The following is a 70,298-nucleotide window of genomic DNA, read 5'->3' as shown; positions in this document are numbered from 1 at the left end:
CTTGTGCACTCACGGTGTGGTGGCCACTCTCCTAAAGGCCCGGGTTTTCTCATTCACTCCTCACAACACAGCGCCCGACAGGTGAAGACACTGGGGTTGGAGAGGGTAGGCTACCTGCTTCAAGCAACCCGGCTAGAGAGCAAGGAGCCAGCTGAGACCCAGGCCAACGAGCCTGGCTTCACGGCCCCCCTTTCCCACACCAGCGGGGCCGAGCCTCGGTGAGGCCCCAGGGGAGTCTTTGAGTCAGTTGTCTCCCCAGGATGGCCAGATCCAGAGGGTTCCTGGTGACTGTGGGCGTGGCGTGTGGTCAGGGGGCCGTCTTGTGCACCACTTCTCATCCGGGTTCCCTTCTCCTAGGACCTCTCCAACTCTCACCTGGTCAGCAGTGAATCCCCACGAGAGTGGACCGATGTCATTTTGAAGTATGACTTCTGCCAGGAGCGGTTCGTTTTAATAGGGGACTTGGGGTATAATAGGGGAGACATTAGGGGGGCAGGGAGGGTTTCCCGTAACCTTTAAAAACCCATCATGGGCAGATTGCTCCCACACTTCAAGCCAGCTTTGGCTACCTGACCTGCTCTGTCCGGGTGGGGACAAAAGCTATCTGGGCACATATCGCTTGTCTCTGCCTCCCATCCCTGCAGCCATGGAAGTTTTCCAGCCCCAGGCACCAGTTCAAAGCCTCTGCCACCAGCCCAGCCCCCGGTCCCTGAGGAGCAGGGGCTTTGCTTCTAATGGGAAACACCCACCAACCACTCCCACGCAGGAACAAGCTCCTCTCTCCTGTCCGGGTCCAGAGGGTCCCCAGGCCGGTACCAACCTCCAGCTGCCTAGCTGCAGGGCACTCTCTGACCCAACCAGGTGGCTGTGGAGGTCTGTGAGGCCCCCACCCACCACCTCCCCAGGTCCCAAGGGGAGAGAGAGGCAGTGCCCATTTCAGTTCAGAGACAGCAGCAGGAGCTGGGTCACCTTCACAGGCAGTAGTTTCCTCACAGTGAAGTGCCAGGAAGGAGGTGTGACCCCTCCACCCTCTCTGCTCAGGTGCACAGGGCAGAGAGCCAGAGAGAAGCAGGGAAAGTCCAAAAACACAGGCGGGAAAGAGACTAAATAAAAGACACCAATGAAGGAGTTCGAAGCTGGAGGAACGATTTCATCCAGGCCCTGCCTTTACCCATCAGGACCAGCTAGGTGAAGGAACTCACCCAAGGTCACTCAGCCAGTCCTGACACTGGGTGGGTCCTCCCAGGACAATCTTGTCATCGGATCCTAATTTGTGGCTCCCAGAGGAAGCTCCTGGCCCAGCTCTGTCCTGGGAACCAAGGAGCCCTGTCTCTTCTCCTGCCGAAAACCCCTCCCTAGAATCCAGAACTGGCGCTCCCTCCTGGGCCTGGCTGTCCACACCTCCCCCACCTGGCTCCCACGTGTGCTGCCCCATCCTCGCACTGGTGCTCCCCACATAGCCCTGAGCAAGCTCACTCCTCGATGTGTGGTGACACCCTTTGGGTCACACGGGACACCCCTTCGCTTTGGTGTCCCTCCCGGATGCCTGTTATTTTGAGAGGCCTTCCTTGAGGCTGCGGGGCTTCAGGAAGCTCCCCCTGTCCTGGGTTGCCATGCAACCTTTTTTGGGGGGGGTACCTCTTTCATGGAGAGAGAAGAGTATCATCTGTTGAGGTTGGTCTGTACCTTCAATAGGCCCGGTATTCTTATCTCCACTTTACGAATGAAGAACTAGATTCAGAAAAGTTGAGTAACTCTCCCAAGATCACACAGCAAACTATTGAGTGAGAGGTGGAGGCAGAAATCAAATCTAGGGCTCACTCCCAAATCCTTTTTTGCTTTGTATCACAGTTTCTATATATGACCCATTCGCAAACTGCTGTGTGGTAAGTTCCTGGATGTAGGGGTTATGTATCCTTCTTTCTGTATGTCTAGCACCTAGAAAAGCACTTTGTTCATAATGGGTGCTCCGAACAGTCATTTTTATTGTGGATGGCTAGATGGGTGGGTGGGTAGACGGATGCATGAGTGGGTGGATGAACGAACAAATACACAGACAGGTGGGTAGATGAATGTGTGGATGGATGGATGATGGGAGAGTGTGGCATCTCCTCCTGAGAGGGTAGAAGTGACTCGGAAAGGCTATACAGAACTGTAGGGTGGGGGCATCACTCCAGGGATCACGACCAGCCACCGGCACCATCTCAGCAGAGCCTTGGGGGAAAGGAGACAGTGGGCTGCCTTGGAATCTGGTGTGTGGAGAGCTGCTGTCCCACCAGAGTGGGACGGGACACTTCAGCAAGTGTCGAGGGTTCTTAGACTTGAAACATTACCATGGAACTGGGAAATCCTTAGAGATAATAAGGCCCCACCTCTCATCACCCCTGCCCTCCCATTTTGCAGATGAATAAACGGAGGCTCAGAGAGGGAAAATGACAGGCAATATCACACAGCTAGGGGGTCCCAGGCACTCAGTTTCTATAGAAACAAAATGACTCCATGTAGGTGTGTAATCAGTTACAAGCATCGGGTGGCTTTTAACACCATGTCCCGACGCACAGGAGCCTGTGCTCAGAAATACCCTGTGAGAGGACTGTGGAAAGGCGTACCACAAGAAAGACCCTGGGCCGCAGGGCCCACTGACCACCAAGTCCCGGAGCACCAAGAGGGACCACTCCTCCCTCTGCCACGCGGGGTTTGGCAGCACTGCTCACGTAGGCTCCCATGTGCGGCCCGTGCCACGGTCTGCTTGGGAAGACTGTGATCTATTTTGCCTGCCTCCACTTTCAGAGGCTGCTGCACCCCTGGCTGAGGCAGCCTCTCCACACCACCATCAGTCCAGGATGCAGGCAGCTCCTCCTGGGGTTGGGACACCCCCGTTTTGGCTTGTAGTTATGCTCTGCCTTTGGCTTCAGGGTGTCCAGGAAGAAGGTCCAAACACATTTGTTGTGCTCCCTTTGGGCCTCCATGATATGATTATAAATAGCAAGTCAGCCTTCAATACCTTCACAAGGCTGGAAAGACAGGTGAGAAGGCTACCTGCGTCCTGGCGGGAAGCTGAAGCACTGAGTGGCACTGGGCAGTTTGTCTAGACTGACCCAGGAAGCAGGTGCACAAGCAGAGCTCCCGGACCCATCAGCCCAGCAGACCCAACCCTGCCTGCCCTCAGGCTCAGCAAGCCCCAGAGGCACGGCTGAGCTGAATGAAGCCCTCCCTGAGAGACATTTGTCCTTCCTCCTTCGTGGCAGTCACACATCTTCCTATTTACTTGTTTGCACCCCTGAGTGCCCAAGGGCCCCTTGAAGAAGCTTCAAATGGAATTCCCCAAAAATCCTGGAAGGAAGGAGGACAACAGGGAAGGGCCCCAGTCCAGGAGGGAGCAGCGGGAGCAGAGGCACTCAGCGTGGACAGCAGGGCGGGGCCACGGCTGGTCAGTGCTCACAGGAGCCTGGGGGGAGCTGATGAGGTCAGCCTGAGATGGTGGCCATCCTCCAGCCACACGGATGGTCGCAAGCAACGCTGCAATGGCGAAGGGCTGGGTCCCAGCTCCACAACCGTCCTTAGGCCGTCTTCTCCCTTAGTGAGGGGAGCCAACAGTACTCTGCCTCCTCTCCGCATTCTGCACCCGGAACTAAATGAGACCCAGAGGCCAGCACTGTCGCCCAGACCAGCTTCCCTGCACTGCTCTGCTCGCACACCTGAGTGATGTCAACGGAGACAGAAGTACAGCCCACTGTATCCAGAAGGCCCTGGCAGTCGAGGGTGCGTGGCAAGGAGTGCGGACCCCCTTGCCTGGCTGACCCGGACTTTACCCAAGGGCCACCTCAAAAACTCAGGGTCTGGTAGGCAGGGCCCCCCAGGGGCACCTGCAACACGGTTTCTGTTTCTGTTCCTGCTACTGCGGGCCTCCGTTTCTTTATTCATGTAACGAGTGAGCTCAGGGGTTGCTGCCGAGGAGACAAGAGCAGGGCTTAGCCGTGGGGCCTGGGCCTCTCCTCTCATCCAGCAGCTCAGCAGCCCTGCCCTCATCTCTTATTTGTAAAGCTTTGGGTAAGACTGCACTTAGAAAGAAGTTTTGGTATTTATTTAAAAAAAAATCCCCTGGCCTAGAGATGAGCTCTGCCATTCCTATCTTCTCTCTGTCCCGTGCTGTGACTAAACCCATGCACATGTATTTTTGGCCAGCTGCCCTAACCCAGACAGTCCTGATTTCACCCATTCTCCAGTGGTCCCCAGAAGACATCTTAGTAACCAGGCCTCAAGCCCTGATCTGATTCAGGAAGTAGGTCCCCCTGCACCTCTGGGTGTATAATGCTGGCCCCATCCAAAGTTCGGCAACCAAGTGCCCTGAAAAGATACACAGTGCAGCCAGCACATCCGTGCCAAGTGTGGACTGAGGGTTTGAGCCGGTGAGGTGGCAAGGGGTTCAGGAAGCAGCGGTGCCCTGGACTGGGGCACACCAGGCAGCCTTCCTAGAAGACGTGGATTAGGCCTGGGTACATAAAAATTCCAAGATGGCATCCACTGGTTGTGGGGTCTCAGCAAATGAACCCCTCTAGCTTTGGGGCTGAGCAGGCAGGTAAGGTGTCAGGACTCCCGGTTAAGCCGCAGGAATGCCTGGGCTTAACTCGGATTCTGTCACTTGAGTGCCATTATGACCTGGGCAAGGCATTTACAGTTTTAGCCTGAGTTTCCCCACCTGTTTAAACAGTGCCTAGGATTCCATCCAGCTCCCTGTGAGTCTCCCATGCTCTGCCCCAGGCTCTTTCCTAGAGGCGGCTGTGGTCAGAGGTGGCCTTGCTCACAGTTTTCACAGAAGGGGAGGACAGAGAGAAACTCAAGGCCCAGACAGGTCAGACAAAACCTGCAAATTGGGGACACACACAGAGCCCGGGGCCTCGCTCCCTGGCCCCACCTCTAACACACTCACAGGGCAGAAGGGGCAGGAAAGGCTAGGGGCCAGAGGAAGGCAGGCTGAAGAAGGACCACATCCCCCCTCTTTGCCGGTCAGGGTTGTTAGCAAGCCGGTAGGAGTGGCCAGGGCTCAGAGGGGAGAGGCCCTGATGAATATTCATGGTAACCAGAAGACTCATTTGCATTGTCCAAAGTCCCCCAGATGCCACAACCAACAGCAGCCTCTGACCTCCCTGGCTGTCCCTCTCCCGGGAGCGAATGGCCTGCCCATCTAGGGACTGTCACTCCTGCAACCCGGCCATCTCCCACACCTCCCCCATCTTCCCCGGTCTCACCATTTGCCAGGACCCTCCCCCCAGCTCCGGGAGAAGAGCTGAGTGCAGGAAGGGGGTGGGGAAATTAGGTGCTTTTGGCCCCTCATAAAGGTGGTACCAGGAGGAAGAAACGGACAAAGGAAGATAGCCATCACGCCTGAAACCCTGGAGGCGTTATGCCTTCATCCGTGCAGCACCAGGCGCACCTCTCAGGCCTCCCCCAAAATGCAGTTTCCATTTAGGATGATCAGGGCCCAGCAGTGGAGGGTCAGCTGGGTAAGTGGCGCCGCTGCACAGCATGGACTGTTGGGTGGCCACTGAAAAGAATCTGGGGCTGCACACAGAACAGCCCTCAACGTCCACAGTGCGCTGTTGGGTGACAGCAGGAAGCTGCAGACTGTGCTGGGCAGGGTCCTGCTTTTCCACCAGAAACAAACTAATTGGTGGATGAGCCAGAGGAGGGTCTGTGAGGACACATGCCAGCTCTTGCACAGGGCGTGGGGATGGGCAGAAGGAATTTTTACCAATAAAGTTAAAGATGTTAAACATCTCCTTCCTCTTTGGAGTCTGAGTACTTTACAATGACTCATCTCATAATCAGGACCAAGCAATTAAATGGAAGGAAATACAAACTCCCCGTGAAAGGAGGGTGGTGGTACTGCTGCTACCCTGCGGTGTCGGTGTCGGGAGCCTGGGCAGTGGGCTGGCAGAGGGGCTGCCGAGGAGAGAGTGTTGGCAGGCATGGCCCCGCCCCGCCCCAGACCACCTTGCAGGCCAGGCTCCCGTCTGGCCTTGGTCATGAAGGCAGGCTCTGCAACTTCATTGTGTGTTTGCCCAAGGCTTGCTCTCTGGAGAAGCACGTTAAGTAAATTTGTAGGTTCTGACCAATTTACAAAGCACTTACACATTTTCACTCATTCACTCAGAAACAGTCTTTGCCTCTCTTGCCAGGCAGGCGCCAGGCACTGGGGACAAGAGAACAAATAAGCCACCGGCCCTGCTCCTGCGGCACAACCTCGATGCCGCGCCGCACATCACGTCGAGGCTACGTGTCGCCGATGTGCCCAGGGCAGGTCAGAGCTCAGAGACCCCAGTCTGAACTTCAGGGAAGCAAAGGCATTGGCCCAGTGAAGACGGGAGGCCCCGGAACAGGAGGGCTTTCGTCACCAGGTGCTCACGGAAGGCCTGGCCTGCGTCAGGATGTGAAACGCCCTCCTCATTTACTCTCCACAACAACCTAGCACGATGCAGCCATCACTGTCCCTTTTCCGAGAAGGACAAGGAGCCAACAAGCATGGGAAAGGGGCCGAAGCGGAAGAGAGGCGTTTTGGGGTCACGGCACCCAGAGGACAAAGGCCTGCTGGTCCCACAGAAGCCTCCACGATGCTCAGGCCTCCCTCCCACACCTGCTCCCGCCTCTGGGCCTGCCCAGATAAGTCGGACCCATCCCCCATTCCTGGAGTAACCACAGTGCAGTGACTTTCACAACCCAGGGTCTCCCGGGCTCCCTGCGTCTGGAAACAGCCCCTTCTGCCTGCTTTCACCACCCCCACTAGGCGCTCAAGAGGCACCCTCTGGAGAGGACTGTGGGGGACGCTGCCCTCCAGGGAAGACAGGGATCTTTCTGTGGATCCTCTGAGTAAACAAGACTCATGGGAGTGTCCACCCTTTGTTCAGGCTGCTCCCCTACCTGGGAGGCAGGCCCTACACATCCCTCCACACAGAGTGCCAAATACAAGCACTAACTACTCCCACCACCAAACCTTCTTCATTTGTTCCAGCTGGACCAATCTCTCCTCGGAACACAGTGGCAGCTGCAGAGCCCCATGCTGAATTGATCTTCTGTGTGTGTAAGTGTGTGTGTGTGTGTGTGTGTGTGTGTGTGTGTATGTGTGTGTGTGTGTTTAACAGTGTGGGCATGTCAGTGTGCACGAGTGCATCTGCACGTGTGTGTACAACCATGTTGTAAGTCCCTGAGGGTAGTACCACAGGCCTGTTCCCACTGAGTACCAGTGCCCCCCAGTCCACACCAGTCACAGAACAGGGGTCCTCTGCCTCTGCTCCCACGGGCACACTCCCACCTCCGCCCACCCCTGCAGCTCAGAGCTGGATGTTTAGGGAGGGGCAATGCATAGATGTAGAATAACCTTGGGACCGTGTGTCTCTGGCTACCACTGTCATAGCCTTGACCCTCACTTCCTGTCCCACTCACGGTCACCTACCTAAGGTCCCATTGACCTAAGGCTCCGGGGACTGAGAACACAGGAGCAAGGGTTCCACTGTGTCTCAGAGACCCAGCCAGGCCTCAGACCTGAGGAGGAGAACCTGGGGCACTTGTTCCGTGGCCCCAAGCCTCTGGGGGGCCTCACCACCCCAGGAGACGCTTGCTCCCAGGCGCAAGTAGGAGTAAGGACTGGCTAAGGAGCCTGTCCTTCAGAAAACAACTCAGAGAGGTGGCTGGAGTGCCTTGGGGCCTCAGCCACGAAAGTGGGTCACATAGGGGGAAAGGTGGTTAAAAAAAGACAGAATCTGTTCCTGGAAGCTGGTCTTGAGCTGACGAGGAGCTGAGTGTCCCCTAAGGGAGCTGCAGAATCCTCCCTGTAGGGAGGGCCTCCCAGCCCCTACCCCACCCAGGCAGCCATAGGAGCTACAGGGAGAATCCAGGGAGGGCCGGGGCCTCTCTCCCAGCCTGCCCACATCACTGCCACCACCTGGGGACTCTTCTCTCCCACCGGCAGCCAGGAGCCAGCACTGGGCCCTGGAGGGGGGACTGCAGGGTAGCGTGGGCTGCCTGTCTCTGCTTTCTGGGTTGCATCAAACTGCTCTGATTCCCCTTTCCCTTAAATAGGACACACCGAGGAGCAATGGCACCAAAGTACAAGACAGGCGGGGCAGACGCACAGGAATTTCCCAGGCTGAGAAGGGGCTGCTGGAGGACCAGCCAGAGGCAAAGCTCAGAGGTGGGGGGGCTCACCCAAGACCCCCCACTACATGGGTGGCAGGGGTGGGACGCACAGCCCCTGTGCACAGTGCTTCTGTTCGTGGGGCAGATGAAGGGGGCTGGGCTAGGAGCCAGGGCGCCCAGGCCAGAGCGGTCTCAGACAAGTCTCTTCACTGCACTGAGCCTCAGTGTTTCCACATCTGAAATGGGAACAGCGATGTCGACTTCGTGGTTGGTGTGCAAAGTGGATGCAGTGCTGTGTGTAGAAGGTGTTTGTGTAGCGGACTTACTAATACTCTATACAAATACAAGGTGGCAGTGTTATTCTTGTCTACGGTCCCTGCTGTCAGTAAAGCCCCAACTGCTCGTGTGCTAACCATTGCTGGACCTGAGGGAAGGAGGGTTCATTACACCACTCTTTTTTTTTAGATTTTATTATTTATTTTTAGAGAGAGGGGAAGGAAAGGAGAAAGAGAGGGAGAGAAACATCCATGCTCAAGAGAAACATCGACCGGTTGCCTCTTCCACACCCCAGGTGGAGATCTGGCCCTCAGCCCAGACATGTCCCCTGACCAAGAGTTGACCCAGGGACCTTTTGCTTTGCAGGATGACGCCCAGCCCAGGGAGCCCCACCAGCCAGGGCACTGCTGAATGCCTCCTATGGACCAGTCACTTCAGGACATGTGATACGACTATTATAACTACCTTTCTTATTATTATTCCCATTTTACAGAGATTAGCAGACTGATTTGAGAGCCAGATTCTGGCCAGGCCCCTGCGCGGCCCTGCGTGCTCAGCCACCCCCCTCAGGCCTGCTTTCCTTCGGCGTTAAAGGCCGCTTTACTCCCCTGACCGACGAGCGCCGCTCGGCCCTCCCCGCTCGCCATCCCTCGGCACACAGCTCCTTATAAAAATTGTGTCCAGCCTTCCCCTCCGTCCACCACAGAGCTCACTTCGATTCCGCCAGCGCCGCACAGGCGCCCGCTCCAAAATGTTTGCTGCAGTCCTTAAACACGCATGTGCGCCTGTGAATTGTAGAGCATTGTTGTATGTGCTCTGAATTTTCATTAATGGTATTGTGTTATGAATGTTACTCTACACTCCACCGTTTCCAGCCAACACGCTGGTTTGGGATCTATCTGCTGCTGTACCTGATGACCCCAACACTTCGTTGGACCCCCTCAGGACCCGCCGCCATCCTCTTGTCCATCTGCCACCAACAGACACCCAGGGGCTCCGCTGCCCTCTGCCACACACAACACTCTCTCTCCATGTCCCTTTCTCTGAGGTGGGGGACCCTCTCCAGAGCTCACCCCGGCGGTGGGATCACTGGCCCACAAGACCAACACGTACTCAGTGAAACAAGCTAGTCATGACGCGAGCTGGCATTTGTGAATGGCCCAGGACAGTGTCTAAGACTTGGTAAGCACTATGGGGTCATGTTCAGTAAAAATAATTACAGAAAATAAATAGCACTAAACTTTTCAGACTGCTCCCCAAAATAAGTACACAGTCCACGTGCTCGCCTGAGACTCAGGAGGGGTCTCTGCTCCACGCGCGCCCCCACTGCTTCTGTGTAGTCTACCTTTCTGGGTCTGCCATTCTGAAGAGCAGTTTTTTTTTCCCTCCATATACACACACACATATTTTGGCTTTTTTTCTCCTTCAGAGTGTTTAAAGGTACATTTCTCTCACTCGTAGTCTTTGTACCCTTCCTCTCTTCTTGGTGAAATCCAGACTGGTGTTGGGCCAGGACCTGGGCACCTGGACCCACCAGGGCCTGCACCTCCCCTCTCCTCTGTGTCTGACTTGGCTGAGCTTCCTTGTCTGAGGTTCAGACACTCGTTAGTCTTTTTTTAAGGTGTTCAGAACACACTTCCACGCCCCAAGGCAAGCCGAAGAAGAGACAGAGAAAGAGGGGACACGTGGTGGAGGGGGAAGCTGAGAAGGAGCCAGTTGTGTCTGGGCGAGCAAATCGTCTCAGTCAGCCCACAGGCTCCTCCTGCCCTTCCCAAGTGTCCAGGCCACGGCACGGCAGGCCTCACACGCTGGTGGCCACTGAGCATTCTGGAAGGCTGGTTAAGTACAGCTTTCTGGGCCCCTGGTTCAGGAGTCTGGGCGGGGTAAAAATTCACAGCTCTGCCAAGTCCCCAGGAGGCGCTGGTGCTGCAGGCCTGACCCCACTCTGAGAACCACCGCAGGAGAGACCTTGCCTCGCCCACAGAGTGCCTCTGTCACCTCGGCCACAGCTTCCCCTGCAGAAGCTCAACCTGGCCACTGCCCTGGCCTGTGAGGCTCAGTTGGTTGGAGCTCTGTCTGTAGACTGAAAGCTTGTGGGTTCAGTTCCCAGTCAGGGCACTTACCCAGGTTGTAGGTTCAATCCCCAGTCAGACCACGTATGAGAAAGCAATTGATGTTTCTCTCTCACATTGATGTCTCTCTCTCTCTGCCCCCCACTCTTCCTTTCTCTCTGGTTCTCACCTCCAGGGCCCACCCGAAGGGAGAGATGAACAAGGCCCCTACAGAGCAACACACTGCACAGTCAGAGCCTTCTGGAACGTCGGACCCCGAAGGCCTCACTTGCCTGGCCCAGCCCTGGCCCGGCCTGCTCCCTCTCCTTCTACCCTTAAGCCCTGACAGTAACCACACAGCTTCACAAGTTGCATCCCAGCACTTTATTCCTCTTCAACCTATTTGCAGTCAGCACATTATCTCCTTTGATTCTCAAGACAAACCTAAGGGGTTCTTCATTCCCATTTGACAGATGGGAACACTGACGCCTGGAGGGTCCAGGCAGCAAGTCAGGGAAGAGCTTCCTCTTGCCACTTCAGCCAGGCTTTGCTGCACGGTGTGTTCCGGGCCCTCCTCCTGCACAGCTGCTGCCCCACTGCCCTGACAAAACCTCAGGCCGCTGCACACCCCTCAGCTCCTCACCTTCCACCCTGCTGGTCACCTCCAGCATCACATTTGCTTTGCCCCAGCGCTCTCTAAAGGAGGTTGCTGGGGCTACATCATTGCCATTGCATGATGGGGGACACTGAAGTTAAAGAAGTCAGGGCCTTTCCCATGATTCCCATGATTCCAGCCATGCCATCCCTTCCCTCCAGGTGCACTTGCCTCAGACCTCCTTCCCTCTTAGCTAAAGATGTGTCACAGCCCAGCCCACCTCCTCCAGGAAGGCTTCCATGCCCCAATCCCTTCTCTTGCACGCCCATAGGACCCTGTATTTGTCAGTGCTCTCAGAGAAACAGTCATTGGCTCATGCAGCTGTGGAGGCTGGCAGGTCCTAAATCTGTGTGGGAGGCCAGAGGGTTGGAGACCTGGGGAGAGTAGACATTACAGCTGGAATCTGAAGGCTACCTACTGGTAGAATTTCCTCTTCTCCACAGGACCTCTGTCTGTTTGCTCCTAAGGCCTTCAACTGACTTGATGAGGCCCACGACACTGCAAAAAGTAACCTGCTTTACTCAAAGTCCACCGATTTAAACATCAATCTTACTTCTGGTCAAGATGGAGGCATAGATAGATGTGCTTTGCCTCCTTGCACAGCCATAAGAAGGACAACAAATTTACAAACAAAAAAATAACCAGAACTGACAGAAAATCGAACTGTATGGAAGTCCTACAACCAAAAAGTTAAAGAAGAAACATTCATCCAGACCAGTAGGAGGGTGGAGAGGTTTTTGGCAAGGCAGTAGCTGGATGAGCGGGTGGCCCCAGATTTGTGTGAAGATAAACCAGCAGGAACAACTGGGTATCCAGACTGATTGTAACCCAGGGTTCCAGCGCAGGGAAATAAAGCCTCAAACCACTGATTGAAAACACCTGTGGGGGTTGAGGCAGCAGTGGGAGAAACTCCCAGCCTCACAGGAGAGTTCATTGCCGAGACCCACAGGGCCTGAGAATGTATACAAACTCCACCCATCCTGCAGTCAGCACCAGAAGGGCCCAATTTGCTTGTGGGTGGCAGGGGAAGTGACTGAAAGCCAGCCGAGAGCTGAACAAGCACCACTGTTCCCTCTCAGACCCCTCCCCCACATACAGAGCCACAGCGCAGCAGCGTGGGTTGCCCTGCCCCGGCAAATACCTAAGGCTCCACCCCTTACAATGTAACAGTCAAGCCGAGACAAGGAAATGCGACCCAAATGAAAAACAGATCAAAGCTCCAAAAATAGAACTAAGCGATGAAGAGATAGCCAATCTATCAGAGGCATAGTTCAAAATACTGGTAATCAGGATAATGCTCACAGAAATGCTTAAATATGATCACAAAATAGAGGAAAAAGTAAAGGCTAAGCAAAGTGAAATTTTAAAAAATGCACAGGGAACCAACAGGGATGGGAAAGAAACTAGAACTCAAATCAACAGTTTGGAGCAAAAGGAAGAAAGATACATTCAATCAGAACAGAATGAAGAAACAAGAATTCAAAAAAATGAGGAGAGGCTTAGGAACCTCTGAGACAACTTTAAGTGTTCCAATATCCAAATCACGGGGGTGCCCAAAGGAGACGAAGAGAAAGAGCAAGAAACTTAAAACTTATTTGAAAAAAATAAGGAAGGAGAACTTCCTCAATCTGGCTAAGGAAATAGACTTCCAGGAAGCCTAGGAAGCTCAGAGAGTCCCCAAAAAGTTCAACCCAAGGAAGCACACACCAAGGCACATCATAATTACATTACCCAAGATTAAAGATAAGGTGAGAATCTTAAAAGCAGCAAGACAAAAGGAGACAGTTACCTACAAAGAAGTTCCCATAAGACTGTCAGCTGATTTTTCAAAAGAAACCTTGTGAGCAAGAAGGTGCTGGAAAGAAGTATCTGAAGTCATGAAATGCAAGGACCTACATCCACGAGTACTCTGTCCAGCAAAGCTATCATTTAGAATGGAAGGGCAAATAAAGCGCTTCTCAGATAAGTTCAAGTTAAAGGAGGTCATCATCACCAAGCCATTATTCTATGGAATGTTAAAGGGACTTAATCTACGAAAAAGATGAAGATTAAAACTATGAACAGTAAAATGACAACAAACTCACAATTATCAACAACCAAATCTAAAACAAAAACAAAAACAAACTAAGCAAATAACTAAAGCAGGAACAGAATCACAGAAATGAAGATCACTTGGAGGGTTATCAGTGAGGAGGGGGAATAAGGAGAATAGGGAAAAAGTATGGGGAATAAGAAGCATAAATGGCAGGTAGAAAATAGACAGAGGGAGGTTAAGAATAGTATGAGAAATGGAAAAGCCAAAGAACTCATGACCCATGGACATGAACTAAGACGGGGGAGTGATGGTGGGAGGAGGGCTGCAGGGCAGAGGGGGATAAGGGGGAGAAAAAATGGGACAACTGCGATAGCATAATCAATAAAGTATATTTTAAAAGAAAAAAATAAATGTCAATATTATCGAAAAACTGTCTTCTTGGTGAAATCTAGACTGGTGTTTGGCCCATTATGTGGGCACCCGACCTTGCCAGGGTCCACACTGCTCCCTCCCTCTGTGTCTGACTCGGCGATGTGTACTTGTCTGAGTCACCCCCAAGCCACGTGCTCCTTGAAGTAATCACGTGTCTTCGTTCATGGCTATCTGCACAGATGAAAGTAGCAGGAGGCCCTGCCCTGGTAGGTGCTCTCTAAGCAATCACATGATGAATGAATGGAACTGGGTGTCACTGCCCACCAGCACCCAACACTGCCACCCCAGCACCTACCACCTCTCTGTAGTCACTGAGCACCTGCTCACCTCCCCTCTCCGCAGCGCCGTGGCAGAGCCTTCCCTGATACAGCCAGTCAGGGGAGGCCCTTGAGCAGAAGGAGTCTGGCCTCACCTTGGGGACCTCGGGCAGATCCCTGATTACCCTCCACAAGGGGTCTTCTCCCGGCTCCTCCAGGCAGCCGCTCATTCCCTGGGACCCTCTGTTCAGCTCTGTTTGCGGTGGACCACCACAATGCCTGCCCAGGCTGCAGGGCTGGCTTCCTCGGGAGGTACCAGTGTCAGGAAGGGCAGGGTTACTCTAGGGAGCCCAGGGCATGGTGCAGATAAAACACAAAACTGCCCTTCTGCCCTCCCCACCACCCTTTACCTGTGACGCATCGCATAAAGTGCACATAAGCGCTGTCTTAAAGCAAATGAGAAGTTGCACATGGATGACTTGGGTGGAAGCAAAGGAACAGAGGGATTAAGCCAGGGGAATGCATAAAACATGTGACCAGTATGTATGCGTGCATGGGTATGTGGGGGGTGTAAGTGTGTATGTGTATATGAGAGTGTGTATGTGTGCATACAAACACATTCTGGACCTTTCGTGTACACACGTACTGGGAGCCACTCCTTCTGCCATCCCAGCCCCTCCCACTAAACACACACACACACACACAAACACACACACACACACAGCCCTGGTTTGGCCTTCCATCTTTCCCTGGCTGGGCCTGGAGATGCTCTGCAAAGGGGAAGCTAAGTCCCTGGGAAATAGCCTGCAGCTGGGATTGCAGAGGCAGGTAAGGTTAAGAGAGCCCTGGGCCAGGAGGGCAGCAGAAAGGCTTAGGGCGAAAGAGGAGATAAAGCTGAACCAGGGAAGGAGCAGCCTAGGGGAACTCACCAAGGACACACCTGGATAATGAGATGCAAATTGCCAGGCTGGGGTGGAGGAGATGCTTATATGCAAATGAGCAGACCAGGCCTCTATCAGGATTAGGCTCAAATATATTTTTTAACCCCTTTTTGGCAGAATTAGTCCCCATGATAAAGGGGTAGGAAGCAGCGATCTCCCTTCTGCAAAATGGAAAACTGAGAGCCACCCATACAGAGTGTCCAAATAGGCAGTGGAGAAGCAACTAAGTGCCCAAACCCTGGGGGCGTGCAGAGCCCCACTGAAGAGCCCTTCCCCAGCCTACCCCACTGCAGGAATCTGCTCTCGGCTGACGCCTCAGATTAATGTGTGCAAATAGCCCAGCACCAGCCTAACGTGCCAGGCCTGCATCAGCCAGCAGGAGTGCGGAGCCTGCAGGACAAAGGACCAGGAAGAGGGACCAGGGAGGAGTTGGGGGAGGGAATGACGTTGCCATGAATACAGAAAAGGCGTCTAGACATAAGAAGAAGGGGCCTGGCATTCCAGGGGGAGCAGAGCAGAGGAGGGGAGACAAGCAGATGCCAACTGGCTCACTTGCAGGTCAGGGTCCCCAAGAATTTTGAATGGGAAAACCTAGGTTCTAATTCCCCTTCTGCAGTCGATGTGCGACCTTGTGTAAGTCACTCAACCTCTCGAACTTGGGTTTCCTTATCTGTACAGTGGGGCCCAGCACTCCCAGTCCCACCTCCTCACAGGAGACCCAGGATCACAGGAGACGATGGGTGTGGGAAGGCGTCACAAAGCACTGTGTAAATGGGAGGTAGTGTCATCATTCCAGGTGAGGAATCGACAGGGGGCCGGGGTCAGCAGTGCCTTCCTCACCACTGGAAGCAACGGGTGTGCTGTGCGGTGCTGGGAGACCTTCCTAAGGACTCCTGCCTCCGGAGCCCTCACACCCATGGTTAGCCCCAGGTGGCCTTGGAATCAGGAGACTCGACTCCTGGTCTGGCTTCTGGCACCAGTCAGCTGGGTGGCCTTGGGTGAGTCACTTTCCCTCTCTGGGCCTGAACTTCCCCACCCACAGAACGTGCAGAATGAGGCCTCTGTACTGGGCCGCCCCTGGGGCACACACGCAGCCTGCTGTTAGTGAGGAGCAGAGAATCCTGCCAGCCCCTGGGAACTCCATTTGTGTTTGGTTTTTGGTTTTGTTTCCTCTGCAAGAAATGCTTCTCAGCATCGCATGAAGGAATAGAAAGTGTTTTTACTTCTCCCTAGAAGAGGGCAGCGTGGGCCTTTGTCTTTCGCAGAAGTGGACCTCTCCTGGCCTGGAGAATGGGTCAATAGGTGTTTCTCAGTGACTCAGGGTCATGGTCCTTCCTGTCTGCTCTCAAAGAGCATTGCCAGAGAGCTGGTGGGTGCAGACCCTTGTGGGATGGGCCCAAAGAAAGGCGGGCAGAGGAAATGGGGGTAGAAACTGGGAGAAGGGACTGTGGCCACGGGCTTGGACCTGGGATCCCATCCCCGAAAGTGCTGTAGAACAGCAAAGTGGCCTGGAACACGCTGCATCCGTCGGCCCTGGAGACCTCTGCATGCACCCTGGTGCACAGGGAGCTGAGGCCCACCTGCTGCAGCGATGCAGAGCAGGCACCTGTTGGGCTGGAACCACGCCTCTTGCCATGAAGTCCCTGACTGCTGCTCGGGGACACGCAGGGTGTTCACGAACTCTGGGTGCTCTGGAAGCCCAGGAGGCCAGGAAAGGGAAGGTCCCCAGACCTGAAGTTAGCGCCAGACTAAGACAGATTAGGCTACCTGAGCTGGAGACAAGAGGAGGATCCCTCACCACACGTGGGCCCCTTCACCTTGTTCTGACGAGGGTTTTCGATGAACTTGGCTCGCTTACCACAATCCCAGTTCAACACGATCCGGAAACAAACGTGGGCACTTTGCAAAGGCCCGATGACAACAGAACCAGTAAGTCCACCCTGGTAGCAGAGACCTTCCCCCCTCCTCCCGCAAGCCGAGGAAACCCTCTGCCTCAAATGATGGCCTTGAGGCACGAAGAAGGTTTCGGTGTCTGCCTGCCAACTCCCTGGGATTCCCAAGTCTGAGCATTCACCAGCTCGAGCCGCTGTAACAAAGGAAGAACCTCTCCCGCCTCTTCCTAGCGTCTGGTGATTTCTGCCACGCCTTGGCCTTCTTTGGCTTGTAGACTCAGCACCGCAATTTCCGCTTCCGTTTTCATATGGCTCTACTCCCTTCGTGTGTATTTCCACATGTCCAAATTCCCCTCACCGTGCAGGGACACCAGTCACTGGGGTTAGGCCCACCCTAGTCAGGTATGACCTCTTCTTAACTTGGTTACACCTGCAAAGACCCTATTTCCAACTAAGGTCACAATCACAAGTTCTGGGTGGACATGAAATGGGGAGTGGGAAGACATCATTCAGCCCGGCATAACTGATAAGCTTTCATCTTACCTGTATGCATGCAAAATAGAATATCACTCTCCCAAAGCGGAGATCTCTACTAAGGTCTGTTCAATGGTCCAACAAACATATTCACTCTAGGTTAAGGCACAAAGATGAAGACATGGCTGCCACATACCCAGACTGGGAGCTCAAGTCCAAGGGTGTGGGCAGCTGTGTAGTCTGGGGTTGGCTGCCACATACCCAGACTGGGAGCTCAAGTCCAAGGGTGTGGGCAGCTGTGTAGTCTGGGGTGGGGGCAGCAGCTGATTGTGCAACAAGATTGCACAATCCGGAATGAGAGGGGTGCCTCTGCGCACAAGTGAGTGGACTTCAGCTGGTCCCCGGCCTCAGACATAGACGGCCCACCATGTTTAAGAAGCATTTCACCCCGGCACTGCTGACATTTTAAGTAGGGCAATTCTTAGTTGTATGGTGCTTTCCCATGCGCTGCAGGAGAGTTAGCAGCGTCCCTCCCCTCTACCCACTAGATGCCAATAGCAAGTCCCCTCTCGTGATACCCAAAATGCCTCCAGACATTACTAACTCTCCCGTGGGAAGCTAAACCTCAGCCAGCTGAGAGCCTTCCAGGTTGAGAGACAACAGTGTCCAGAAAAGAGGCAGGGTCGCTGTGCTCCTGATCACTAGGAAGGTCCCCAAGCCGACTGCTGCACAGGCTTTCTCTCCCACGACCTTCCCAGACCCACCTTATCTAAGGCCAGGACACTGAATACATTTTTGAGATGTGATTAAAAGTATGCCTCTCCTGAGTACCATCATAACTGCATAGACGTTTGGATCTCATGGTGAAATCAATTGGTAGATTCCATGAGCTTTAAATGCAAGACAGGTTAGCATCTCATTCGTGGGCCAGCAAAGGTGGAAGACAATTATGGACCCAGGGGAGGGGCTTGGCGGTAGAGCTGGCCCCACCCATCTCCTGGACCCCAATCACAGAGCCCAATTTGAGTCCAGTCGAGCTACTACTGATGTCCACGGGTCCTTCCAGCAGCATCCTCATTAAGCTCAAGGAGGCCTGTCTAGGTTTAAACAGAATTCTAGCTAGTGCTTTGAGGCACAGAAACCAGTCTTGGCTTCCATAAGAACTGGCAAAAGTTAGCCAGAGAGACAGAGCTCCAACCAACAAGACGAGGATCCAGGCGGGCTCCATTCTGCCGAGGAGCTGAGCTGCCACAGCCAGGCTGCTGGGCCAGTTATGCCCAGGGGAGCTTGGAGGAAGGCCAGATGGGCACCTGGAGGCACTGGGACTCCCCTAGGACCCACGTGCTGGTGGTGGAGGGGCTGCTGTCTTGTCGGAAGGGAAGAGCCTGGCGCTCGGCTCTGGTCTGCGGCACTCACCTGACTGGGTCACACTGTTCGTCTCTCACTGCAGTGAGGAGGTGTCCTGGTTGATAAATGTGGAATTCACAGCAAAGTCCTCCATTGCTACTTCTTAACTAAATCAAGCTTGACATTTATGGGGTCCGAGGAAAGCTTCCTGTCAGGGAGACTGCAGAAGTGGCTCAACACGGGCTGAGAGAGATCAGGGCTTGGGGCTCCGGCGTACCAACAAGGTGGTCCTGGTTCAGCCGTGTACGGGATGTTTTGCCTACGGCAAGAAACTTCTCTGCGCCTCAAGGTTCTCCCCTATAAAATGGAAGGAGCAAAGGTCCCTATGCCAGAGGACTTTAGGACTAGATGACACGACATATATAAAGCTTTGGCACAGTGCCCAGCACATAAACAGTCCTCAGCAGACACACTTTCTTCTTAGACGTCCGCATCGCACAGACATTCCAGGAGTGGCTTCCACTGTAAAGCCCATGCCTACGACACAGGGCACAGAGAGCCCTGCAGGCGTGGCAGCAGGACAGGGGAGTGACTGCCCCAGATGTCTGCACCGCCCAGCACTCTGCTTGGGCTCAGAGAGCAGAGCCCTTTAGAGGAAAGAGCGCTCAGAGAGCGTTCACCGCCCAGGCCCCATCAGGGAAGTGCAGGGTCTGGGGGCACCATCTCTGTCACCCGGCACTCGGAGGGCTTCCTTTTCACTTGTCCGGAAGCCAAGAGCTGTGCTGGAGCAAAGCTTACGCCAAATTTCCAGTTGTGCTCATCAGCGGCCTGACTTGCAGGTGACCATCAGTGGGGCTCAGGGCCTCTCAGACATCGGTGAGCCTGCCCTCCCTGGCTCTCCCCTCTGCCCTTCTGCGTAGCCCTTGAGCGCCTGCTGCTCACTCCAAACTGCAGTGACAAAAGTGGGTCCATCACAGCAGCCACCTCGGAGGCCACAGCATAACCGCCGCTGGGAGAAGCCAAGCCTGCTGGCCAAGCTTCTTGGAACGGAATCGAAAGCTTAGATTTGCATTAGAGCAATGCAATCAGAGACGGGTGCTAGCGGACTTCCTTGGTGAACCTCAGAGACGGGGGGTGCCCTTGTGGATGTCAGGGCCAAGGCTACTTAGCAGCAGGCACTGGTTGCTTCCCTTTCTTTCCTTTTCACGGGCTGGTCATGCTGTATGGCTGACTCTGCGTCTCCATCCCTCAACGGGAGGCGGTGTGAGAGAAGGCCGTGGCCGGCTTGTTCTTGCTGTAGCCCCACACCTCCCACCACGTCTGACGAATAAACACAAACCTTTAGAAGACAGAACACCAAACTGTCTTTGAAAAGACAAAGTGTGGGGTATCATTACATGGGGGGATGTGGAAACATTTCGTGAACTCAGTGAATGCCACTGGGGTGGACGCCTGCTGGTTGGAGAAGCCCGAGGAGACCACAGGGCCCTGTGATCAAGGTACTCACTCTAGTAGGACATGCACACAGCACTGAGTCACCTCCTCCCTCTGGGTGGACCTCGCCCAAGCCCACCAAGAGGGGATCCCCAGAAACACTGCCAGGGGACCCCCAAGCAACTGCCACTCACTGAGGAGCATCTGAAGTTAGGCCCCTCAGATTCCAGGCCAGATGCAGGGCCATGTTGGGAGAGCGCCCCGGTTTCCACAGTGAGAGGTTTCCATGCCACCCCACCCCTGCACCCGCCAGGGGTCCTTGGGGAAACGAAGAGCAAGGGGAAGCGGGGCCTCACCGCCACCTCCTTAGACCGCCACCTTGCTGCCACCGCAGTCGCCACCCCTCCCTGCATCTCCCAGCACAAGGCAGGGCGCACGCAGTCCGTGATGCCTTCGTTGTCCAAAGCACCGGCTTCCAGCCTTCGGGAGGCAACTTCGTTCCGATGGAGCTTTTCTTCCTTGAAAACAACAACTGCAAAAGCAGTGTTTCTCCCACTAGGAAACTGTCGCATGGGATCAGACTCACCGACCAAGGACACCTCCAGGAATGGCAAGCGATGATGGACCTCTAAGTCCACACCAAGGCCTTTTTTATAAACGTAGTCCCCCATTTCAGACCAGCGAGGCTTCCCTAACCCCACCCGAGCTATGCTAAGCCACAAGAGGCCAGACAGAATGGATAAGCCACCTGCTTATGACTTGAGAGCAACGTCATCCGGGCACAAAATGATAAAGAAGCCCTAGAGGTTAGCAGGAAAGTCAAGACACCTTAAAACTAACTCTATGTCCTTGCAATCACAAATCCTTTTTGAGAATCTTCTCCAAGGGCGAGCCTTCCCTCTTAATCATGCCACAGTGTACGCATCCCTGAAATGAGAGGCTCTGCTCAACACTGTGACTACACGCTCATCTCCCCGCCTGAAAATGCACATGCAGGTGTGCCGTACTGGGCCAGGTTCTGAAAAGTGGCCCCAGAAAGCAGTCTAGAGAGGGGAGAGATGACCACAAAAGGGGAGATGGGGTGAGACATGGCAAGGACTCGATTAAGGATGATGTGAGTCAGAGAGAAATGAGGAAAAAGACCCCCTGCCTGAAAGGAAAAGTGCCCCTCCCTTTATGGGAGCGGCAGAACAGACTGGGGGCAGTATGGGAAGGGGCGGGTTTGAAGAATGGGGACACACCCTCCATGACAGACTTAAAGAGGGCGACCAGGTCACGTGGCTTAGCTTTGCCTCCTGGCATCTGGAAGCCACCCCCCAGAGCTCCGGCCACCTCCCAGGCTCTGTGGGAGTCCTAGTGCAAGTCTCTGGGACCCGCCGCAACCTGCCATCCCAACCCCACTGCAGGAAGCTGCCTTCAGGGTCGACTGTCCCCGGCCCCTGACACATCGTGTCAGCATGAGATGGGGACATAAGCCCATTTGGATGCCTACTCTGAAGTTTTGTTGAGTTTGGGCTGACTGAACAGACTGAACTCTGTTCCCCTGCAATACTCAAGTTGGAGGCCTAACCCATAGTGGGACTGGAGGGAGGGCTTTTAGATAGATAATTAAGGTTAAATGAGGTCATAGGGAGGACCTTGATCCAACAGGACCGGTGTCCTTCCTCGAAGAGGAAGAGACACCAGGGACGTGTGTGCACAGAGGAAAAAACACAGAGAACACCACCACAAGAAGGTGGCCGTCTGCCAGCAAAGGCTGAGGCCTCGGGAGAATCCGCCCTGCTGACGCCTGGGCCTCGGTCTGCCGGCCTCCAGAAACAGTAACTGTCTGCGGTTCAAGCCCCATCTGTGGTGGTTTGTTATAGCAGCCTGAGCAGACGAACACGACAGCTAAGCCAATGTCCGAGCTAAGAGGTGCAACTCTGGAGTCCAGGCGAGGGACATCCCTGTGGCCCATGCGGTGGCCTTCCACTTCTAGTTCCCATGCCTTTGGATCAGGTTGGCTGGCCCCTTTAGTCTGAGTGAAGCTCCAGGGCCAGGAGGAAGGCAGGGTCCGGGGTGGAGACCCTGATTTTGCTAATATGGGGGGGCAGGGCCACATGACCCCATTCTTACTCCAGACAGGAACATGTTACCAGTGACTGTCTCAGAGCAACGGGATTCTAAAGGGGTTGAACTTTTCTTTGTTTGATTTCCCTGTTTCCTCTGGTTTCTACAATGGACATGTATTGCTTTTGCATTAATCAAAAGAATGAATTAATCACTTTTAGAATCCCTGCCATTCTTGCCCTGGCCAGTGTGGCTCAGTCGGTCGGAGTGTCGTCCCGTAGACTAAAGGATCATGGGTTCATTTCCCAGTTGGAGCACATACTGGAGGCGACCAACTGATGTTCCTCTCTCTCTCTTTCTCTGTCTCTCTCTCTCTCTCTCTGTCTTCCCCTTCTTCCTCTCTAGGAGCAATGAAAAAAATGTCCTCGGGGAGGAAAATAAATAAATAATAAAATACAAAATCTCTACCCTTCTTCCGGGCCCAAATCCAAAGCCGTCTCTGCACAGGCTGCTGTCCCTCTGCCCAGCGTCTGAGCTTCCCCCTGAAGGCCGGCGGTGTCAGACTCCACCCTGCCTCCTCCGCCTGCGCGGTCACTATTCGTGTCGGTCTCTATTCGTGTGCGTGATCTCGCCAGACCGCTAGCCACCACCTCCCTACAGCCCTTAGAGAACGCCTCTGTGGGTCACCGTAGAGCTCGGCGTGGCCATGTCCCGTGCAACAATTAAGCACTTTTAAATCATGATTCTTTTGATTTTACAACAAAACTGAAAGATATTTGAGGGAGGGAGCAAAACCCTGGAATTTATTTATAAAAAGTGTGTGTATATTCTTACATGTTTAACCTTCCGTCACCTTCAGAGTGCTCTCTCCATTTGATGCAATAGGCCTAAGGAGACATTCTTTCCACTGCTTAAGGAAGCTTTTGAACTCATCAGTTTCGATGCCTTTTAGTGTTTCTGCCGTTTTTTTTGTTTCACCTCTTCCACATCAGCAAAACGTTTCCCTTTGAGGACTTTTTTCATTTGGGAAAATAAAAACATTGCTCAGGGTGAGGTCCAGTGAATAGGAGGGTGGGACATGGGGGTCATGCTTGTTTTGGTCAAAAACTGCTGAACACTCAGCATGGTGTGGGCAGGTGTGCTCGTAAATCACCCATCATGAAATGAGCAAATGTGTTAAGTCTTNCTTTTGAACTCGTCAGTTTCGATGCCTTTTAGTGCTTCTGCCATTTTTTTTGTTTCACCTCTTCCACATCAGCAAAACGTTTCCCTTTGAGGACTTTTTTCATTTGGGAAAACAAAAAACATTGCTCAGGGTGAGGTCCAGTGAATAGGAGGGTGGGACATGGGGGTCATGCTTGTTTTGGTCAAAAACTGCTGAACACTCAGCATGGTGTGGGCAGGTGTGCTCGTAAATCACCCATCATGAAATGAGCAAATGTGTTAAGTCTTCAAAAACAATTCACTGAAGCCAAATGCAGCCCCTCACAACAACACCAGCTGGTACACTGGTACAGATGGGCTCCTAGAACACTCACCTAGCGGGGGAAGCCTGCAGTAAAAGGGGCCTGCCTGCAGAGGGTAATTCTGGGTTTATTGGGGCCTCCCTCGTATGTTATCTTACTTATTTTGTAGATTAAGAAAGTAAAGCTCAGATACCAACGAGAGACCAAGTCCATCCGACTGCAGGTCCCCACAGCATAGCTGCAGACACCCCGAGGGAGTGGGGTGTGGGAGCAGAGCCTCCAAGTTCACCTCGCCTGGGTCTGGGCTGCACTGGCTGCCATTTCGGGCAAAGAAGAATTCATTGGAGAGGGGACAGGGACCAGGCAGTTGTGGCTCAAAGCGACGGGCACCCTCTTCCTCTCCGCACTGTGGCAGGCTCTGTACAGACCCCTGGATGTTCCCCGGAGAGGGACCAACTCCATGCACACGTGCAAAACCAGCAGCCTCCTCGGCGACAGACCAATGCCCTCTTCCCCACCAGCCCTCAGTAACAAAGGCGGCGTTCTGACCTCCCTCTGCCTGGTTCATGGTTCAGAACCTGCATGGGGAAGACCAAGTGTCGTATAAAGACCCCCTCAAAAGCCACAAGAGTCCAGCTGTCCACCCAAAACCCGGTGTCCCCCCTTCTGTTAAATGGGGTGGACTAACTCTAGGGCGGGGTCCCTCAGCCTTGGCACTGCCGACATTTCGAACGGGGCAATCTCTGTCCTGGGGGGCCATCCTATGCACGACAGGGTGTCAGGCAGCACCCTGACCTGCCACCAGATGCCAGCAGCATCCCTCAGCCTGACAACCAAAGACAGCCCCAGGCATTGCTGAGCCGCCTGGGAGGTAAAGCTGCCTCCAGCTGGGAATCCGCTCTGGAGGTCAGTGCTCCCGGCCTCTCACCCCGGACAGTGCCAGTCAGTGAGCAGAAGTGTCTGGCCCTTCAGAACCAGACACTGGGCTGGGGCACAAACAGGACAGCAGGAATGGGAGCTTTGACCCCAAGTCAGGACTAACCTCTGGGCAGTCGTAGGTGCCCGGTTCCTAGCAGAGATGGTTAAAATCAGTTAAGGACCCGTCCATTCAACCAGTGAATCAACAAACACGTACCTATTCATTGATCAGTTATGTATACGGGCCACTGTGCTACAGGTTGCGGGCACAGGAACAAGCAGATGGGCAGTCCTCGCCTTCATGCAGCTTGCTCTCAGCAGGAAAACGGGTATTTCACGACCGGTTACAATAAAGCGTGCTGCGGGCACCAGGGAAAGAGACGGAGGGCTCTGCACGCAACACAAACAGCGGCTCGAGGACTGGAAAAGCCTCCTGCATGTCATCTCCCACTGTACACCGCTCTCCAATGACTCACGGCCATCGTGGGACCAGGCAGGCCCCCAAGGGCTGAGGGTGTGTCAGCATCCAGTTGACTTTGCTCCCAGGTGTAAATCCTGGTTCCATTTTGAACCCGGCTGAGGCTGTGGAGTAATCGAATTAGGCAAATATTATGGAGAAGAAAATGGGTCCGTAAGTAGCTTAAAGTAATGGAAATGACCTGAAGGTGGCCATGCAAATGGTCTGTATAATATCCTGTAATAACCCTGGCCAGGCAGCCCGAGAAGGCAGGCTTCCAATAATGAGGTGTCTGATTAGAATAATGTTCAGTGGGCGAGTGTGTGGATGTCTGCATAAATCAGGCCTAGAGAGCCGCCCCAATTAGCCGGGAAGGAGACAGGCAAGGCAGGTGCCAACGTGGCACCGGGAGGCTGCTGGGCCAGCTGCAGAGGTGAGGGAGGGGGTGCCAACCATCTTTATAATGGTCCCTGGCATTTTATAGCGCTTTACAGTTTATAAACTCTCTTTCTGTGCCGTATTTCATCAGGTCCTAGCACAGCTGTTCAAAAGATTAAGTGAGATTAAAAAATGCCGTCTTGTGAGATAACTAATGGTCCGTTTGAGTCGTGCTTTCACCCCCAGCACCCAGCATGGTACCCTGCACAGAGTAGTTGTTCAAAAACAGACACCATTGAGGACCCTGTAGCAGAGAGATGACGACACCATGGCCACTCGCAGGCTCGCACAAGTGCTCAGAGAACTTCCTTTCCCGTCCTCCGCTCCCCAAACGACGGGGGGAGAGTAGCATCACTCTCAGCAGAAACAACAGGGGAAACGTTGGTTTTATCTTTAACCCCCATCCCCACGCCAGCTGACAAGAATCCAGGTAGAAGGCTCAAAGGAGTCCCACAAGACACTTCGTTCCATTCAGGACTTGGGGATTGAGTGCCATTCATTCATTCATTCATTCATGTTTTCAAAAATAATTCTTGCACACCCAACGGGGGTCAGGGTGAGGCATATGTGGAAAAGAGAAAAGAGAAACCAACATCTCTGGGAGTCCCCACCCTGGGGAGGACACCCAGTCTCTGGTCCTGGGTGTCAGAGTCAGCAAGCCACAGGGAAGGGACTGCCAGAGAGCAGAGCAGGCCACCGGCCCCCGGAGAGCAGAGCGTCTGGACCCCTCACACGTGTGGGCTGTGCACAGCTAGCGGGTTTCCACTGCGCCCTGCGGTCCTCACAGGTACCCTCTGAGAAACATTTCCATTCTCTTGGTTTCACAGAGCAAGATATTGAAACCCAGAGAAATTAAGTATCTTGCCTATATAGCATAACTGAAACACAAAAGCTTATTTCAACCCAGGGATTTAGATTCCAATCTAGTCTTTTCCATGTAAACGAATGTGTGGGGAGCTCCAACTCCTGGGCTCTCCCTCAGCCTCATTTGGTGGACCCACGTGTGATGCTGTACTTACACGCACGCTTGGGGTCCCCGCACACAAGCCCACACGTGTGCACACCCAAGCAACTCCCCAGAACGGCACCTTACCTCTCGGGCTTTTATCTTTTGGTGCCAAGGGTAGCACTTTGTGGGGAAGCAGTTAAACGGCTGAAGGGAGTTTGCAGTGCTGCATCCGGCGCCCTGAAATGCGGGGCTGGATGTGCAGCTTCTGGGGGAGTGTGGGCGAAGATGGAAAACCTTGAACCACAGCGACCTTGCTGCAATCTCCCAAAGCCCTGCATTGAAGGTTGCTTATAGGTAATCCATTGTGTACAAATGTGCAAACTGCTTGAATGAATGAATGAGTATTCCCTCTTATATTAGTCTGACCGGGCCACTACAGCAAAACATCATGGTGATTAAACAAAAGAGAGGGATAGAGGCTAGAAGTCTGAGATCCCAGTGTCAGCAGGGTTGGTTTCCGCCGAAGGCTCTCTCACTGGCTTGAAGACCACCTCCTTCCCACTGTGTCCTCACCAGGCCGTTCCTCTGTGCTCATGCAGAGCAAGCTCTGGTGTCTCTTCCTCTTGTTAAAAGGACACCATTTCTATCAGATCAGGGCTCCACCCTTATGACCTTATTTCACCCTAACTATCTCTTTAAAAGCCCTCTCTCCAAATACAGTCCCACTCGGGGTTAGAGCTTTCATATAAATGTGGGGGAGACACAGTCAGTCCACAACACCTGCATGCCATGAGCGGGAGGCAAGCTCTGGGCACAGGAGCACAGAAAGACCCAGAGAGCTGCATGTTGAGTTCACTCAGGAGCAGCCCTGCAGCCTCTCAGTTACTGTGCATCTGGGACACAGCTTCCTTCTGCACCAGAGGCCAGTAGCACATGATTTGGAGGAGGACGTCCGTCAGGGTGCAGAAAGGCTAAGACGCAGACTCTCCCTGGGACCCAGGAGCCTGCTCTCTGGGCCCTTCCTCAGCATCGGGAGACTGGGCTGGGGGAATGCGCGGTCCAGGAGCAGCAGGAGGTAGCCCCTGAGCCAGCTACGGCTGCACGGTCGTCTGAGAAGTGGGCCTGAGCAGAGAAGTGGATGTCCACGCTGGGGAGCCCTCTAAACAGAGGCACAGCTGTGGGATTCCAACTGGCAGAGTGAGAATAGCATCTAGAGCCCTACCCATCCAAATCCCTCATTTTGCAGAGAAGGACACCAAGGAGAGGGACTTGCTGAAGCTCCAACCGGTCCCCAGGCCATGTGCTACAGGCTTCCATGAACTCATCAGCCAAACTTCTTGCAGCCAGGCTCCAGAGTGGCAGGCGGAGGACCCCCAGGTCAGAGCGACTGCGGCTGCTTGTTTTAGGCAGATTCCTAAGGCCCCAGCCTGAGGGTCTGTTTCATAACGTCTGAGATGGACCTCTGCCTGCAACCAAACTCCCCAAGTGGAACGGGTGCCCACCAAAACTTGAGAATGATGCCCCAGAGGAGTCCACTCTGCCGCAACTACTCAGAAACTACCAAGCAACACAGGGACTGGGAGACAGCCTGCAATGGTGATGTGGGTAGGAGGGAGCAGCCCCCACCTGTAACCAGCACAGAGCTATGGGCAGTCTCACCTGGAACAGTGAAGCTGGAGGGAGGCCCTACCCATTCATCCGGGTCACCGAGTTCACCCTAGTGATCAAGAGAACACCCATCCCACAGCTCGACTGCCCTTATATCTGAGATATAGGCAAACTCTGTTCTCTGGGAACCCTGGGATTCGGCTCAGAGATTCCTGACTCTTAACTTGGAGACCTCATGTACAATCCATAGGTACACTGAACATTGGCGAACTGCATCTCCCCACCATCCAGAAGTCCTCTTGAACATTAATTAACAAAGCTGCGCTGGGACTGAGAGGCCCCCTGGTGGCCAAATCAGGAACTGACTGCCCTGCCCTGACTCCCTTGCCCCTGCCCTCTTCCTTTCAGTAACAACACACAACTAACCTCCCTTTTTTCTTTGCATCATTTATTACTTCTTTCAGTTGATTCATTCTCAGATCATCTCTTTCCTGCAATCACCTTCACATTCTTTTTAATCCCCTCACTAAATGATGTCACTTGGGGTTTCCAAACTCAAACGCCAACAGAGGCCACCCAGAAAATATTTGTATTGAATGAAGGGGACTTAGTCAGGTAAGCACCCGATTGTTGTCACCTGTGGAAGTTCAGTGCCCTACCCCAGGTCACTAGGGCTTCCCATAGCCAGAAATATGAATATTTTTAATGGCCTGGAAGTAACATCCTGAAAGATGATTTTTTAAAAGCTTTAAAATGCTACGCAGATACTGCACTGTACACTCGATATTTCCTATGAGGATGGATGTTGAGTGTTTGCACCACAAAAAGAAAAACAGGTAAGTATGAAAGGTGAGGGATGGGCGCATGTTAATTAGACTGACTGTAGTGATTATTTTACAATGTGTGTGTCAGGACATTGAGCCACACACCTGAAAAATATGCAATTTTTATTTGTCAATTATACCTCAATAGAGACGGAGAAATAAAATAAAGTGATTTGTAGTATTGTATTAAAAAATCCTGGCCGGCACGACAGAGGCCCAGCAACTCAGGCCTGCGGTGCTGCCGGGATGATCACTGTCTCGTCTCCTGCTCCCTCTTCTTCTCCCCTCTCCGCCTTTCGCCGCTGAGTCCCAGAGATCACCGTGCCTGTAGGACAGGAGAGAAGGACTCAGGTCAGGGACGAATAAGGTGCCGCGGGAGGAATCCTTGAATTTTTAACCAAACTCAGACATTTAAAGAACCTGTGCCCAAATAAGAAACATAATTGGGAAAAATATGAACAGTGAAAGGACAGCAAACTCACAGTTATTAACAACCACGCCTAAAACAAAAGCAAACCAAGAGGACAGCTAGATCAGGAGCGGAACCATAGAAATGAAGATCACATGGAGGGTTAGCAAAAGGGGAGTGGGAGGAGGAGAAGGGGGGAGAAGGTACAGAAAATAGCATAGACAGTAGATAGAAAATAGATGGGGGAGGGCAAGAATAGTAGGGGAAATCTAGAATCTAAAGAACTTGAGACGTGGTCATAAACTAAAGGGGTGGAATGGTGGGGGGTGCAGGGTAGAGGGGAATGAAGGAGGGAATAGAACAACTGTAATGGTATAATCATTAAAATATATTTTTTAAAAAGAAACATAATTGGTAGGCACAAAATGGACAGGGGAAGGTTAAGAATGGTATAGGAAATGGAGAAGCCAAAGAACTTATATGTATGACCCATGAACATGCACTAATGGCTGGTGGGGGGAATGTTGGAGGGAGGGGGTGCAGAGCAGAGGGGGGATAAAGGGGAGAAAAAATGGGACAATTGTAATAGCATAATCAATACAATATACTTTGAAAAACATAGAAAAGCCCTGGCTGGTATGGCTCAGTGGATTGAGTGCCAGCCTGCGAACCGAAGGGTCACAGGTTTGATTCCCAGTCAGGGCACATGCCTGGGAATTGAACCAGTGACGCTTTGGTTCTCAGACTGGCATTCAACCCACTGAACCACACCAGGCAGGGAGAATAAATAAATCTTTCTTAAGAAAAAACATAAACTATAAGCACAGTAAAATAAATAAATAAATAAAAAGAAGCTGTGCCGTCAGCCCCAGTCAGAATCTCTTGAGAGAGCCCAGGGACCCCACCCCGACTCCACACACATCTCCAGAACTCCTCTCATCTTCTAAACTAACCTGCTTCCCTCAAGCCCCGGGATCCTGGGTTTAAAAAGGGAGCCCTTATTCAATGGACTTGTTTTCCTGTTCTGCTTAATTGCCTGTGTTGGGACAATGTTGCTTTCTATCACTTTCAACACAAATGTGCGATGTTCCTGCTTTGTTTGTTGTGGCTGGAGCTGCGTTCTGTGAGCTGGCCCTGGGAGCAAACCCCACCTCGCCTTACGGGAAAATACGCGACACCCTGGTCAGGCAGCGGGTGGGCTCAAGCTCGGGTCACAATGCAGACAAGAAGCAACCAATGAATGCATGAATAAGTGGGACAACAAATCAATGTTTCTCTTTCTCTTCTTTCCTCTCACTCTCTCTGAAATAAAATTTTAAAAAGAAAATGTGTGCCAAATTCCAAAGGTCCAAATTTTACAGATCAGTGCTGGGACGTACAGTCTGTCCACATGCCGAGGGCTCCTGGGAGGAAGCTGTGCTTTGCGGGCACCTTGTGCTGTTATGGGACTCACAGGCTGTGAGGGTGAGAAGATGCTCAGAAATCACTTAGTCCATCCTCTCATTCCACAGAGGAGAAGGATGTTTCCATGGGAGACAGTAGTAAAGTGGCGTGACATGCCCCAATTCACACAGCTAGACAGAAATCCGGGTCCCCACCACCCCCGGCGCCCCCCTGCTGACATGGCTGCCTTCTCAGATGAGGGGAAACCCACAGCCACAGCAGCGTGGAGGGCAGGATGTCCAACAACAGCCGACACCCAAGGACCAGGCTAGGGAGTTAAGCACGTGTAATCTTCCCGAAGCCCTCTTGGGTGGTACAAATACTACCCCACTCTACAGATAGGGCTCCAGGGCTTAAGCTGCCAGCCCAAAGTCACTCAGTGAGTAAGTGTCAATGCTGATGTCATGGGGAACACAGGCAGCCATTCTCTTAATCAAGGGGCTGCCTTGAGGTGCCTGGCTGACTCCCCGCCCCACCACACGCTCACAGGAAACCGCTGCCACCCAGCCATCTGGCAGACGCTGCACTCTTCTCCCTGCTGTAAGTGAGGTGGCATCTGGGGTGCGGGGTTCTCCGTCAGGAAGCACTAGTGGGGCCTTCCGTTTCCGGTAGTCAACCGTTCAGACGTTCAAAAAATTCTCGCAGTAAAGAACACCAAACAATATGACAAATAAAACTACAATAACTTCATAAAGGCTTGGCTCAGCTGGGAGAAAAGAAAAATCCTCAAAGGCTAAAAAATCATCAGAAAGCCCAATGTCAGGAGGTAAGTGCCCACTAAACCCCAGAGAAGGGTGAGGGGTCATCAGAGTGTCCCTGTCGGCCTCAAGCTTGAGTTTTAATGGATCAACATGAAGGGAAGGAGCCCTGGAGACAAAATCTGGGCTCAAGTAGAGGGGGAGCCCCCGTCACAAAGCTGGGACAGCTCTGCACCCTAAGCAGCACCCCCCACCTGGAGGCGCTGGGAACACCTGCCTGTCCCCGCCCTGAGCAGAGTCTCCCTTGATGACTCCTGATCAAACAGAGGCTCCACGCACACCTGGGGCTGAAACTTGGGCCAGCTGCGAGGCACCCCAAGAAAAGTTTATTTTAAAGTGGTTTCGCTTGCAAAAGGGAAACACACAGGCCCTTGTGTGAGAACATAACTCACACTTGGACATCGAAGGATTCCTGCAGAGAAAGCACTAAAGAAGTCACCCCAGGTCTACACGCCCGCCATGTTCAGTGCGGTATCAGTCGGGACAGCCCAAGCAGAGGGACAGCCCAGTCTCAATGGGCAGCGAATGGACACACAAAACGTGCTATGCACATAGAGTGGGATACTACTAAGTCATAAAAAAATAAGGAAACCTTCCCTGGCTGGTGTGACTCAGTGAATTGAGCCTGGGCCTGCAAATGAAACGGTCACCAGTTTGATTCCCAATCAGGGCACGCACCTAGGGTGCAGGCCTGGTCCCCATTCCGGGTTGTGTGAGATGCAACCAATCAATGTTTCTCTCCCACTTTCTCCCTCCCTTCCCCCCTCTCTAAAATAAATAGAATAAAAGAAAAGAAAAAGAAAATCCTGACATTCGCGACAGCATGGATGGACCTAGAGGGCATCACACTGAGTGAACTAAGTCGGGTATTGCATAATCTATGGGTGGCCTTTTTTTTAAGGTAGAAACAGTCCAGAATGGCGGTTGTGGGGAGGGGGCGGTAGGGAGAAGAAGTGGGGAGAGGCTGGTCAAAGAGTAGCACTTTCCGCTAGCAGATGAACAAGGTCTGGGGGGCTCGTGTGCAGCTGGCGACTACAGCGAACCCCACTTCCGGTACAGACACCAGAAGTTTGCCAGGAGAGTAGGTGTTAAGCATTCTCACAACCCACCCCCCCACACACACACATGTGATTGTGTGTGTGTGTGAGGTGACAGGTCAGCTAATTAACCTGGCGATAGAAGTCATTTCAGCACATACACATACGTCAGATCATTGTATGTTGTACACTTCAAATATATTAAAATTCTATTTGTAAATTATACTTCGATAAAGCTGGGGAGGGCGTAATCTCACAATAAAATATTACAGGACACAGCAGAAAAGGAGAAGTATTAATACCTGAAGGAAAAAGCCAGTTGGGGAGAGGCAGGTGGGCTCCAAGGTGCTGAGGCCGATTCAGGCCGCAAGAGCAAAAGTAACGCCTGACGGGGAGAGAACGGCGCCGCCGGGCTGCGCCCTGTGCCAAGGGCTCGGCGCGCACGTGTCCCTGCAACCTTTACCTGCACCTTCAACCGGACCAGCCAATGACGGGCTTGGAAATACGCTTAAAATAGCAGAATTGGAAAGGGCATTATCGACCACCGACTCGCAATGTCTTTCAAACTGCAAGTCTTGCAATTCTGGTCCAGTTATATAGACAGATGATGGATGATAGATGGACAATAGAGATAACTGTGCACAGAAACATGTATACACAATGAGTGTATATTAGTCAGGATTCTTCAGAGAAACAGCAATAGGGTATATATGCCTATATATTTACACAGATATATACATACACAGATAACATATACACACACAGGGTAGGGTAATGCAGGTTCACAGTGGTGAGTATGCAAAACACAGACTTTATGCTTGTATTATTATTAATAATTTTATTATTTCCCATACTATAACTCTACTTTTGCCTCACCCTGTACGTACGAGAAGAGAGAGAGGCAGAGACAGACAGAGAACGAAGAATTGGCCCACAACTGGGGCTTCCTGGGGAGTCCCAAGGTCCGCCATCCTCGTGCTGGAGACCCTGGCAAGCTGGGGGTGCAGTTTGGCTCTGCCTAAAGGCCTGGGAGCCAGGGGAGCCCACAGCATAAATGACGTCGGAGGCCAGGAGACCTGATTGACAGACGTTCCAGCTCAGAGAGGGAGGAGAAAAAGGGCGGATTTCTCCTGCCCCTGCCTCTGCGCCATTCGGACCCTGGATGGGCTGGAGGTGCCCCCGTCAGAGAGGGCCACCCACTGTACCGAGTCCATGGGTTCAAATGCTCACCTCACCCAGAGACAGCCTCACGGACACACCTAGAAACAATTTTAATCTGGGCACCCCAGGGCCCGTCGAGTTGATACATAAAATTAACATTGAAGCGTATATATCCATCCGCATATACACACACAATATCACACACACACACTGGGCCTCGATGTAAAATGCATTCCCCACTGCAGATCAAGGTTAAAAACAAAAAGTCCAGGAAACACAGGTACAGTCCCAGGCGACATTTTCTCTCATGGGAAACTGAGGCGCAGAGGGGGAGCGACCCATGTTGCCAGCCTGGCTCGAGGTGAGTCCACAGGCCCGGACCAGGGCTCTCCACGACCCCGCAGGACAGCAAGCTGGCACCACGCCAGCCCCCGCTGGACGCTGCCTCCTGTGCCCCAGGAGGGGAGCACAGAGCAGGTCTGGCCCTGCACAGGCTGGAGCATGAGATCATGCGCCTCAGCCCCTCTCCCGCACCAGCCCCGGCCATGCCTCCTCCTTCCCCACCTTTTGGCAGAACCACTGTGGCCCCTTGTGCTGTCTCCACGCTCTCACAACCCAGACCTGGTCTCGGGAAATGAGCGACTAACCTTCTTCACACAAAGCTGTAAACGACTCCCGTGCCCCCTTCCTCCTGGTTATTTGCTCTTTGGCTGAAGGATTGAAAATGTAAGCCAAAGACAAGGATTTCTCACTTAAAGTTTCTCCCTGGCATCAGCAACCCTGCAGAGAAGCCTGCTGGCGGTGTGGGGGAGGGGAGGACACACGGGGCCTCCGCCCCTGTCCCTGGGGACCCACGCTGTCTAGTGCTAGGCAGCCAGGGGCCACCAGCAGACTCTGCTGGTCGTGAGGTCACCGAGGAGCTGGCGTTTCCTTCTCCCCATCATCTCCTCCAGCTGCTCTTCTCTGGATACGGAGCTTCTGATCTCCCTATTCGCAAGGCTGGTAAAGAGAGCAACAGATACAATTATAAAGTTGCGAATCTGCTTTTTTAACAGACTTAGCAAAATGTGTCAGTCTTAGACAACGTCTGTCCCTTCAAAGCCATCACCTTGGGGAATGAATAGCTTATTTCAATGATTCCTCCATTCATTTCAGGATCTGTTTTAGGAATATTCATTATTACCAATTATGAAATGCCTGCTATGGATCAAAAACTGCACCAGGCACTTTACATACTCTACCTGATTAAATCCTGTAAAAGAAGTATTGTCCCCATTTAAACAAGACACAGCAAGTTTTATTCTATCTGTATCAAACGTCATCGGTGGCCACACTCTAATCTCTAATTTCGGTCATCACACTTGGCTCTAAATGACTCCGGGCTGTTTCCAGAAATCAAACTACCCTTGAAAGGCAAAGAGTGACCCCCACAGAGAAAAGTCAGAGTGTGTCACATGCTCAGTTGAAGTTCCCAAAAAGGAGTTCCAGGGACATTTTATGCCCTGGGAACATCTTAGCATAAATTCCTGGCGACAGGTGAGGGCTTTGATGTGTGTGTGTGTGTGTGTGTGTAATCGGACGAGGTGCTGTAGAGATACAGCCTATCCGCTCTTGGAAAGATCTGCCTCCACATCTCACCTGGAACTTTGAGAGGGGGAGGGAGCAAGAGGTGTCACAGGAGTGTCCTTTCCTCACAGGTGAGGGGGTGTGGCTCGATTTTACCTGGTGTCCTCCTCCCTAGTCCTGCACCTCCCTTCTCACCCCACTGGCTGCTTCTGGTGACAGAGGGGATGGCCCAGCTTCATGGCTTCCCCATCTCAGAGGGTCTGGGAGGGGGACGTCCTAAGGGGTTGGCCCTATTGTCCTCCCCTTCAGCCCCCCCTTCCCTCTGATGTGGAGGACTGAAGTGCCCCGGCCTCCTGTGGGCATTTTCAGGGTCATGGCCAAGCTCCCCTTCCGACCGGATCTACATCTCCAAGTCCTTCAGAGAGAGAAATTCTGGAGTTGCCATAGTCAAGTGGCCGTAAGTGCTGCTCAGCTGTGGTCACGTTCTCTGAGCTCCCTCTTGGCCTCTCCTCACACTGCCAACCCCTCCTCCCCACCCGCGCCCCCAGCCTGTGGCTCTCGCTTCCCTGAGAGAAGCAGCAGCCAGGGGAGCCCACAGCCCCCCCCCCCCGCAGGCCCGCCTCTCCGCCTTCCCTCCTCTGGCAGCGACCCATCAGCAGCGTTTCATTAACAGGGTGGGTCACCGCCCCCTCGCAGAACACTTTCCTCCGGCGCCTCAGGGATGGACGCCAGCTGTGCTCTCTCCTGGTTCTCCTCCCCTCCTCTCCTGTCGCCAGCTGCCTGCTCCCTGTCCTCTGCTGATGGGGCCTCAGAGCCTCCCTTACTGCAGGGCCCCGGGATCAATCCTTTGACTCCTTCTTCTCTTCTTTCTACAAGCACTCCCTTTCAAAGTGAGCTCATTCTGTTGCGTGGCTGTTCTATACCACCTCACCTCTAATAACTAACTCATCAAGCTCCATCTCCGGGGCCACACCCTCCCCTACACTCCGGGCTCCTGTGTGTAACTCCCCGCCCACCGTCACTGCTCCAAAGTCACATCCTAGCCTCAGCCTGCGGCACTGGGAGCCCTCGATCTTCCCGGGACCTTCACCTCCTGCAGCCTTCATCATCCCAGCCAATGGCGGCTCCAGCCTTCTAGCTGCTCCAAAACACCTTGCTGCCCGAACATCTCTCGCTCCCAGCTCATCCAATCAGGAAATCTCCCTGGACCTACTTGCAAAGAATATCCAAAATCCAGTCACTTTTCACCACCACTGTCACCTGGTCTCAGCCACCATCCCCGTCCGTCCACACGACTGCAGAGCCTCCCTCTGCCTCCACTCCTGCCTCTCAATGTCTCTTCTCAGCACAGCAGCAGGGTGATCTGCTTAAAAGTAAATCGGATTGCTGAAGTCTCTGCTCCAAACCCCACACTGGCACTTAGGGTCAAATACCACATCCTCACCAGGTGGAGTTGCCAGGCCTCCCAAGGCCTGGCACCCACTGCCTCTCCACCTCCTTTCCCCAGCTCTTCCCCCGACTCGGCTCAGCCCCACAGCTGCTTGCTGCTCCCTCTGCCAGAAATATTCTTCCATGTCCTCTTAGCCAGCTTTATTTTTCCCCTCAGCCTGACGACCACCTGGCGTGTCCATGCTCTGCCTCCCCTCCCCCACCCCAGCAGCACTCCAGGAGAGCAGGGGGCTTTTCTCCTATCGGAGCCTAAGAGACTCCTTCTCCCCTGACCTAGAATCACCTCTACTCCTCCCCACCCCCTGCTCACCTCACCCACCTTCTGGCCCTTTCTGCTATTCATGCCCATGGGACCAGAGGCGAGGGAACCACACTTGGAGACTGCAGGGCTTTGTACCCAAGGGGGTCTCGGGAAAGGCTGGTGCTTGCAGAAAGGTCTCTAAGATGCTGATTTCTGGTCCAAATGGGGACCACACCCACCCTGGCCCTGGGGCTGCTCACTGGCCCCAGAGCCGACTTACCAAAGGCCCACTCAGGCCTCAAGAACGCCACCTGCTCCGAGAGCCACAGGGCCCCCGTGCTCCTCTGCCCGTGAGGAGAGGTGGTCTTCCCACGCCTTTGAAGTCTACCTGAGTCCCGCTGCTGGACCTGGACTGGCATTCGACAGCACTGACCCCACAGTGAAGCAGTCCTCCCTTTTCACTCCCTTTCAAAGACCTGCTATGGAAAAATTGTGCCCCCACACCTCTGTAAAGATATGGTAAAGTCTTAGCCACCCACACTCCCGAGTGTGACCTCATTCGGAAACAGGGTTGTTGCAGATGCACTTAGTTAAGATGAGACCACACTGGAGCAGGGCGGGCCCTGACCCAACGGGACCCCTGTCTTTGTAAGAAGACAGCCATGTGAGATAAGACAGGAGAAGGGAGCCACGTGGCAATGAAGGCAGAGATTGGAGGGATGCAGACACAAAACAAGGGTTAGAGCGGCAGTTAGTTAGATATTAACAGAAGGGGAGGGAGCGAATGGAACAGTCAGCCAGGGGAGTAACCGGCATCTTTGCACCAAACAGGGCAAACATCCTGCCCAGTGGACTAGGCAGGAAAGATAGCTTTAACAGCCATGGTTGGTGGGGGGGTCTGGGGGAGAGTGGTAACCAGCATAGTTGCACTGGATTCCTGGGGGAGGAGCGGGGAGAAAATGGCAAGAGAATCCCTTTTACTCAGCTCATACGCAGTAGGAGCCCAACTGGTGACCACACAAAGGGCAGGGCACTGGCCGGGGAAAGTCTGGGGGAAGGACTGGAGTGGGGAAGGGCACAGCCCCGGGGAATCCAGGAAGGAGACTGGACACAGAGAGGGCACAGGCACAAGCCTGGGAAAAGCCCAGAAAGAGACAGGGTGGTTTAAAAGAAAGCTTGCTCTTTCCTGAACTCGAGGAGATATATGGAAGTTAGACAAAGAACCCTCCTGGACCATGTCCACGCTCATCCTCCTCTGGGACACCCACTTACTGTTTACCTTCTTTCCTCCTAAAGTCTAAGGCTCCCACAAGACTTGCAACCAGGAGGGCGTCCAGCGGTGGGGGAGGGCTCCCCTTCTGCCTCGGTAACTTCCTTTTTTGGGTCTGCACAGCCGCCGCCCTCTAGCCTGCCTGCTCTCTGCCTCTCCGAGAGCATACCACTGCTTTTCACTCTAATAATCTTGCCACTACTGTTTAAAATTCCTCCTATGTGAGTGTCCTAAAATTCTTTTCCCACGACACTGCCGAAGGATGTATTTCCTCCAGTAGCACGAGGAAGAGCGCGGATCCCCAGCCAAGCACCAGGAGCTATTGCAGTATGTATAAGAGGCAAAGAAGTCCACAAGGGGATATCCCCTCACACCTGTCAGGATGGCTGTCATCAATGAATCAACAAGAAAGTGCTGGCGAGGGTGTGGAGAGAGGGGAACCCTAGTGCACTGTTGGTGGGAATGCAGATTGGTGCAGCCACTGTGGAAACAGTATGGCATTTCCTCAAGAAATTAAAACAGAAGTACCTATGACTCAGCAATCCCACTTCTGGGTATTTATAGGAAGAAATTCAAAACACTAATTTGAAAAGATAGAAGCACCCCTGTGCTCACTGCAGCATTATTCAAAATAGCCAAGATATGGAAGCAGCCCAAGTGTCCATCAGTAGATGAGTGGGTAAGGAAGAAGCAGTGTATATATACAATGGAATATTACTGAGCTATAAAAAAATAACATCTTAGCATTTGCAACAATATAGATGGACCTAGAGGGCATTATGCTAAATGAAATAAGGCAGACAGAGAAAGACAAGTACCATATGATTTCACTTATATGTGGAGAACAAAATAAACAAACAAGCAAAACCAAAATAGATTCAGAGATACAGAGAGCAAGCCGATGGTCACCAGATGGGAGGGATGACAAAGGTGAAGGGGTTAGGAAATACAAATCGGCGGTTACAGAGTAGTCATGGGAATGAATGTCAAGTACAGCATAAGGAATGTAACTGATGACAATGTAGTAGCTGTCTACGTGTGGTGCCAGGTGGGGGCCAGAATTATTGAGGGATCGCTTCATAAACTGTACAATCGTCCAACCACTATGCTGTACACCCGCAACGAATATAATATTGAATGTCAACTGTAATTGAAAAATAAAAAAAAAAATGTTTTAAAGAGGCCAGGAAGGATTCTCCTCGAGTTTTCAGAGCGAGCCCGGCCCTGCTGACACTTGAGTTCCCACGTCCAGCCCGCCGAGCCGGGAGACGGCACGGCTCCGTGGTCGGAAGCCCTGGAGTGACTGCCCTGGGACGCTAACGCAGGTCCTGCTTCCCGAGGGACGGTCTCACCCGGGGCCAGCAGATTTTTAGTGCCTTCCCATCACTTGCTAATTTTCCTTTTTACAAAGAAGAGACAGTCTTCCAGCTAAAAGCTTTTGGCAGGAAAGGCAAGTAACAATATTTTAATAACTGTGTTTTGATCTCATTATATTTCTTTTTATGATTACCATCTATTTCTGGCAAGTGATAACTGGTTTTCCTTGCACAGTAGTAAAACAAAGGTTCATTTTTAAATAAGTTAAAAATGAGTTAGAGAAAAATATTATGTCATGTTAATAAAAATGGCATAAAAATATGGCAAAAAAATAGCAAACGTGGAGGTGGAAACTGAGACATGGCATTCATCCTCTTAAGAAAACCGGAGACCAGCCAGCCCTTTGATGTCCTGACCCGTAAATGCAGCATGAAAATGACAACACCCACAGTTAGAAGAAATGGGTCACGGGCAAAAGTGTCTTCACATGGGTCTTGCTTTTCTACAGGTTTTCTCCATCCCCACCCCCTTTTTGGCCTACCCTCATTTGGGGGCCAGGGCCCACACATGGGCAGCCTCCCTCTTGTCACTGGAGCAAACTGATTTGATAACTAGATCCCACTGAGCTGGGAGTCAGAGGACCTGGGTGACAGCCACATCACTGCCACTGATGTGATGAATGATCTCGGGCAAATCCCTCAGTCTCCCCAGACTTCAGCTTCCTCTTACAAGAGAAGAGAAGACTGTCTCCAGGATCTGCTCCAGCCCTGAATCCTGGGCTTCTGGGACGCCAGTGATTTAATGCGGTTCCCTCCCAGGGACTCATCTTTCACTTTAAAAGAGACCCCAGGAAACAGATGAATAAATTCATAGGACTGAGTCCCCAGTAGAGGAATCCAGGTTCAGTGGCACATGGAGGAGAAATATTTTCAGAGTGAGGGGCGGGACACCGCTAAAATCACACACAGTAGGCAACTTCTGTCTCCGCACAAGGCTGGCTTCACCCCCAGGTGACAGGCAACTATCACCTCAGACTTCCGTCCCCAGGGTTGCTGCCCTCCGCTTTACCAGGAATCAAGAGGCCAGACCTCTGACAGGACTGAAGGCCATGTCCTCAATTTTTAAAAAGCAAAATACTGGTATTTACATGCATGTTTGCACACACAGAGAGAGCTGGGGGCAGAAGAGGGCCAGGAAGAAAAATCAGCTTTGACAACCCAATAAATGTCAGTTTCTGAGGGGACTGCATAGAAGATGGATCCTCACAACTTTAATTGGAGACATGATGCTCGCTCTTTGCCAGGCAGCCCCGCCTCCCCCCAGATCCCTTGTCTGTTAAGATTTGTTCTGGGATGTCAGAGATGCAAGGGGCAGGGGGGTGGGGGAGGGGGGTGCTCTAATGCCTCCAGCCCCACACCTGGGTGACGCCAGACTGAGCCGGCCCAGATGACATCCAGGAGAGACAAAGGGGTCTCCCAACAAGCAATGCTCACCCCCAACAGAAGATCCAGGGCTCCTTTCTGACCCAGGGATGACGTGCTGATCCAAGAATGGTGGAAGGCATCAGGAGCTGGGGGACGGCACCAGTGGGGAAGCGAGGGAGCCAGGGCCTGCCCCCGAGAGGCAGTGTCCCGTGGTGGCTGGGAGGGCCACTCGAGAGCCCCACCGACTGGACTCACAGCCCGACTCCCCCGTGGCTGCAGCTTGAATAAAGGGTTTGATCTTTCTGTGCCTCAGCCACATCATCTGGGAAATGGAGCCAACCACATGCAACCTCATTGAAATGGAGCCCATTCAACCACATGTGAGAGGGTCGGGTCGAATGAGCTGCTGTGGGCAGAGCACTCCTGCTCACACCTAGCTCAGGGTACGAACTCAAACTCCACACACAAGAGCCCTTCTCCAGCTCAGCAGGGCTCTCCCTGCCCCACCGGGGAGCCAGCGCTGCTGAGCAAACAGGGGCGCCTTGGCGACATGACCCAAACAGGAGACAACCACCAATCTGACCAATCCTGGCAAGACCATCAGACCTCAGCCCCAACCCTGGCCCTCCATGTCCTGCTGACCAACCACTGTCCTATTAATAAGACGGGGGGCGGGAGGACACTTTTCCTCTTTTCCTTGAAGACCCCCCCATGACTGCTTTTGTCCTCCCCAGAACTCCTAGCATTCTCCTTTCGCCCCCTCACCCCACAGACCCTGGTCCTAGTCATGTAATTTAGCTCATTTTTATATTAGCTATATAGCCCAGGTCACTGGAGCTTTACAGTGTACCAAGTCATTTTTAGTTTATGTTTTTGAATTGTTAATATACTCACATGATTCAAAAGTTGAAATATGTACATTAAAAGGAAAACTGTGACAACTCTCCATTGCTCCCACCTCTCATTCCTCGAGATCCCACCCTCAGCCCCGCAGGTAACCGCTGTCAGAGGTCCTTCCAGAGCCTCACTAGGTACACACCGCACACACTCCTCCGTCCTCCTGTTCTGAACACCAAATACATACTGCACATGGCGTTCTGTTTCATGCTTTTCCTCACTTGACGGTATCTTACACATCAGTCCAAAGCACCTCTCTCTCTCAGTTCCCCAGCTGCGCAATTCTCCCTCGTGCCGCTGAGCTGTGTCTCCCAAAGACCTCTCTTGGTGGACATTTACATGGTTTCAAACCTTTCCCACCTCAAACAACACTGCAACAGCCATAAACACAGACCTTTGTCACTTAGGCAAACGTATCCGTAGGGCACGTTCCTGGAAGTGGAATTGCTGGGTCAGAAGACAGGAGTATTTACAATGTTTGTAGCTCTTGCCAAACGGCCCTCTGTGGAGGCTCCAGGACAAACAGGAGAGTGTGTGTGTCCTCACAGCTTCTCCATTAAGTGTTACCAAACACTGGAACCTTGCCAATCTGATAGCTGGAAAAATTATTTATCAGTGTAACTTTAACTTACATTTCTCTTATTTTGAATGGGATTGAACATCATCACACACATTTAAGAGCTATTTGTATTCCCTTCCCTTGGATCTACTTTGCTGCCCACTTATCTCCTTTGGTCTTCACAACACCCCATGAGAGATGCAGAAGGTGAGTATTAATAAGATCCGTATTTTAAAACGATGAAGCTAAGACTCAAGGCATCTAAGATACTGGCTCAAAGCCATAGGCTGGTGTGTGGCAAAGCCAAACTCCATCATGCCTTTTTCTCTTGCCTGCCTGAATCCACCCGCTGAACCTGGGACAGAGCTGAGATGCGGCAGGAGGGAGAGCCAGGGCCCAGTGGGCCTGAGACGGGACTTGCGGCTCCTGCATTATTGGACTGCACCAGCAGGCCAGAACCTCCACCCTCAGGACGGACTGTCCATAGCTGCAAAACCAGCTAAAAGTTCGAACTAAATTACAATGGTCCCTTCCAGAAATTACTATAGTGGGAAGCACTCCATGAATCTTTTAATATTATTTCTTTTTGAGCAGAGGAAATAAAACAGTTTTCAAACCTCACAAGTTGAGAACTTTCAAATCACACTCTTTTATGTGAACCTAGTCTCTTCTGTGGCAGTGATTGAGGCGGCAGAGGAAGGGAGACCAGAGATTCCTGCAATGTGGGGGGGAGGCTGCAGCTGGGCCTGATGCACACGGAGAGCCCACGAGGAGATTTTCAGGGGGGTTACAAGCCAGCTGCTGTCTACTGATATCTTGAAAGTGGCTTTAGTGGCGTGAACCCTGAGATAAAAAGACACCTACTAAGAAGGACTCTGGTGGTTAACTGGGCTATACAAAACAAAACAAACATACAAACAAACAAAAAACAGAGCCTAGCAGCCACTTCTACACGGGGGCTCTCACACAACCTGCACTTCATGGAGAAGCCTCTGCACGAGGCTGCCCGCCTGGGCACCGTGTGTCTGCCCACTGAGCCAGCCCTCATAAAGGAATTCCTGGAGTCCTACCTCAGGTAACAGGACAGAGTTTCCCCCATCCAATCAGAGCTGTGCAGCTCCAGCCAATCAGAGTGGCTCTATTCTGACTGATTTGGACAGTGCCTTTTGGACCAATCAAACTTCAAGAATTCAAAGTCCTCATCTGCATGAGGAAGAACCAACCAAGGACCAGAGCTGTGGACACCTGTCCATATAAGTCAGCTCCCCTCTTGCTCTTTGAGAGGATATTTTCCCTTTCCACCAGAGATTGAAGATTTTTCCCTGACCGAGTTGAACCACCACCACCAGGAGCTGTGTCAGCCCAGCACACGGCACAAAGCAGATGGGCAAAGAGCAGGACAGGCCATCAAAAAGTAGCACTGCCCAGCCAGTGAGGGGCCTGGCTCCGGAACTGTTCTATAACCATGCTGTACCACAGTTGAGCTGTTTGCCACAAATAAAGTCTCTGTCTTCACTGCACCAAGAATTGTAGATTCTCATTGGCTTTGAGTTGGCACCAAGGGCCATCAGTTGGCCACAGGAATGCTTATACCTGGAAAGCAGCAAGCGTTGCAAATGAGAGCACCCCATTTCCTACCCCTAGTGTGGGTTGCGCAGATTCTACCACCCCGTCTGTCTGGCAAAAGGCTGCTGGAGCTGAGCTGGGGGAGGGACAGCTCCCTGCGTGCCCCTCTGAAAACGTTGAGTAGTTCTCCACCCCTCAAGTTCGTTTCCATAGTTGTAAAGAAGAGGATTGGGTCCATAATCACTGGGGTCCCTTGGCCCTCCCCTGCTCTAGTGACAGTGTCCTTTGTCCTGTTGGGATCTGCCTGTGAGGACCACAGCTCTCAGGAGGCCTGCTGAGGGCCACCTTGCTGTCCTGCCCGCCAAGTTCTTCCTTTGCCAGGTGCCCTCCTGACAGGGGCAGCCCTTCAGGTTGTGATCAGGTTGTGTCTTCACTTACCACGTTAATGGTACATTCCCTCTAGTGACCAAACGTCCTTCCACCCAGAGCGCCCTCTCTCTTCCCCCAGTGTGGGGGCTGCATTGTACCCCTGCTCTGGAAAGCCTCCCCAAGGCCCAGGTAGAGCCAGGTCTGCTCTCTAAAGCTGGGCACCCGCACCCCGTGCTGTGTCTGTGGACCCTGAACACAGAACACCCCCTGCCTGCAGCATCTGTCTCTCCTCGGGGCTCCTGAGGCAGAAGCTTGTCCTTCCTTCTGTAGCCCCTTACCTGGCCAGAGACCACCCTGTGATGGACTGAGGAAGGGAGGGAGGGAGGGAGGAAAGGAGGAAGAAATATAAGGGAGGGAGACCAAACACCTTCTGAAACAGGCCCTTGCCCACCTGTCCTGTGCTCTCCCCACCGGCCCTCTCCCCCCTCTCCTTCCTCTTTCCCCACAATACCATCCCAAGCCTTGACTTTCTGCTGCAGAGTGACCACTGACACCCCGCTTGGCTATGCTGCTCCCTCCACCTCTTGGTGTGAAAAAGAGAGAAATGGCCCAGATTAAGGCTGAGTAATGAGCCATGTGAGGTGAGGAAGCACGATGTTCCCCACTGGTTTTGGCTGGTCCAGAGCTTGCCGGCTCCACTCACTCCCTCCTCCTGCAGCCAGCGAACATTTCCAGATGGTGGCCTGCCAGGGGGCTGGCTCCACACACTCCCCTCCACTGGGCCCCAAAAGCTCCATGGCTGTTGGGGTGCTAGGTGGAGGAGGAGACAGGCAAGAGCAGAGGGCAGGTCCCAGGGCTCTTGTACACCCCTCAAAATAAGCAGCTCCCCCAGACCCCAGGGCTTGCAGAGGCTGAGAGTCTAGTCCTTCACAGACCAGCTGCACAAGAGGCCTCCCCTCCTCCAGCCCCGATCCCAGCCCCTCCCCTGCTTTATTCTGGCCCCCAGCAGGGGCTGCCATTTGACATACAGAAATTTGGGCAGGGTGTATTTGTTTGTTTATTGTGCCCCTGCCCCCCAAATGTAAACTCCACAAGGGCCAGAGATTTTTGTCTGTTTACTCAGGACCAAGGGACCCTAGGACCAAGAGTGCCGCTCGGCACTTCATTGGTACTTGGTCAGCGTTTGCTGAATGAATGGAAATAGACATCTCCATCCTGAACTCAAACACACACATACCACACTGATACCTCTATCCAGACCAATTCCTGGCTCGTCTGCCTCCCGTTGAAATGGTAACAACTGAAGTGTTAGCTGGTGATGAACTTAAGGCATGACCACTTTATAGAGGTAGCTGCATTTTATAGGGGAGGGCTTGAAACTGATAAACTCATGAACCAATGGAGTGAAGGTATAAAGGATGAGTTGCATGGGGGAGATATTTCAGGGTGGTCCCCTGCCCCGTTCAGAATGCCTCAAAGGATGAATGCAAGGGAGTGTTGGAACCAGAAGTGCTGTCCCACCAGAAGCCCAGTTCAGCAGTCCCTGAGTGCTGGGGAAGCTGTGGCACCCTCTGAGCTCTCCCCTGCCCCATCCAGCCCCTCACACGAGGCCTCCTTTTGTCTGTGCCCAGCCCGTCTGGGCCTGGAGTTGGAAGCACAGAGCAGCCGTTCCCATTCAGCGCTGGGCATGGCCCACCCACAGCTCCCAGGGATTCCCTGGCACCTCCCAGGTAGGTGTCACTAGGCCAAGAGCCTCAGGTGCCCAGAGAGCTGGCACACTGGCAAGGCCACAATGATATGGAGGAAGCAGGAGAGCACACAGAAGCCAGGGGTCTGTGAGTCCGAGGACGGGCCCTCCTTACCGAGCATCGAGTGTGTGCCGATCACAGGCATGCCCTGGGGAGGGGACCATCCCACATCCCAGTACACTGTCTTCACCCCCAGGGCCTATCAGCTCTGATCTAGCCTAGGGCTTGGGCTGTTTTAGGGATGCCAACCCACAGCCCAGCCTTGAAGGATCCCTGAAAATGGAAGAGTCCTTCAGATTGTCTCCCCACTTAAGGAGACCTCCCATGTAAGTGATGTCTGAGCTCTCCCGGCCGGGGACCCCAGGCTGCTGAGCCAATGCTACAGACCCTGTTGCAGGCGCTCCGGACGGGCCCATGATGGGCACAGACCTGCTGGGGGAAGAGCTGACTGCGTGACAGGGCTGCCCCTCCTGCAGCCCCACCTTCCGGGGGCAGGAGGGAGTCCCGAAGGCCCAAGCCAGCAGCGAAAGAAGGGTGTCCACAGACACTCGGAGTGTGACTGCCATGGAAGCGCACCTCCCCCCACCTGCTCAGCCCTCTCAGGGCACACCTTGAACCACCAGCACACTCGCTCAGAGGGAAACAACGGCTACCTCTCGGGGCCTGCACAGGGGAGTGGGGTCAACAGGAAGGGCTTCTGGGCTCTCCTAGAGTGGGAGTAGGATGGGAAAGGACACAGGGGCTCCAGCCTGACCGGCGCTCCTCTCCAGCGGCAGGGCAGCGAGCCACAGGCTCTGGGAGCCCAGGCGCTCACCACTGTCCCCCGCGTGCAGCCCTCCATCCAGATGGTCTCCATTGATCTGCTCAAGGTTTTGCCAACCGGTCAGTTCTCCATCCCAGTTCCAATCCCATTCTCCTTGGGCCAGCCATCATCTGACCACATGACCAGATCAGCAGGAAGGAACAGCCTCTTAAAGGAGCCAGGTCCAACCCTCCGGTGCCCTGTCAGCTGCCTGCAGGTACCAAAGGCCCCCTCTGCCCTGGGACCTTGATGCTGGTCTGGCCCTTTGTGCTGCCTCTGGGGAGCTTCAGAGGCAGCTGGCCAAGCTGGGAGTAAGTAGGTCTTTGAGCTCCCTACTCCCCACCGCCTCCATGGGGCATCCCTTTCCCACTGCTGCAAGCTCAATGCCCAGGGTGGGGTGGGGTTCAGAAGACCCTTGAGATGTGAGCTGATCAGAATTTCAGCATCCATTTGCCCTAAGGGACTCCAGAGAATGGCCGAGACTTAGACTGAACAGAGGTACACAACTTCCACTCACTTGCCTACGATCTTATTTAAGCCACACAACAACCCCATGAGGTTGGTGGATGTTACCAATCCAGTCTTACAGATGAGAAACCCGAGGCCCAGGGAAGCGAAGCGACTTGCCCAGGGTAGCAGCACTGCAGGGCGAGTCCTGGAGCTCCTCCTCCTTCCTCCCTGCCACACCTCCTCTTAGACACCCTCAAGTCCCTGTCCTGCAGGGACTGTGATGAGCAGCACTGGCAGCCAGCTGCTTGGTGCCACCTCCCCATGCAGGTGTTCAGGCATGCTGGCAAGGGCGTGGCTGAGTCCCACACTGCCACTCAGGAGCGTGGTGACCTTGGGCAAGCCATCCAGTCTCTCTGAACTTCAGTTTCATCATCAGTGAAATACAAATAACACCCACTGTTCTGAAAAAGACAAGGAAGAATGTGGGATGCTCTGGATTCCAGGAAACCTGTGCCCAGGAGAGGGGCCATTGTCACCACACCCCCAAACAGCATCCACGTCCAAGTGCTTGAGACATGACACATGGTGACAAAGCAGGCTCTGCGGCTGACAGTGACTTCCATAACCGAAGCTGCTGTCTCCTCTCCTGACTCCCTATGTGAAAGGAACCAAGAGGATCAGGCCTGTGGCTGGGGAGAAGCAAGGAAGGAGGGTCCATGGAGCAGGGAGGGGGGCAGATGAGGGGGGATCTGGACCCAGAGACGCATTCCTCACAGCTGCAGGAGGGTGTGCCCAGCTGAGACCTCAGCAGGGAGAAGAGGCTGCCGGACAGGGAGGCCGCTCTAAGAGCAGCTTCCAAGGAAGACGAGACAGATTTGACACCCTGTGCAGGTGTCTGCGGGTGACAGACCCCAGTCCATGAAAAGTGCTTGCCAGGCGTTTATGGCTGTCCCAGGTGCTAGCTCTCTGTCTTCCTGCCCAATGCCAGCGCCACTGAGACCAACACACTCACATCTTCTGCTTCTGCACTTCCATGTCCAATGGGCACCACAAACCCTTAAGGGACCCTGGGAACCACCGGCAGTGCCTGGCAACCTGTAACAAAGCATGAAGACGCTACCTTTCCATTCGTGTCTCAGCGTCCAGCATGGGAATGCCCAAGCGTACAGCTGGTGCTCTCATCGAGAGGCATGAGTCCTGGAGACAGGTCCCAGACACAACTCCACCACAGTCTCCAGGAATGGTGCCCCTGGTGCCACTGCCCAGGCCTGTAGACACCACTCAGTCCCCAAAGCACCCCATCCCTCTGACAACCTGTGCTTCATTCCTTGGTCACGCTCCTGGGGCTCACCAGAGCTTCCAGTATGAATGGCGCCCCTAGCGGTGTTCATTGCTCAATCTGTACAGCTGGATACAGAGACCCTGCAGTGTCACCTCCTTCCTCTAGGGGGAGTTCTCTCCCAGGACGCACCTCTGTCCCTCAGGGACAAAGCCTGAATCCCAGTGGCCCGCCCACCACGTGTTTAAAATAAGACTTTTGGCCCCGTGTTTTCCAAACTGCCTCTTATCAAAGCCATTTCTTCTGCCTTGCTGTCCTGGCAATTTCCCCAGAACAAGGGGCTGCAGAGTGAGTTCATGGGGACTTCAAAGGTCTTCTAATCTAGAATCCAGCTCTGTCATTCTGCAGATGGCAAAGCAAGGCCCTGAGAGGTGCAGAGGTGCAGACCTGCCCACGGTCCCACAGCCAAGCAGGGCTCATAGCTCCTAGTCCAGTGCTCCGGCCGGCATCCCATGCTTTCCCTCGCCGTGGACACAGGAGGTTAAGGGCATGGAGCTGCTGAACAAGCCAAGATGCCTCAAGCACACAGCCCTCTGCCCCACTGCCGGCCTCGCTGCCTTAGCCATCAAAGGAGTCAAAAGGCCTTTTTGGGGGGCTGTGTTGGAGGAGTGCAGCTCTGTTTTGTCCACAGGAAGCAGGGATCTGAGCTGAGCCGGCCACGCAAGAGGCAGGAACCAGAGAGCACAGGTCGGCTGTCAGGATCTGGCAAAGCCTGCAAGTCCAAATGCCCGCAGAGCTATGGCCCAGGCTCTGCCTTGGATTCAGGCTGGGTCTGGCTGGTCCACAGGCCCAGCTGGCCCTGCAGGCCCCAGACCCTGGATGCCTGGCTCTGGGCACCCATTCCCACCTCCCATGAGCGGCTCGTCTCCAGCCTCCCAGGCCTTTGTGCACGGAGAACCCACGTGCCCCACACCCAGCTGGTCCCCACTGAGCCCACTCAGGCTGGCCACGTTCCGGGCCACAATCCTTCCCCCAGGACGGCATCCCACCCCCAGAGCCAGCCAGGTTCCCACTCCCTCTCAGCTAGCTCTCCTGGAGAATTTTTCTCACTGGTTCTCAAGCATAACCCTGAGATTGCACAAAGCCACCACCCAGGCCACCTGGCGACCCTGGGATCTGCTTCGATCAAGCCACAGCTCCCTGAGGCTTCTCCTTCCTCTGTGACCAGGCAGGAGGTCCCATCCCAGCTGCTCCCACACTGCCCCCAGCTCCCTGGATACCAACCCCCGCCCCATTGGGACCTCTGGCTCCTCACCCAGCCACCATCTGTTTGTTCCTAGTGAGTCCAAATCTTTCTGGTCAGCAAGACCCACCCTGCTCGCCTGTCCACAGTCGGTCTCCTCTCCATCAGTGCCTAGCCCACCCTCACCTTGAACTCACTCCTGGACTGGCTGAGTCGCGCTTGTCTGTGGGTGGAGGCCGGGATCAGGACCCCAGAGCCAGGTCTGGCTGCTGCGTGCGCCCTATTTGGGAGCTGCCTGCAGAGGACAGCCGCCCTGGGGCGAAGGATAAGATGCACAAGGGGCTGGGTGGGGCTAGTTCTTGGAGGACAATGGAAAGGGAATAGGCCTGCCTGGCCATCCTTCCCGAATGGACCAGTGAGGTGACCCGCAGAAAATGGGCAGCTCCGTGCCAGCTGCCCTGGATTAACCCGGGCCTCTGGCTCACTTCCCGGGCGTTTGCCCTGAGACATGTGTGGTGATTGAAGCAACCAAAATTCTGCCACCTGAAGCTGCTTTTTCAAATATTGATTTTAAGTGGTTTAGTAAGAAACAAAAGACTCAGAAAGAACCTCTGACCCTCCCTCCCTTTCCTGCCCAAGAGAGTCCAACAGGGAAACCTGCCTCAGGAAGGCCTAGAGGTGCTGCTCTAGCCCAGTGAAGTGTGGTAAGGGAGCAGGTTTCAGGCCCGCCCCAGCCCGCTGTCTCCGAGTCCCTAGCAAGGGCCCTCTCGCCCTCTGTGCGCTCCCCTCTTCCTCAACGCCCTCCTCAAACCGCCCATTCTCACTTCGGAAATCCAGGACCCCATTCCCTTCCTTTTCTCCTCTGTCCCAAGTATACCCAATATTGCCTCGCTGTCTTTGGAATGTCCATGGATTCATCACGCCTACGTGAACTCCCCATGTGCAAGTATCAAACTGTTTTCTCCTGTTAACTTGGTTACTAGCCCAGCCTAGAGCTCAGGGGCACAAGGAAAAGTGTCAATATTTGTCAGCCCCCACATGACTTTGGGGAAAGGAAGAAAGCCTTGCTTAGAGGTGGTAGAGCCCTCCCCGTGCCCCCACACACATAGGTCAAAAATGATCTCCCGGTGGACATCGCCAGTCTCAACATCAGTGACTTGTTCCTTTGCATTAAGCACAACAGTAAGCAAATTCTGGTAAGATATAAATACATCTGAGAGGGATTAAAAATGAACTTGGCCTCAGTTTCCTTAAGTGGAAGACAAGGACTCGGGCCAAAAGGTTGCTGAGGCCCCTGAGACACCAGGGCAGAGGGGTTTCCCCAGAGCGGGTTTGGAGGTGACACTGGAGCCGAGCGGGCGGTGACAGGGGAAACCTACCAGTTTTCGGTTCCATCCCAGATTTGGTCTGCTAAGAAGTGTGCCCTGCACCCACCGCCCCGTGTGTGCCTCCTGCACCCGCGGGCCTGGCTGCCAGGTTTTAGGAGGCAGAGAGGCACTACACCAGCAGGCCTCCTTACTCCAAGACCCAGCTTCTGGCCATTCCCAGCGTGGGCCCTTCCTTCCCTTGCCTGCCTCCGGCAAGGCCAGGCACGTGCCTCTCCCACTAGCTGCCTCCCAGGATTATTAGTCGCTCAGATGAGGCCCTGCCTGGGGCAATGGCATTTAAAAGAACCCAGCTGGGAGAGGAAGGGCAGGCCCCAAACCTGAGGAAGAGGTTCCTGGAGTCAGCGGGATCCTCCCTGGATGAAGAATCCTCTCAGGAGTCCACAACCCACTGCATTTGAGGGAGCACCTGAGTTCCCCCAGTCCAAGTAAAGTGGGCCTCCTTTATTCTTTCCATCAAGGGAGCGTTATCCAAATCTGTGGACCCTCTGCTGGGTGTTGCGTTAGTCGCTGCAGGTACAATGACACATTAGGTGAAGAATAAAGCCCGCCCGTGGGACGTGCGCATCCTAGTGGGAGAGAAGGCAGACCTCCTTCAGAGTACTCTCTGCCCCTGTGTGCCCCTCCACCCAGCCTCCCCTTCGGGGCTTGGAGATGGGCACAGGAAGACAGGGGCGCCGGAGGCCACACACTCACTGGTCACACCAGTTGGTGGGCCAATGCCAACGGGACCACCAGGAGCTCCTGCCCAGCAGGGAGTCCGCCCCGTGCCCCCTGTGCCAGCCGCAGGGCCCGGAGTGGATGCAGCAAGCAGCTCAGATGAAAGGAAGAAATGCGCTCTGTGGCTCTGGTTCTCCAGCCCTGCCTCCAGCCAAAGGCCTTCTAGTCTAGAAAGCAGCTCTCCTTCCAAGCTCTCCCGTTTCTGGGCACCACGGGGTGGGCAAGCCTGCTCTGCGCAGCTGTGCAGAGGGCGCTCAGCCAGGAGCCACCCATGCCCCGAAGCAGAGAGGCCTTTGATGTGGCCGCTTCACCTCTCCTGGAATACGTCCCACTTTTCTTTCTTCCCCGTCAAAATCCTACCTCTCCCCCCCAAGCAGGTCCTCCCACTTCCACAAAGCCTGAGTTTACCCCCAAAGATAAGGGACTCTACTTGTCTATGTCTCCATTTCCTTGCCTGTAAAAAGGCACATCTTGCCTCGTGCTGCTGGCCTGGTGGGGCCCCTGGAAGGTGGAGTGGCATTCCACCAGGGTCTCCACACGGCCCTGGACCGTGGAGCTCGCTGCAGCTCTGGGTGTGCCGCGCACTGTTCTAGAGAGCGTGCCTTCACTCACTCACTTTACTCACAGCGAGCCTCTGGCGACAAATTACTACTATCAGAGGTGCAAACAGGTGCACGGAGACACACAGCCAGCAAGCGGCAGAGCCAGACGTTGAACACAGAGAGCCAGGCTCCAGTCTGTGTGCCTAACCAACCACACCAAACTGCCCCCAGAGCAGCCAGTACAAGAGAATGCTGTACGAACTCAAGAACATCATCTTCCCAAACGCTGCCACCCGCCCAGGCATACCTTCAGTGCACCTCCCAGCCCACCCTCTCTCATCAGACTCCTCAAAGCACAGGCTGCCCTGGCCCTGGGGTGCAGGTCCCAGAATTACTCAACCCAGCCCTGCGACTCCAGCTTCCCCACAAATCCCTCAGAACCTACGGGGGTGGGGGGGGGGGGAGCTAGGAAGAGAGCCTGGAGTTGGATAGATCTTTTTGTGCACTGGCCAGCAGGCATCAGACCGGGAGCTGAGGATCAGAGCGCAGCAGTGATGCCCCACCCCCTGCCCAGGAAAGCCAGCCTGATAGCTAATCAGACCAGATGCCCCTACCAGCCACCCCCATTCCTCTCTCTGCCTCCCCACTTAGCTCACCGACCTCCCCACTGCTGCCCAGCCCTGCCCTCCCTGAAGTCTCCAGCTGCCCCAGCTGATTTTATAAATGGCCCTGGCAGGAGGTGGGCACCTTGGCTAATTGAATCAGCGCCCATGAGGCAGGAGGCTGGAGGCTGCTTAGCATCACAGCTGAAAGGTGGTGGCAGCAACAGCTTGCGCGCTGCCATCAGGGAGGAGCCGAGGGAGCAGAGAGGCGCAGGCAGTCTGGGCCTCGGTTCACTCTGAAGCTCCAAGGCTGGAGCTCGCCGGGGTCCCTGGCCTGGGAGCAGGCTTCCAGGTGGACTGCAGGCCAACACACACACTCACACACCATTCATATGCTCTGGAAAAAGAAAATACAGGAGGAGGCAAAAGAGAGGAGGAAGAAATGGAGCAGGGAGAGCGATGCCATGCGCTCCTATGTGCGCATGCGCGGTTACGTGAACCCCTGTGCACAGATCTGTGATGGGCACCAGTCACAGGGCGGTCCTCACCTGCCCTGAAGTTGCCTCTGCATCATAGCTGGCACACGGAAACAGTGTCCCTGGTATCGACAGCTGCAGGTAGCACACAGACCCCGGAGCTGAGGACCCTTCCTCAGTCCTCAGGCTTACTTTGCCCTGCCCCTTTTGAAACTAGTCTGTCTCCTGACCTGCGAATTGGCCCCTCCACCCGAGGGGGCAGAGACCCTGTAAGGAGGGCTTTGCCTCGGGGCTTCTGCCTGAGGAGGCAGATCCCCGTGACTCGTGCCTTCATGAATCCACCCAGCCAAGGTCCCCACCAGCCCTTCTGTGAGGGGGCTCCAGGCGGGTGGTGGGGCTCGCAGGGGGATGAACTAAGAGACAATGCATGTTTCAGCAGCGGGGGTGCGGTCGGCCCACCCGCCTAGTCGTCTTCCGCGACGGCCCTGGCGGTGTGGTCAGCGTCCTCAACAACGGTCTCGAGGGCTTTCATTACCCTTTCCAAGTTCCCCAAATGTTCCACTTCCCCTCTGGCAGCCCTCGCCCGCCTCTCCCTACAGCCCCAATCTACCACTTCCCCTTTCCAGCAAGGCCTGTAGCACCAGAACAAAGAATTCAGAAGTCCCGGGATCTTGAGGAAGAGGAGGAGGACAGAGGATTCTGCGTATCTGAAGGAACAAGTTCTGAAATGCAGATTCCTCAAGCTATACCCTCCATTCTTTGGGTTCATAAATATTTAATTTCTCTCCTTCAGGGCCAAGCCCCCAGGCCTGGCGCAGACAACCCCCCCTGGCAGCCTTTTCCACAGGCTAACACTGCCCCCTTCTGGGCTGAGTTGGAGCACCCACCTCAACTGCTTCGTATAGAAACAGGAAAGGGGGCATCCTTGCCTGAGGGCCCCAGTCGAGTCCCACCATGCCAAGCCCCGACTGGGAAGCACCTGAAACCTTTAGAGACAGGGTCTTCCGGGGCTAGTGCTGGTGGTGGCAGCAGGGACAGCCCATTGGCACAGACAAAAAGATTCAGGGCTTCTGGAAGGCTTCCAGCCTGTCTTCAGCCTGCTTGAAGATGCCTGAGATTCCTTCAACAAGGGCAGAGGCACCGAGAGATGATACACCTTACGGCACACCTGGGAGGCTACCGGGAGATCCTGAGGTCTCTGTCTCACCTCCCTCCCAGGGGAGAGCCCCTCGCCAGCTGCTTTTGGCACACCTCTGGCTGGATAGAGTAAAGCCATCTTAACCTGAACATGTCAGAAACTAAGCTCTCCTTCCTCAAACCCGAATCCCTCTGAAAACCCTATTTCTTTGTGTTCAACATCCAGTGTGACTCCAGGGTCTGCAGGCCCCGCCTGCACAGCGTCCTTCCCGCCCCCAGTCCTTTCTGAATGCCCCTGGCACATCAGGCCCCGCCCACCAAGAACCCAGTCCCTTTCCAGGGCTCTACTGCCCTGGGGTGCAGCTCCTGCAGGACTCTGCTCAGAAGCCTTGTCCTGCACCCTATTAGGCACACATCCTCCACCATGTGGCTAGAGCCCATCCTCCGGACAGGCTGCCGTGTGCCTTCCACTCGGAACGCAGAGCTCTTTCCTGAGACTGCCCGCCCCTTCGTTCCGGCTGGTCTGTCTGTCCAGGATGCTCTCTTCACATCTCCTTAATCGCCATCAAGTCCCCTCCCACCCCCGACAGCGACAGCCCCCCCAAATGCCACTTTCCACAGGGAGCCTGTTTGGGTTCTCCAGTGAACCCTGAGGTATCTCTTCTGACCCAAGGCCCTGAGTCATCCTGTGGCACTAAGTCCCCTCTCAGGGTAGACATCTGTGCCCGTCTCAGCCCTCTCTGGGCTGTAGGTGGCTCAAGGCCAGGACAGTCCAGAGCCTACGGACGGTGCTCTGTGGCCCTGGCTGACTGGCTGGCAGCAGCAATGTGTGGACCTACCTTCCAGGAAAGCAGGTTTTGAAGAAGACAGTGCACAGGCCTGACCTGCAGGGAAACCAGACGCAAAGGCCGATGGGGAATTATGGGGTGGAAAGGGTTCTTGGAGCCCATGTGGTGGGACCCCACATTTTACAAAGAGGGCAAGTCTCAAGGAAAGCAAGGAGCTGAAAGGGGTCCATCACCTTTCTGGCACAGAAGAGGCTCGAACTGCCAGCTCTTTCCTGTCCTCCAGGCCAGCTCTTCATACCCCACCCCCTTCCCCACCATGTTTCTGGTGTTGGCCCTATACCAGCAAAGGGTTAGAGACGCTGAACCTTTTCCTGCAGGGCCCTGACTTCTGCAGACCCCTGGCTCAGGTGTTTGGGACCCAGCCTAGGCCCCCAGAGGACGGTGCATCTGGGAGAGGAGGTACTGGTGGTGGCTGACTGAAGCGTCCATTCCTCACAAGGCTGCAGCTGGCCCACCTCCACCCCCACAGCACTGGTGCCACACGGGTGCTTTTCAGGAAACTTTAATGCCACAGGGGAGTCCAAAACCCACCGGGTGCTGCAGCCACCCACCGGGGCTGTCCTCCAAAGGGGACATCAGCAGGCAGAAGGCCTGCACAAGCCAGGCAGTTGGCTGACATCCTTCTGTCCTGTGCCCTAGAGGCCTGGGGCTCCCTTGGACCCGGGAAAGAAACAAGAGGAAGTGGGAAAGGAGTAGGAGGTGGGTGGGTCTCTTCAGAGCGCACTTCCTGCTTTGGGGCAGTGACTCACCCAACAGACCCCCGGGGACAATTCCTGGGACCAGACAAGGGCAGCTGGAGCCTAGGATTGTGGGAGGAGCAAGTGGCAGTGCCTGGGGCGCAGTGGGCAGGAGTCATCAGCAAAAACCAGAAGGGAGGCCTGCCTTCCCCATCATGCTCCTCCTCACCAGCCTCCCACCCCTCCTGTTGTGCACAGGCGCCTCCCAGCACTGCCATTCCATGGGGCCCCCAACTCCTCGGCCCACCATCACTTTGGGCCTTTCTTAAGTACAACATTGTCATACTCAGTTTCCTGTGGCCAGTCCTTCCCCATTGGGTAAATGTGCTGGAGGCCACTAGGGTCTCCATCTGCTGTGGCCTGCCTCCTCCAGGCCTCACCCTGGGGCTCTTGTGGGCTGTCATACAGGGACAGGACTGCCACTCCCTCAGGCTCGTCGTATATGTGGTCGGGTCTCAAAGGTGGGCGCTCCTCAATGCTGTCATACAGAGGGTCAGCGGGGGGCTGGGGAGAGACCATGAGGATGCCCCTCAAGCTCTTCCCCAGGTTACGGGCCACCGCATCGAAGGGCACTGCGTATTCCCCCTCTGGCCCCCGAGGCCGGGAGCTGGGCACCGGGGCCGTAGGCGAAGGTGGCGGCAGTGAGTCGTGGGGCCGGGAGTAGGGGCTTTCCGGCCGGGGCTGCGCCACTGGCCCTGGGCCTGGCTGGGTTTGGGGCCCAGCAGGGGCTGCATTCTTCTGGGCGGAGATGGCCTCTTCCAAGGCCAAGAAGATCTCATTGCCTTGCTGGGTTTTGAACTCAAAGTTGCCCTCTCCCGAGACACACCGCCGGCCAGCCTCGAAGGAAAAGGTTACCTGGGACGAAGGGGAAAGGCAGACAACTGGCTAGGCCACAGCACAGGGTGGATTCTCCTGGACCCAGCTCCAAAACTCACACCCGTGGCCCTCTGCCCGAGCTGTTTCTTCTCTGCCTACCTCCCTCAATGCTTTTCCTTACCATCAAAGCCCACTCTCACCTCCTTCTCCACTCCCTTCATCACCCCTCCCATCTACCCACCTGTGGAGCCGGGCACGCACTTCATCCCCAGGAATACCTGCAACCACTGACCTCCGACTTCGCCTCTCCTGGTCTCTCCTTGGCCGCCCTCCTCTACCTTCTCTCCCAGCAGCTTCTTTGCTTTCACTGCCCCTCCTCTCGTTCCCTCCCTATGCCCTCTGTCGGGCCTTTGACTCCTCTTCCCGCCCTCCTCCCTCTGTCTCACCTTCAAAGGGCCCCTTGCACCTCCCCCCACCGTCTCTTCCCCCCTCACTCATCCTCCCTCTCCACCCACCTGCTGAGCCCCGCCCCCCCCAGCTCACCTTGTCACGCCCAAAGCGCCGCAGGAACCTGTAGGGCCAGTCGTACAGCTGGGTGCGGGGCTCTGGGCCAGCCCACAGCTCCAGGGCATTCTTTCCAGTCAGGAGGGTATAGGACCCCCGGAGCTGGCACCTCTCACTGGCTTCTGTGGGTCTCACAGTCACAGCAAACTCCTTGCAGGGGACCACTGGGGAGAGAGGAGAGAGAAGGCTGTTCACTGGCCTCACCTCTGCCCTGCTCTCAATGAGTGCGGGCCAGAGGCCACTAGAAACAGTCATTCGCATCAGTCAAACTCCCCCAAACGCCATGCACCTCTCCTTCCCCTGGTAGGCATCCTGACCTGGCCACATGCACCCCGACCTTGTGCCCACATCCTTCCTACTCTGTTGCCAGAGCCACAGCCCTGGCTTTTCCGTCCCATCAAACCAGCCACCTCCCCAGGCCCCCCATCCCAGCCACAGGTGCACCCCACCCTGCCCTCGCAGCTGTCAGCCTCCTCACCCACTGTGGGAGGAGCCTGGACGTGGTCCCCGCCTTCTCCTCCCACACACACCCACCCAAAGACCAGAAAGACCACAGTGGGGGGACTGCCTTGTCAGCAAAAAGCTCTCTGTCACAGGACACCTTCAATCCACAGAAAGCAAGCCTTTCTTTTTTCTTTTTAGATGTTGCTCAGGTCCTACCAACAGAGGCTTCAGAGCAGCCCCATTGTTGAGCCCCTCAGCCCCGCCCTGCCCCACCAGCACGGCTGGCAAGTGGGGGCAAATTGGGGTGAAGGGCTGACAGTCAGGGCGGGCAGGGCACTCCACCTTGGGCCACGCCCGGAAGTGATGCAGAGAGGCTGATAAGGGGCTAGCTGGGCAGGGGACAACCACAGGCAGGAAGACTCAAGACACAAAGGCAGGCAGCCAGAAGGCTGGCCCACACCTCCGCCCCCTGGCCCCACCGCGCCCTGGGGACGGCAGGCGGCCCCTCACCTGTGGTCCTGGTGCTGTACAATTCATTCTCCTCCATGTGGGGCCGGCTGCCCGGCCCCTCCGGCCCTGACAGCTTCTTCCTCTGGCCCTGGGGAGAAGGCCAGGCTCTCAGCACTGTCGCCAAGCGCAAGGGCCCCGTCAGGCCCAGGCTTTCTTTCGGGGCACACTCAGCCTGCTGCCCCATCTGCATTCTGGATGGGGGTCACCCCACCAAGGAACCACCCCCAGCACCCTAGCCTTGGCTCTTACAACACCTGCCCACCACAAGTAGTAGCCGCCCCCACCCCCTTGCCCGTTCTGCACCCCCACACAACTCACAGGGAAGGCTAGGAGGCAGATGGCCTGCACCCAGTCACTTCGCTCGGCTGTGGGGGCCGCCAGCAGGTATAGGCGCTCCTTGGTCTCCAGGAAGAAGGCACTGGTGTCCTTGGGGCTGCTGGCCTCCCCACTGGCCTCAGTCACCCGCAGACAGTCACTGAGGCGGATCACCCTTCGGGCAGCCTCTCCCCGGCGCGACTTCTCCGGGCCCTCCTGGAGCTCCAGCCGGGCCAAGGCACAGCCCGACTGTCCATACAGCGTAGCCCCAAACCTGCGCCATTTCTGAACCCAGACGCATGGCAAGGGGGTGTGGAGAGGGAGCCAACCAGAGATGGAGAGACGGTGACCAAAGGGAAGTGGTGGAACCATGGGAAGGGACTGGGGCAGCCACTTGGGGATGGGGAGAGTAGTAAAGAGCCCAGGAAGAACTTAAACAGGGCCTGAGGAATCAGAAAGCACTGGAGCTGGGGATCACCACAGGCAAACCAGCGCGAGGCCTGAGAGGACCGCAGAGAGCGTGCTGGAGGCAGAGACAGCACAGTGAAGGCTGACTTCGAGGCCAGGCAGGCCCAGCCCAGGGGGTCCACGCCTAGAGGCAGAAAGCCTGTGAGTCCCTGAGACCCAGGGGAAGGGAGGGGAGGGCAGCGCCAGGGCCCACATGGAGATCATCACTCGTGTGTAGAAGGCCCTCCCTCCAGGACCTTCGATTGACCCTCCTGAACCTCCCACCTCATCTCTTGACAGGGTGGCAGAAAGGGGGAAAGGGAGAGAAGAGGGGAAGGGGGAAGGGGGAGAGAGAGATGGGAGGAGAGAGACAAAGAGAGGGGGGTGTCCAGTGTGGGTCAGTTGAGGAAAAGAGGACTTCCTGCTTCCAGGAGGCCCGGGAAGGAGAAGGAGGTCAGGCACACTGGGGCTCTCCGCTCAAGCTTACACCAGCCAAACCTATCCGCCCCCCCCCCATGGGGCGGGCAAGAAGGACGGACCCCCACTGCAGCCCTGAGTCACCCTCTCTGCTGCTTCTCTCATTCCCTTCCAAGGTGTCCCCGTAAGAAGAAGTCACCACAGAGCAAGAAAGGTAAGAGAGGGAGTTAGAGCCTCCCTCTACCGTCCTCTCCCGGGAGGGTGGGGAGCAGCATCAGCAGAGAGCACAGTGTGGGGCCTGCTGGGGGGGCGGGGAGCAAGCAGCCGCGAAGGAAGGAGCCCTCCCAAGTTCAGCTCTGGGTCTACTTGGTGGATGGCACCGTCTCCACCATCCCACAAGGGTTGGGGGGCATTCGGCCCACTCCTCCCCTCCCTGGCAATTACTTGCAGGCCAGCCTCGCCCTTCCTACCTTTCCGAAAGTCTGCTGCTGCTGAAGGTACAGGAAACCCTGCTTCACCGCATCTGCCATCCTCCCACCATCGCGGTGCCCCGCTCGGTGGCCGGCCGCTCCTTCCACTGCCACCCTCTTTCTCTCCTCTTGGCCCCACGGCGTGTTCCCCCTGCTCTCAAGTTCATTTCCTCTCTGCCTAGAGTTCTCTGCACTATTCTAGTCTGCTTGATGACGACAGGCTGATAGGCCCTGTGGTTTCTTGTCCTGTGTGTGTGTGTGTTTTTTTTCTTTTTGATGAGTTGAGTTTCACACTGAACTTCCTGCATTTTCAGTCAGTAAGAGTTACGTTCCAAACGGCCCACCTCCAGCTCTTTGGCGAGCAACAGCTCAGGTACAAAAGCCTGCGTGAGGAGTCACCAAGGAGAGTGGCTGACCCACGGAAGGAGGAGACCCAGAAACGAAGCCTGAGAGTCAAGCCCACAACAAAAGGCCCCTACACTCCAGCTGGGTGCTTAGTATGACAGAGCTGGAAGACAGCTTAGAAACTGACCAGCCCAACTTCCTAACTTAAAAGTGGGGAGACGGGTTCAGGAAGGCCTGGGGGATGTGCTCAAGGCCACCAAACTGGATCCCAAGCCTCAGGACACGATAAGAACCGAGTTACAGGCCCCTCAGCTCGCAGGACACAGGAGTGCTCCCTGCCCCCAACAACAACGCATGCTCCCCCGGCCTCCCTGAGGTGTCAGACCAATGACCGTCCTCACATGCTCCCCTCCCAGACCACATCCAACCTGGGGGATTTTGCCATCCTTCCAGGCCTGGTGAGCGTTATAAAGACACTTGAGTTTCATCCAGACATTATCTTTTTAAGTTACAATAGCAATCGCTTATATCTTTTTAAAAATCAATGCACAGCTACCGAAACAAAAGTGCTTCCTAGTTAGCAAAGCTCCCAGGCACACACGGCTACCAGCCACACTACCCAGCCCTGGAAAAAGGAAGGGCTAGTTTGACACACCTGTTGGTAACTCTCCTCCTGAGGTCGCAGGGCTGCAGGGGAAGGAAGTTCCAGGGTTTCTGGTTTGCAATTCAACAGTCCTTTTACTGCTGGCTCCAAAGTGGCATCTGGGCTTCATGCAAGAAGGTACATTGTTTGGGGGAACCTGAGCTTCCCAGAGAACATTTAACTTACAGCCAGATGGTTCCATGAAGCAATCTGACGGAGGCACGGTGCAGAGTGTTGGAGGGACCGGGAGAACTAAACCAGCATTCTTGGGGTAACCCCATAATTGGGGCTTATGTAACTGGGCCACTTCCTCTACCACCTGGAGTTCAAGTGCCTTGGGAAGGAGAGCAGAGAGTGCACAGCTCAGGCCTCCTGCTGCACACACGGTGTGTTTTATCAAACAGCTTTAAAAGATGAATGTTGTGAGCCTTTGGAGGAGACGGCTGAGTCACGTGAAGCTCCTGGCACTCGGCCTGCTGCCTGGGCTCCAACAGGATGATCCAGAGACCCAGGGTGGACCAAGGATGCCGGTGGGACACACGCTTAGGGAAGTGGTCAGGAGTCTGGAAATGGGACCAGGCTGATTCCATCTCTCCAGCCCCTAAGGAGAGACACCACCTGAGAGCCAACATCAGCACCTCTATAGAGCGAGAAGGGCTTCCAGGGCCACCGACAGAGCAGTGCCTTTCAGCCTGAAATGTGCAGATCTTGTTAAAGGGCAGACTCTGACGCAGGAGCTGTGGAGTGAGACCTGAAATGCTGGTGCTGTTGGTGAGTGGGCCCAACCCCACTCTGGATAGCAAGACAATAGATGCTCTTCCTCTACTCTGATCTCATTGCCTTTCCATAAGGCAAACCCAGTTCCAGTCGGAACCACAGGGGGGCGCCCGAGCTTACCAGATGACTGGACAGCTATTTAAACCCGGAGGCCTGAGCCTGAGGTATACCACACACCCTCGTGGTCCCCCTTGCCTGTAGTAGTTGAAGAAGTTCTCTGCCTGTGGCTGTCGTCTGCAAAAGATAACGCAGCAGGAGTGTCCTAAGAGGGACACCCTTTAGGCCCCTCCCACTTTCCTTGGCAAGACTGACCCTGCAGTGGAAGCACTAACCCCTTCTTTATAGCTACAGGTGGACCCCTGTGATCAGTGGCTCAGAAGACTTAACTCCAAGACACAGCTGACGGCAGAAAATTAGAGGCCCTTAGGTCACCCAGGCACCAGTGATGAACAGAGAAACCATTGTATGGGAACCATTTATAAGGAGGCACAAGTAAGGTGTAGGGTGCCCCTTGGCATTTCTTTTTGCTTTATTGGCTAGGAAGGAACACCCCTCACCTCCCACCCCAGTGGTTCCTGACTGTGGGGGAGGGACGACAGTACCAGTCTCTTGAGTTCCATTCCTAGTCCTCATCATTTCTCCATTAGCTATATCACTTTTCTCAGTACTCAGTAAAAAAGAGAACCCAGGAGAGAGAGAACACGAACCCAATTCTGGAAACTCTGAAAGGCTTATAACATAACATAATTATGTTACTTACTATTGACCTAACATGTCAAATGCTTTATGTTCTCCTATGAGCCCCACACACCATTAGAATGAGACTGCGCTATAAAGAAGTTAATTAGTTCAACATTTATTATTAAGCACCTACTCTGTACAGAGGCACTAGGGACAGAGCGTAAAGAGGACAGATCGAATCTTCGTTGTGCCACGGTTACTTTTTTGGTGGGAAACCCTGACAATGAAAAGTGCAAACGTCCAAGTGTGCTGTCAGTGTGACAGCAACGGGGTCGGGGGGCCGCTTCCACCAACCAACGAGAAGAGCCTCTCTGAGATCAAACTGAACTGGAAATGAAGGCAATTCGAGCTAGACGTCTAGACATCTTGACTGGCTGCCTCCAGAACTCAGAAACTAAGATTACTGTCTGCTCCAATCATTCACCTTTGTTTTTGTTTCCATAGAGACGCCTCCCCAATCGCTCGCACCATAGGTTTGTCTTTGGGAGCCCACCTGCATCACCACTTCCTAGAGGGAGACCCAACTATTTAACTGAACTGAACTGTTCTCAAGACTGAGGACAGTTTAATGAGGTACAGAAGGATCTACCAAGTCGAATTCTGGAATGTGAAGCTTTCGAGGAAATTTCAGAGGAGGGAACTGTGGGGGTTCAGAACAAATCACCCCGAGATGTGCCTCTGTGGTTTGCAGATTGTTCTGAGTTAAAGGCAACGTTAGCCACAGGTTCAAAAGAAACTTCTGCCCCGCCTCCCTTAACTACCTAGAAGAGCTTAAATCAGGGGCCTTGCCCACAATAGGAGATCAGAGACAACCTCTTCCGACCTGTCTGCAGGGCAGGAAAGTTTTCTATTCACTAAACGTCTGCTCTTCTTCTCATCCTGCAGTGGCCCTCTGAAGGCCCCAGGGCACCTTCTCATCCTCAGCTCAGAATGCTACACGCCCATATTTCCTTTCCGACTCTGAACCTCTCGTGCATGTGGGGTCTCTGATTCTCTCATGTTTGTGGGGTTCCCATACATATGTACGCATTAAAGTTGGTTATTTTCTCTTACCCCCCAAAAAGAGCCAATAGCATGAGGGAAGCAGCCCCTTAAATATCTGAGGAAATAAATGTTTCAGACAGAGATTACTTCAAACGTAAAGGCCCTCAAGCAGGAGCACCTGGATGTGAGGAAACTGAAGGTCAGAAGGACCACAGCACTGTGAACAAGAGACGGCACAGCAGAGATGAGGTCAGCTCACATGTCATCTTGGGCTACAGCCAAGATTTGGAATGTTTTCTAAATGCACTGGGAGGCCACTTAATGATTTTTAAGCAGGGGTATGAATTATCTGATTTATGATTTTCAAAGAATGTTCTGCAGCCATATGGGAAATGGATTATCCGAAGGCAAGCTAGGAAGCAGAGAAACTAGTTAGGAATCTATTACTAGAGCCCAGGAGATATATGATGGTGGCCTGGACGGCTGTTAGTGGTGGTCACGAGAGAAGCAGCCAGATTTGAGTATGTATTACATAAAGATTCAACAGGACTTCCAAGTGGATTGGGCATGGGGTCTGCTGAGACACTAGCAATCAAGACGGTTCCTGGGTTTTCAGTCTGAGCAACTGGATGAATGGTGGTAGCATTTACTAAGATAGGGAGGACAGGAGAAACCAGTGTAGGGAAGGGTATGGTGGGAGATGGGATTTCCACCTGGTCCACAGGAGCCGTTAACTTCTACCCAATCAGGCAGAGAGTGTATTAGAAGACTGACAGTGAAATTATGACTTGCCCTGACTGGTGTTGAAACCGGAAAAGACACCAGTGTTCGGGCTGCCCGTCACTACCAAACCCAATAAGCAATGACAGCAATTGAATCTTTATGGGCGCTTTATTCAGATCTCTGGGGATACGAGAAAATGGTGGGTTCATACCCACCCAACAGACCATCTTCTCTTCTCTTTATAGCAGGGAATAAACAAGGTGTGAAGAGGGGTTTTGAAATTCACAGAGGGTCAGGTAGAAGAAACTGCAACTTTCCTGTCCTGGGTGATTAGCTGTTCCCAGGGGCAGGCTGTTGTTTGCCCCTCCCTGAAACACAATAGCCTGGATGCCGCCAATTGTTCCCAGGTGGTAATCTTTAGCAGAGCCCCAGGAGGTCAGCTGTTTTCCCAGGAGCCAGGGTGGGCCTTATCTGTAGTTTCTGAAACAAAAGCTTTAATATATACATTACTTGCTAGGCTTATAAGTATTTACCCTAAACTAAAATTTTCCAACTCTTAAGTCCCCTATCAGTGTGGCTCAGCGGGATTGGGTGTCATCCCACAAGATCAAAAGGCTGCTGTTTGATTCTGTTAGGGCACATGCCTGGGACCTAGTCCCTGGCTGGGGTGTGCACAAGAGTCAAACAATCAGTGCGTCTCTCCCTCCCCTTCCCTCTCTCTAAAAATAAGTGAATGAATGAAATTTTTAATTTAAAAAAATTGTGACTCCAAGAGTATACCACTATAGCTATGATGGTCAGGCAGCACCTGCTCTCTACACTGACGGAACTTCCAACATTGTAAGGTTGTTGAAAAACAAATAACAACAACAAAAACCCCACTACATCTCAGGGGCAACAGTCAAAAGCTCTGTCTGCACAATCTTATCTGAGTGAATCTAATAGGCGGAACCTATTTTGCAGAACCCTAGCTGCAGGGAAGTCTGGGTAGTGTAGTTTTTAGGTGCCCTACCCCTGCAAACCAGGAAGCACACTAGGAGGACGAAGATTGGAATGAACTCTTAGCTCCAGTCTACTCTATCCACGACAGAGTTATTCACTATCATCTTCGTTTTTATCGCACGTGGTAGCTAGACCCTAGCCAATACAAACTCCAAACAACCAACACTCTCAGAATGCAGCTAAAGTCTAATCTGAGGGCCTTGATTGGGAAGCCAGGATGGAATCCGATGGAAAACAGGAACCGTCATTATCTAACCGGTAATTCCTAGAGGGAAAGACTGGAATTGGCTTCAGCAGGCAAGGACTGACCTGGTCTGACACAGAAGGATGGCTTTCCCACTCAGAGCCCAGGGTCCTAAAAACCCATTGATCCCCCTCCAACCCCACTTCTCAATACCTGACCCTTCTCAGGAGGCAGCCTTCTAAGATAACGATCTACGGTATTTGGGAAGATTGGAGCTACGCCTTCTGCATATTTCTCTCATCACCATTATTTGGCGGCTATTTCCATGGATGATTTTGGAGAAAAGGATAAAAATGAAAACGAGAGTACTATTTTGGTTGCAGGTAAAATCCAGGATCAGAAAGCAATAGCCCTTGTCCACTGGAGCGAAAGCTTGGAAAGTCAAGAAGAACGCAGGCATCCTAAGTGGGGTTATGGGCGGTGGGCGCAGCGCCAGACGCCTCAGGGATGCGGTGTCACAGCCGTGGCCAACGGCGGGGACCGGGGGCATCCAGGGGCAAAATCTGAGGAGGACGCTCGAGAAGAGAGGAGTCCGCCAGGTGCGGGGCTCTGGGTGGGGACAGGTCCCGGCCTTTCCAGGAGCCCTCGCCGCGGAGACCAGCTCAAGGAGCGTCAGCTCCCGCCCCAACGCCAGCCAGCCCAAGCGCGCGGCCCCTTTAAAGCCATGTAAACAAAGCTTTGTTCCCGGCCCCCTCCCTCCGCGCTCCCCGGACCGCGCCGCCACCGCCCCCCTAGCCCCCGCCCCCGACGGCTCCGGCCGCTGACGTTGCCCGCGCCTTTACGGCGTCCCGACCGCGCTGCGCATTCTCCAACCACCGGCCGGACGGCCGGGCCTGCGCAGCTGAGCCGCGTTACGCCGCCAGCGTAGCGTCGGGCCCCCCAAGCGCGCAGGCGCAGCGGCGACGGCGGCGGCAGCGGCTGCGACCCGGCCGAGGTGCGCGCTAGGGGGGAGGGGGCCCGAGAGGAGCATGAATGGAGCAAAATGGCGGATCATGTGCAGGTGAGAGGAGCGGCGGGGGAGGGGGCGGCCGCACAGAGTAGGGAGTGGGGCGCACACGGGCCCCGGGGCTCGGCCGGTTCGGGGCTTGCTGGGCCCGCGCCGCCGCTGCTCAGGGACCCAGCCGCCGCCCGTCCCGGGGCTCCGGGGCCTTTCCCGCCTCCCGGGCCGGGGGGCCTCCTCCATCCCCTCGCACCCCGTCCCACGCCTTTGGCTCGGGGCTGGGGGTGCGGGAATCAGCGCCCTGGCGCGCACAGCCGACCGCGCTCCGCAATCTCTGTCTTCCCGCCGGAGGGAGGCCTTCCGCGAGTCCTCAGTGCCCCAACGGCGCGGAACGGAGGGAGACCCCTTTGCCGCTTCTGCCCTGAGGGGACTTAGCCATTCCACCCGCCAGCCCTAAACGAATAACAAAAAGAGAACCTCGCGCTGTGAAACCTCGTTCTCCAGAGTCTTTCCCGCCGCCTGCCTTCTCACGCCCCCGAATACGAGAGACCCCCTTCCGGCCTCCCCTCCCGTGGATGTGCCCCTCCCTCTCAGACTCCTAATCTCACAGCCTGCAAGGCCGAGCTCCCCAATCCTCCAAAATGGGTTCCTGGGCCTGGGCCCGCCCGCCCTCCGGCGCCCCTCTCCACGGTGAAGGAGTTGAATGCCCACACCTCCCATGAAACGTGGGGTGGAGGGGGTGTGTCTGACGCGGGAGGTGCTCTGTTGGGTGCAGACGTCGCTCTGGAGGGTCTGGATCAGGCTCCCGAGCTTCCAAAGGCGTGCTTTGGGCCCAGGCCACTTCTCACGGGCAGGGCACAGGCCCCACCTAGGAAGGGACCGCCCGAACCGAACCTGGAGGAGTGCGGGGTTATTTCATGCAAACTCCATAAAGTTTTTCCAATCTGTGCCTTAGATCTGATGTTTTTATGGCAGTTACTGACACAAATCTGTCGTTATAAACCTTCGGATTTTCTAGGCAACTGCGCACAGGTTTGTGTTCTGCAAAGTAGAGAGCATAACAAATACCACTTTTTGTGCATATTATATAGTATTTCTCAAGTAAAGTGAATGACCTTATTCCTTACGTGATGTTTACAAGAGGCTGGAATGATGTGACTTCTACCAGGTCCTTTGATTTAGAAGAGAGGGACTAAATATTCAGGCCAGGGATCAGTAAATCTTCAGAGTGTGAGGGACAAGGTATTAGGACAGAATTACCTCAAAACTGTGCAGGTGGAAGACCACAAGATTGGTGTTTAAAGCAAATATCGTGGCCTAATTAAGAAGTAGTAGTAAGCCCTGGCTGGTGTAGCCCAGTGGATTGAGCGCAGGGCTGCGAACCAAAGCATCGCTGGTTTGATTCCCAGTCAGGGCACGTGCCTGGGTTGCAGACCAGGTCCCCAGCGTGGGTTGTGCTAGAGGCAACCACACATTGATGTTTCTCTCCCTTTTTTTCTCCCTCCCTTCCCCAGCTCTCTAAAATAAATAAATAAAAATTTTTAAAAAAGAATTAGTAGTAAAACATCATCACGAAAGTGATGATGATGATGATGATAAATGTGTAGCACCTTGAGTTTTATAGCAGCCATGTCTAAGAAGTGTGAAAGATTTTATGTGATTTAAAAAATATTCTGCCCTGGCTGGTGTAGCTCAGTGGATTGAGCTTGGGCCTGCGAACCACACGATGGCGGTTCTATTCCCAGTCAGGGCACATACCTGGGTTGCGGGCCAGTTCCCGGCAGGGGACACACCAGAGGCAACCATACATTGATCTTTCTCTCCCTCTCTCCTTCCCTTCCCCTCTAAGGATAAATAAATAAAATCTTTTAAAATATATATATATATTCTTCTAATAGAGTAGGGTAGGCAAGAAATCTATCGTTCTAAAACAAAACCAAAGCACTGAACCGATAGGAGATTTATTTAAGGTAAGGCTAAGTGAACCAAAGCCCTTTAACTTTGTTACGGGTGCTCTTATCTTCTGGGGGAGAAGAGTGTCCCTGAGATTTCAGGGCAGGCTTTGAGCAGATTGCCTTTTTGTCGAGGCTGTCTGTTCAAAGGGGAATTCAGAGGAAGTTCATGAACTTCTGTGAAGATGCATCTGTTTTATCTTATGTAAAGAAGCATCTCTTAATGTGATCTCTCCCACACTTTGACAAAAGGTCATTCCTCAGCAGAGGAAAGCCAAGGTGCATCCAAGCAATCATTGTAGCATTTCTTTCTCAGGACAGTCTACCTTATTTTTAGTAAAGTAATGTTTTTCTTCCACCCACCCCAAATCCACCAGAGTAAGAAGTTAATAACTTTGAAAAATTAAAAAGAGGACTGTGCCAGTGTTTTATTCTACTTTTAAGAAGTATAGTATGTTGTTCCCCGAGTGGTCCTTATATCAGTAGGATAAGTTTGTGAGAGAATTTTTTTCTCTTTAAAGAAAATAGGCATATATTGCTTTTCTCTGTTAGACCACTAAATTACTTTTAGTATTGGGCACTCACAGACTTTAACATTGTAGTAGAAAAACATTAATAAAAAGATGACAAGTTTCCCCATATGGCATGAATGAATATATAAAAGGATTAGAGACAAACATGAAGTGCACCAAGAGGGAATTCCTTTCTCAAAACACTGTTCAAACAGCAATGAACAGAATTTATAGGGGGCCCTATAAATTCAAGATGGTGATTATTTGAAAGTTTCAAGTGTAGTACTAAATAGTTGAGTCATTATTATCTAATACTTCTTTGAACCACCAGGGTGAGCAGTTTTTGGCTTTTTTTAATTAACACTAAGTAAGTGTCTTGATTCTCAGGCTGAAGTCTTGAGCATCTCTTTTGATAAGTGTTTTATGGAAGAGTTAAGTGTCATAAAACATTAGTAATAAAAAAATAATATCTGATGTGTCTTTTAGCTTTGCGGATGTCATGGGCAAGCTTCCCGGAGGAGTGGCTGGAAGCACCTCCTTATTGTCGTGGGTTTTTTTATTATTGGTCTTAGATCACAGCTGACACCCACCAAGGTTGTAGAGGTTACAGAGTATTGACTGTAAAAAAGCAAAACATTCATTTGTATTTATCTTCATAAAGCAAATGCTCCTTTTTTAATTTATATCTAAAGTTAGATGAAGATAATTGGGATTCAGTGTCTTTGCTTGCTGGCTACTTACTGGAAAAAGATGAAGGCAACTCTTAGAATACAGTAGTACTAAAAAAGATTAGGAAGGTTCAGGTGTTTTAATAGTGCTAGCTGGTGATCAGGGTCTTGAGAAAAAGGAAGAATGTATAGTATTATAACTATGTCATTACTGTACAAACAAATATATACTAATTATAGTATGAATACTAGGGGGTATTTGCTTGTTATGCCAGATCTTACACAGAATCTTAAAGTATTATGCACTGGATTCTGCATTATGACTATGTAAAAACAGAAAATACTGTTTTCAAATAATCATAGTTTGCTTTAAATTTAATGTGCAGTAATTAAACATTGACCACCAGTTTAACTCTAGGGAGCCATGAAGAACTGTTACAACTGGCAGGTTAATATTTAACAGTGAGAAAGTTTAGCCTGATTATAGCAGAATTGATCGTTGTCTTTTCCAGCTTTTAAAAATAGGCAAGGAAATGATAGCAACTATGGGTAGTCTACTTTGAGAAGGGGGTTCTGTACAACTTTGGAGAATTTCAAATTGAAAAAATGGTAACTTTTGTGACTTTTTTCCAGTTGTGATAATAGTGCTTAATATGTGCAAGGCCCTTTGCTGTGCTGGGCACTACAGAGCTGAGAAGAGACACCGGAGCCAG

The 70,298-nt window shown here is 53.6% G+C and overlaps 1 protein-coding gene and 1 long non-coding RNA gene across 3 annotated transcripts; both read right to left on the bottom strand.

Annotated features, from left to right (window-relative positions):
* Nucleotides 1-28,758: 28,758 nt before the first annotated feature.
* LOC118975096 (uncharacterized) lies at nt 28,759-34,993 on the bottom strand. The gene is made up of 3 exons (XR_005064006.1): nt 34,553-34,993; nt 34,197-34,443; nt 28,759-28,961 (listed from the first exon to the last, which is right to left on the bottom strand). It is a non-coding gene; the product is annotated as an uncharacterized LOC118975096 (long non-coding RNA).
* A 20,827-nt stretch (nt 34,994-55,820) lies between these two features.
* On the bottom strand, nt 55,821-60,239 carry DOK2 (docking protein 2). 2 transcript variants are annotated; one of them, XM_037028834.1, is made up of 5 exons: nt 60,055-60,239; nt 58,724-59,005; nt 58,406-58,493; nt 57,431-57,615; nt 55,821-56,926 (listed from the first exon to the last, which is right to left on the bottom strand). In XM_037028834.1, exons 1-5 carry the CDS (start codon nt 60,112-60,114, stop codon nt 56,321-56,323), a joined length of 1,221 nt encoding a protein of 406 aa, XP_036884729.1. In that variant the 5' UTR covers nt 60,115-60,239; the 3' UTR covers nt 55,821-56,320. The 2 variants fall into 2 exon arrangements, with proteins under 2 accessions (XP_036884729.1, XP_036884730.1); XM_037028835.1 differs by lacking the exons at nt 58,406-58,493; nt 58,724-59,005; nt 60,055-60,239 and adding an exon at nt 57,741-57,842.
* Between the last annotated feature and the right edge of the window lie 10,059 nt (nt 60,240-70,298).

Source organism: Sturnira hondurensis, unplaced genomic scaffold (genome assembly GCF_014824575.4).
Source record: "Sturnira hondurensis isolate 20B ecotype Veracruz unplaced genomic scaffold, ASM1482457v3 Scaffold0020119, whole genome shotgun sequence".
NCBI classification, from domain to species: Eukaryota; Metazoa; Chordata; class Mammalia; order Chiroptera; family Phyllostomidae; genus Sturnira; species Sturnira hondurensis.
Note: the sequence above shows the minus strand (reverse complement) of the source record. Positions and strands in the feature narration are given on the sequence as shown.

Coding starts and splice junctions, on each gene's coding strand:
- DOK2 (XM_037028834.1), bottom strand. CDS start 60,114: ATGGCAGATGCGGTGAAGCAGGGTTTCCTGTACCTTCAGCAGCAGCAG. Junction 57,616..58,405: donor GTACAGCACCAGGACCACAG/GTGAGGGGCCGC, acceptor CTCTCTCCCCAG/TGGTCCCCTGCAAGGAGTTT. Junction 56,927..57,430: donor GGCGCTTTGGGCGTGACAAG/GTGAGCTGGGGG, acceptor CCTTCGTCCCAG/GTAACCTTTTCCTTCGAGGC.